Below are 60,948 nucleotides of genomic sequence, written 5' to 3'. Positions count from 1 at the left end.
TAAATGTTCTGTTAAACCCAATAAAAGCCAAATATTTCCAATCTTTCCTGCTCAGTGCATCTGTAGCATTTTCTCAACCTGCACTGAGGCTTCACTGATATTGATAGCATCAATCCTTTTCAAACAACGTTGGAAGAACTTGGCCATCAGAGATACATAAAAGAACCCATGTAATCAGGATTACCAATTGCTTCATTAAACTGGGAATTACTGGCACACGTAGATGGATGTCTCAGGGAAATGGGTCATTAGAAAAAGGGGGGGGGGGGGGGGGGTCAATGGCCGACGCTACTGGTCAAAATGACAATGAGCCAGATTAACAAGACAACACAAAAGTTCAGCAAAGCGCAGCACAGCTCGTGGCAATGGAGAGCAAGAACGCCAGTTTTTGGGATTTTTGCTTTTTTTGTTGGGGGGGGTGGGGGTGGGTTGTTTTTTCCTCTCAGCAATTTCTGGAGACAGGGAGCTTTGGAAAAAAGAATTCCAGTAGACTATACAGTGTTTCCCAGAGTCAGTAGTGTTACAAAAAAACTCATGACCACTTTAAAATCTATCACTGTATACAGAGACAGAATGACGCTTTTGGATGATTCTGATATCAAAAGCGGTAACAAGAGGGACTGAGACAAACTGAAGAAATTGTAGTAGTCGTCCCATGACACACTGACTGTACCATTCTCAACATACACATACCCTTCAAACTCAAATATTGGTATTAATTCATAATTGAGTCCTCAAACACACACACATACATGTGCAGACACAACACACACACAGGCTGGAGTTTCCTTGAAGGGATAATTACACTTTAAATACATCCTTACCTATAGGAAAGGTGTCAGAAACTAGCTACTTCACTGAATGTAACATTGAGGGGACGCGTACAGTATTGAACTTAAACACTCTCCTTCCTCTCTATTCTTCCCTTTGGGTTTCATCAGCATTCCCTTGCATTGTTCTGGCAGTTTATCTATTTAGCACTGTTACCTAATCCCTACCAAAAGTGCAAAAAGGAGAGAGTGAAAGCTCTCCGGAGTTTTAAATGTTATTTCTAAAAGTTAAAAATAATGTTCTTCTTTTAGTATGACCAAATAAATCAAATTCTATCATTTCTTCAGTACAAACCTTTCCACTTGGTTTTGGACCTGTAAATATAAAGTCATCTTTTTATTTATTTATTTTTTTCCTTTCCATCATACAATGTGTGCGCCACATACGATTTGGCACTTTGGACGCATGAAGCAGTTTGCATTGGTCTGCTGGTTATGTGGTCTGTGCACTGGCTGTCTTGTTCAAAGACATCTTTTCCTTTTGACCTTTTGGGCCACAGTGTCCTCTGCAGCTGGACCACATTTACATAATTAAACAAAATCTTTGAGACATGATGCAGGAAGATACGCGAGCACAAAGAAAAATCCACTTAGCTATTTGCTAAACAAATTCATACACCCATTGGCAAAAACAAAAGTGTTTAGCACACTTGAGGTCAATAAAATAACCTTAAGGTTCATCTTACTGGGTTTTTATGTGCTGATAAGATCCCCTCCCCCAGCCCCTCGTTCAAAAGGCTATGACCAACCCTAAGTGCTAAATTTTCAGCAGACAGTGTAGTGTGCTTACAAACCAGGCCAAGTCCTTTCTCTCAAAAGTGGAAAAGGAACTTCAAAGTTGAGCCATAACAATGGTGTCTATTACAGTTCAGTCATTATGCAAGGCCTTGCTCATGGGTCTTTTCCCCCAACAAAGTGTTTTAAAGACAAGTGACGATTTTTATACCCCAATACCAATGTTTTTTTTTTCCCCACTAACAGTTTATCTGGGAGCGTTAAGACTTTGTACATTAAGTATTCAATCACTTGAAAAACTAAAAAAAAAAAAAACACACAACCCAAGATCACTTACTAAGGACGGAGGCTGTTGGTGCGCTATCAAAATTTGTTTCTGATATCACAGAAATGGACTAAAGCAGTGCACTCAGTAAACATACATTTCTCAGGACTATTAAACCAGCTATTTGGCCTAGTAACTGAAACATTCACGGAAAATGAAGGGACGCCATATGAGCAAGGCCTTCACACTCCTGATTATGGTCAAATAGACTATGGACAGAAATCATTAAAGAGAAAAAAAAATATATTTAAAAAAATACTCACTGCAGGTTTCCAAAGGGCTTGTGAGCACGGCAAACCTTTGTTTAAGTGGTACATCTGTTATCCCACAGAACCACAACTATATTTGTTTGAAAAGAGCGAAAAGAATGCTTTTCTGTAAACCAAACTAGGTAGAAGACTGTAATTACAAAAGCCTAAAATTGCTTGTGCTGTATGATACTGAAAAAATAGTTTTCATTCAACAACATGGTTGCTGAATAAAATGAATACATTAAATGATTGTAAATTCTGACTTATTGCACCTTTAGGAAAATAATATTCAGTTTAAAAAAAAACACATATTGAGAATTCTGCTGTGATACTAATTCTTATCAAACGGTTCTGCTGGAATTCAGGATAATTAGAAAAACAGACAGCTGATCATCATGTTGTTCAGTACAATGTCAACTCTGAGCCCTGAGGAAACCTACAATACACCAGACAAACAACTAAAAAGAAATCCGAAACTACAACCCTTGAGAACAAAAAAAAAAAGCCCTTAAAATCAACAGAAATTGCAGTAAATCTTAACAACAAAGACATTCCCTTTGCTTTTGCATTCTCATTCAAAATAAATGTCTCAGGAAGCAGCAGATATGAACCAATTTGGAAAAAAAAAATGAGACCCAACAATGGCTGAGACAGGATCCTAAGGCCTATAACAGATATTGGCATCATACACTGTAGTTCTAATTCTTGATCGTGAACACACATTCCTTTCTGAGCGCATCTGTCTAACAGAGGTTACACTGTTTAATTGACAATGACAAAAACCCTCTAATTACTATGACATATAGGCCTGTGCTGTAACCTCTACACTGTGTTAGTAGAGGTGTCTCACACTAACCAGCCCCCTCTCCAACTCCAGTCTGCAGAGCTATTGATTAGATAGAGGTTTTAAGGCAACTTCAGATTCATTTGCATTCCCCTACACACCCATCATTCCAAAATTACTCATAGTTTTTTTACATCCAAAACTCATCCTCTCCATCTCCATACTATTTCTTTGCTCAGGGTCCACAGACGAGAGATGTTCTCTCTGATCACTGTCATTGTTGCTACCAGTATGTTGACTCTTTTTTTTTTTTTTTTCCTTTAATTCTCGTTTTGTTTTTGTCTGTTTTTTTTTTTTTTTCCAATGTCATTCTGTTTCTTTGTGAATAAAGAAGAATCCCCACACTGACGTCAGTGTTTGTTTCGAGTTCGCTGCAGCAGTGTGTGTGTGTGTGTGTGTGTGTGTGTGTGTAAGAGAGCACATGCACACAGGCTTGTGCATGTATGTGTACGTGTGTGTGTGTGTGTGTGTGTGAGAGAGAGGGCACACGTGGACGCGCACTCGCTCTCATATGTGTGTATGTGCAGAAGAGCGTTGTCGTTGTCTCCCCTCTCATGTGTCTTTGTTTTTCTGGTTGTAGTTGTTGTCTGTGACAGACACACTGCTGTTCTCCTCAGCCTGGCTTGGAGCAGGGCTTTGCAGCTGTTCCTGACCCTGCTTTTGCTGCAGCTGCTCCTTTGAGCGCGAGTCCCTGCGTTTGACAGGCAGAGCCAACGCCAGCAGCAGGCATGCTATATGTATACAACAGTACCATGACCTGTAGGGGAGACGAAATAGAAACACTCTCATGAGACTGAGGGAGATTTTCAAAGACCACAATATTAACCTTAATCAGAATTAATAATGTAACTGAACACAGCAAATAAAAGTTATCAATGAGTGGCTGATCTAAGAAGTAGTGACTGAAATCATGCAATCGTAGAACTAACTTTGATAAAGTGAGTCCTCGTTTCTGGGACTTGAAATGTTGGAATAGTCATTGAGGATTAGGACTTCATGGATGGTTTAAGAACAAGGTGTATTAGAATTTCTACATAAGAACAACATATACAATCCTGCCAACAAACTTCGTGTTTTATAAAGAACAGATTCAGGCCTCTCCTTGACTGAAACACACTGTCCTTTCTTACTAGGACATCCTCTCTCTCTCTCTCTCTCTCTCTCTCTCTCTCTCTCTCTCTCTCTCCCCCTCAACAGAAGGAACCAGTATAAGACTGTCTATCTAATGAGAGAGCTTTAAAAGTACCCCAGGTGAACAAATTTAATAAAGTTACTTTGACAAAAGACACCAGCAAATCCTTTTTATCTCACCGGAGGGCACTGCAAAGCTCTGACTGCTTTATGGCCGCTCGTGAATTTCCCCTGTCTCTGAGCAGTAAAACTGCCTCATTAACAGCCCATGTGTGAAGAGGTCCGAAAATTTAACGCTCTCATTTTCTCCTCTGCCAAGACCCCTTTCTCCACTAATTAATTTGCCTTAAAATGAAAGTTGCACTAACAAACTACACGAAAGCATCCTTTGTTTAAAATGTAGTAGTAAAAAAAAAAAGTTTTATATCCCAACATAAGAAAAATCCAAGGGTATTTCTTGGCATAGTAGGACATACTCACCAGTAAAACTTTAGTGAAGGCCCCACGGCTAGCAGCACGAAGGGGACGACTGTGTAACATATAGCGATCTGAGTACTCGCCCACGTTATAACGTCATAGATGAGTTTGTGTGTGCTGGAGCCCAAGAAGTGTTGTCTCACATTATGTCTTACCTAAGGAAAAGACGAAAGAGCAGAACAGAATGAGCATTTCTGCATATGAGAATCAATTCAATGTTGTTCAGCTGCTTCAATAAAAACCACTGAGGTGGTATTCTAAGAAACAGTGTTAGCAAGCTTTTTCCCCCTTGTCTAAAACAAACAAATACAAGTCATTTACAATGATGAACCAATACACCTTTAATCCAACGTGTTTGACATTTCAGACCGGATAGTTAGACATATTTATCAGGAAAAAACAGAAGTCAGAGGTTAAGAGTTGTCTGATACAACTGACTCCTAACTCCAGTTGTATCACATTGGGCAGGAGAAACCAAACAGTTAGGTAAGATCATCAGGAGGAGATGTAATCGGTAAGGCTGGATGAAAATCGGAGCTGAATGAAATTCACTTGAGTTTAGTTTAATTGCATACTGTGTTTTCCTGAAGGCATTCTCAGGAGTACTGCTGTTGACTGACCTACTTCTTTGCCCCATATATGAACTTTCCAGAACTTTCATCATTACTGGGCAGCTGAGCCATCACTCTGATCTATAGTGAAGGACTGTACTATTGACAGAACGTTCTCTACTCATAAAACTTAGATTTTGATCTCCAATGCAAACTGATTAATACATTTTTATATTTTCCTCCTTCAGTGAAATAGGTACAGGGTCTTCTAAACCTGACCAGGCATATTCACTGTTGTTCAGTAAAAACAATTCTGGTGGAATTTGGAATTCTTTGGACATTGTGATTTAACTCTGTTATGTATTGAGTCAGTAATGGCCTCTCCTTGTTCTACAGGCTGCTTCATTCATCACGGTGTCCCCCAATTTCTTTAGTCATGAATTCAAACCTGACAATGAAGGCTTTCTCTGGTCTAAATCAAAGCAGACCCTGGCTCCACTGCCCTCCTGTGTTACATTTCTACACCCTCTCTCAGCTGCCTCCATTAGAGCAAAGAGCCCAGATAAGACCTCCTAATGACAATTATAAGGATAAATTGATTAATGAATGATTCATTCATTTTAAAGCACGTTTCCAGAGGGAAAAGTGTTTCCTGACACTTTCTTCGACAGGACAGAATCTAACGAGTCCAAATGAACAGAACATCAAAGGCAAATTATTACTATTATTACTCTTTTTAGTATTTCATTACATACTAACAACAACAACAAAAAAACCACTCAGGAAACATGCAAGACAGGTGCAATGGCATTCTCATTAAATGTCACTGATTCATCTCCGTGACCTCACCGCTCTGACATAAGCTGCGTGTTTATGTTATCTACTTACTGCCCGTGCTGCCATGGTCATCCCAATGCCAGTGATGAATGTGAGGTAATAGCCTGGGTACACTCCATGCCACACTGCAGACAACAGGAAAGTGGCTGCCGTGGGGTTGTACGGACAGCGCTCGTAACATACCCTTCAAATAACACATCACAAACCCGTTAACTCCCTCCCACATTTAAACATTTATCTGGTAATGGTAAGTACTGTAGAGGACGCTGACAACTGCAGGCCATTAGATGCTACAAACGAGTGTTATAACTGGTTATGAGGCATTCACCTTTTCAACCAAAGGGCTGTCTGGATGTTCCAGTTGTCCAGGAACATTTTGAAGCTGGTTGCGAACTGAAATTTAAATTGAGTTTAAAAAAAGAAAAGAAAAAAAAAGATGGTGAAACTTAATGCTTGGTATAGAAGCAAAACATTTCAAGCTGTATCTTTATACTAGTTCACACCTCTATGTCCAGTATTCTCAGGTTTGAGATCAAGTCCCATCTGGGTGTGCCGTCTTTGTTGTAGCCATTAAAGCCAAAGCCGGCGGCATTATTGATGGCATCAGCTGTTCAAAGGACATAAAGCTAATCAAACATCTCTCAACAGTCAAACCACTACAACTCTACACTTCGTGCATTGTAAGAGGGAGACAAGAAGACATGAAACATTCTCCACTACAACACTAGAGGGCAGTATAACTAAGAAAAGAATAACAAGTAAAAGGTGCTGTAAATTTGCTTCAAATGTGCTAGTTTACTTTAACAACAAACAATCCATTTCAGTCCATTAATAATGTAAAATAAGTCTCCAAACCTAATTGAGAGCAATCAACACAAAAAAAGGGCAAAAAAGCCTTTGTTATTTATCAATGTAATCAGAAAACACTACACAGTAACCAGGAAACTGGGTCCTCTGACACATATCGAACTCACCGCACACAAGTGCACAATCTAACTTACCCAGAGTCCATACAAAGTAGTACTTCGGTCTAGTAGCCAACATGGACAAGTAGAGGTAGAGGACCTGGAAGTAGAAGGGTTTGGTGGCAATAAAGTGATCATCGATGACACGGTCCACGGGTAGTATCCTGAAGAAGGACAGGTAGACCAGCAGAGAGACGCCGCAGGTACAAAGCTTCTGAATGACGGCCCCCTGCGAGGAGAATCATGGACAGTCAAAACATCAACGGTTCACCATCAACACACCCCAAACACTATAAGGATCAGTTTAACAAGGATTACTATGCATAATGACTTGAATTATAATGGCATTGAATGATAATCAAGGGAAGCACCAACTGAAAATGTGCCTTTTATCATAGGACCACACAAATCACAGGGCTGACTCTTTGGCAGAGAACTGAATCTGTTTGTCGTTGTCCCCGTTATGCAAGAGGGCACACAGTGCATGTTCAGCTCAGTCTGACTTGTCTTTAATTATCCTGATATTTGAACCAGTGCTTTCTTGGCATTTCCTTTACACTTAAATATGCTGCGACTGCAGTATTTTTATTTTTTCAGAAAGCCCTGCCTTGAGGCAAACTCAATAACATTCCCTCTTCTAATTAATGCCCTTTCCCATCATCAGAGATAGGAATGCACACAGCCAAACAACTTCAAGTTCTGAACCCAGTCTGACTCCACTGCCCCAAAACCACTGACAGAACAAATTACCGCAAACCAATCAAGAACTTGAACCTTTAACTGGAATGCGATTCATTTTTGATAATGTAATTGGGGGACTAATTCATTAAGGGAACGTAATTTTTTTTTTTTTTTTTTTTTATTAACACAGGAAAGAGGAACTCGGTGTGACGCTGTACGGCCACGGCGCAGTGGCGCGAATTATTCGAAAGATAAAATTCACGGTGGCGATCCATCATCGAGCAATGTTAATTAGATGTGTAGTGCAGGGGCTATCCTGTCCGTCGGCGGGGTCTATTAAAGAGCTCATTTCCCTGTTAGGCTTTTGAGGAAAAAAGGGCTGACTCAGACTGTGTTTATCTTCATTCACCTGTCCAAAACCAAAGCCTCTTTTCAGCAGGCTGAAGATATATGAGCTGCCGTCACGTCCAGCAAGCCTCTTGTGTCTCGTCCTATATCCAATATTTATTCAACACCTTCCCCTGGCCAGAATCACAATCATTCAACTCCTCTCACCTCCAGCTAACCTCTCGCTTCTAATACACCAAGCTGAATAGCGCTAGAACTCAGATAAGCATACCAATTATGATGCAATCATTTTTTTTTCTTCATTCAAGATAAAAAAAAAAAAAAGGCAACATTTGGCATGGATCGGTTCCTGCCGTTCTCCCTATCAAAGTTAGTCAACACTATTCCTGTCTCTAGCCTGGTTATCAGACTGCTTTTGTGTCCGGATGTGTAGCAAACGCTTTTGACTGCAGAAGTGAATGAATGACCGAACACTCCCAGTCAAGGTTCTTTTGTTCCTTAAAAGCTTCACTTGTCAAACGCTGGGACCCTGGAGACTGATTCGAACAATAATGAAGTTCAGTTTCACTGAGTGAGGTTCTAAAAGCCAGTAGGTGGAGCCAGAGCAGAGCAGCACGACAAGATTGGACTACCTTTGGAGAGGGGTCGCTTTGCTTGTACTTCCCGTTCTCTTTGCCGTTAGACTCGGTGTGTTTGGGTTGGTAGCCCGTGCCCTCGATGAAAGCAATGTAGTCGTTGTAAGAGCAGGTGGGCCCTGCGAGGATTCCCATGAAGTTGCAGTTATAGCTCAGATATTCCAGAAGGCTCGGCATCCGTCTATACCCCAACAACACACACACACACAAAAACAGATCGACATTACACACAACAACGTCAATACAAAGGATGGAATGCTTCATAACAAAACCAACCTAACCTCACATCATGGTCATTATTATTTAATCAAGCTATTGCCATTTTCAGGGACTGAACTAGTGGCACAAAACCAAAACATCTTTGTTCCCTGCTCTTGTCTCCTTAGCTTTCCTGCTTTTGAATGTGATGTGTTTGAATTTGATGTGTTAGAATGTGATGTGTTAGAATGTGATGTGTTTGAATGTGATGTGTTAGAATGTGATGTGTTTGAATGTGATGTGTTAGATAGGCTACAGTGAATGTTTAAAGGTATCTGACTGCAAACATCCCACTGCCCTCAGTCTGAAGATACAGATTGGGCAGCCACTGTTTTTTTTTTTTCTGTTTACAGGGAAAGAAGCCGTTGATGTCATATTTAAGGTGTTCCTGTGAAGATCATGATATGTACAGATGATCAAGGCCGTGCAGGTAAGCTACAACAACACACATCCTGAAATACAATTAAAGCATTCTTTTTTTTCTCTTTTTCGAACAAATACGAAACCATCTGAAATTAAACCAGAATATTACTTCTTGTATTTGGGTAATGTAGCTCAAAATGGGGGTTTCAGTGAATAATTTTTCACCTAATCAGCAGTGTCTAACTGATATCTCACATTCTCTTCAGAATGCTCTACAGATTCCATTCATTAAAGGGAAAGTTCACTCCTTTTTATTTTGAAGCCAAATATTATGTTATTCTCTTTGTTATACTGGAGCCTTGCCTCCACCCCTCCTCTTTCCTCATTTCCTCTTGTAAAGCATATGACTTCCTGTATGTATGCTGCCCACATGGTGGAATGGGGAATGTGTGGTTGCCAAGCAACAGTGAGCAATCTGTCAGTGTGGAATGATGAACTGTGTGTTGTTTTTTGAGCAAAACCCTCATGGCAAGCTCAGTAATACATCCTGTAATTGTTGTCGCTATGAAGAATATTGGGTTATCTCTGAAGAGAATGATTATCCCATCAGTGAAACTCAGTTTCTCATATCAGTCTTCGATTCCATCACTATATACACTGACAAAGTCTCATCTGGGGAATTAGATGCAGAAAAACTACTGTTTAATTCATCTTACTATCCAACAGTTCTTCTATTCCTTTTGCCAGCAGATACAGAAAAACCTCTTGAAAAATAATTTACCTTGCTATCTAAACGCATCTCTATTACTAATTCATTACTTTGAGAAATAGTGAGGTAAGGTAAAGTGGAAACCAATACACAGGAATAGAGTTTTGAATTTATTACTAATAATCCTGGTAATATGGGAAAGTTAAGCTGAGTAATTGAATGATTTTAGTTGTAAGTGTCTTGAGATGTTTTCAGTAAGTAGTTTTTTTGGATTGATACATTTCAAGCCAAACATAAACTTCCAATCTTTCTATAACATGGGCATAAGCAACAGGTAAACACACCTAGCCCACAGAATACAAACATACCTTCTGAACATACCTTACAGCAAGATACCTCTGACCGGGCTTCAGGTGCTCCTCCTTCCGTGCCAAGCCTGTGTGTGACACACCCACAGATACTAAGGTCACATGACTACTGTCTGCACTGTCCATATGGTTTTCATGTGGTGGTACCTTTTCTGCATGAACAGAAGCATATGGATCTGCTTGCTAATGTATGTCATACACGTCACAGTCCTGTCATCCTGTCATGCGGTGTTCATATGACTATTCATATGATTATTACAAGCAGAAGGAAAATAAAGGGTGACACAGTCATTTCAGAATGATAGAACAATACTTGAGGTGAACCAAGACAACTGTTTCACTCTCTAACCTCAAACAGAAACAAAAACACACACACACACGCACACACGCACGCACGCACGCACGCACGCACACATCAAGAGTGTGATTCACACTCATCTGAGGAGCCATAAGAGCCAGAGTCTTGAAAAGCACTGTGATCACACCAACAATTCTGAGTGAATTGGACCAAATGACCCAGAATAAACACGCTCCATGCTTCACACATCAGCCATGACAAACTGGAACTTCACTTTATGATTATTAATGTCATGTCTGATTCCACTCTCAGAAAACTGGGCCAAAATCTGCAAATTCTGAATATTCCAGAAACCTAGTGCAGAGATTACTAAAATATTTAAGAAAACAGCCATTTTAAAAAAGCAGTGGGTTCTCCATGGTTTAGTGTGGAGCAGTACTGGGTAGCACTGGACCTTTATGGCTCTGGCAAAACACAGATCAGCACCAGTGCAACTGTCTATTGGTGGGCTGGATGGGTGATATCCCAGAGAATGAGTATAGGTCAGAATATGGAGCCAAGTCCAACGCCACTCACTACAGACACCGTAACCAGAATAAGATTAGCTGCTTACCAAACCATCATATCACTTCACAACTGTTGCTAAACCACACCCACGTAAACACATGCACACATACACACACACAAACGCACACGAAATTCGCATGCTCCTGTAGCTACAATGAAAGGAGTATAAGTCTATTCAGGTGTGCGCTGTCCTACACTTTTCCTCCACATACCAAGAAAACACAACATTAAACGTCTCATTTAGATATGAGAGTGCAGGACTGCCACGTCACTGAATTATATCATACTCATAATGACTGTGCCATGAATTTATAAGGCATCAACTTATCAAACTGAACTGTGAACTCAGTGACTGTGGCTGACACTTAGATATCTGTGGAGACAAGGGTGGGAAAAGGACACAGGTGATGTTTAGTGTACCCCAGGAGGCCAGTTAAACATGGCTCTTAGAGGGCACCTCGTCCCATTAAACCCCAATCTCTGCTTGAAGCTCAGTTTGGTAGTTGTTGGTTGGTATCTGGCCAGCAGTCTGCTAAAAGTGTGACTATAAATACGCAATAGCCAGTGAAAAGTGTTCCCTCTATGTGAGGTCAGAAGTTATGGTTAAAACAGTCAGTGTGTTTGTAAGTTCACTTGTAGTTCAGCTGAGGACACTGAGTCTTCACCCCGCTGCATAAACTCATTTATACCGCACACACCCACAAATACACTGTGTCACTTTGACTGAGCAGTGTGACATTCAAAGTACACAATAATAGACCTGAAATGTCGAAATGAGCCTTTTTTTTTTTTTTTTTGTGGTGAAGGGACACTCTCTGTTGGACTAATGCAATGTCACAACAAGTGCTGATGTCCACTCGCCTGACATCAAATGACACTGGCAGGTTGGTTTATTGGGGTTCTCTAGGGTTTTGGTCCCAGCTCTACTGACTCTAGGGCCCTACAAATTGAAGAGGGTTTAAGCTACACTCTACATTACTCAACCACACTCCCACTCCACGTCTCTCTCCCATTTAATCAACCAAATCAACTTTTGATTCAAGAAAAAGAATAATTAGGCTCTCGATTCAAGACGGTATCACAAAAGGCCTTGTTAGCTGAGGATCTTTATGTAACCGCAGCTCAGTCAAGCGAAGCAGTGGAAAAGAAACAGTTTTTAATAAATGTAAGGTAATTCAGTGCAGACACCTGGTGGAACTTATAGTGCTGTGCCAGCAAAGAACATGTCAGGTGACACTGTATTTGTTAACACTGGTCTGAAGTTTCCTGTTTGTAACATAGTTTTCTACAAATTTATCACGGTTTATCATTGTAGCAGAGGTGAAAACCACAAAGAAAAATCCACCTTGAAGTTCAGAAAGTTTACATATCAGATCTAAGAGATCTAAGAGCAAACTCTTACACACACCTCATCTCTGCCAGCCAGCAAAACTGTTTTGTGTGTATGTCTACCAGCAGGAAAATCATGTACATTCATAATTTCACAAAGCATGTTCGTGTAGCTATTTTCTCCATAATTGTTTGATTTGTTTTGTCCTTTTGCCAAGAAACAGCTCTTGGCTGATAGAAACAGCTCTTGCCGAAAAGTGACAAATCAGTGTGACGGCTTCCTCCGAGTGTGACAGACTGGTCTGAGATGAAAGAGTGTGTGTAAAAAAAAACAAAAAAACAGCGCTTACCGTCGTGAATCTCAAACGCCAAGCTGGTGATCTTCTGAGTGATAACCATCATGGGTCTGAAGGGGAAAACAAGACGGACAGAGACAAAGATATCAGACTGAGCCGATCACGGCCAATGAAAGCCAAATTAACGCCAGATCCAGAACTGGAATTCCACAAATACTGGATCTAAAAGTGAATCACGTAATACAACCACGTGTCCTGAAAGTCCTCTGGGGGCAATGGGATTAATCAGCTAACAATGATTATTTAGGTAGTTTAGTTCTTGTATTCAAATCTAACTGTCCAGTCATTTTCAGCTCATGTCACATCTTAAAGCGAGTCAGCACTAAAAAAGACTGGAATCCAAGCTAGCCAAGCATAGAGGGGTAGTGGCACATTAGCATCTTTAAACATCTAGTAATCAGGGAAAATCCAGGCTAATCTACCATGAATCATTCAACAGCACTTCTACACACATTCAACATCATTTCAACATTCATTCAACAGTATTTCTACACTCAGAACAAGTGGAGCTGTAAACCAAGAGATTCTTCTCCCCAAGAGGATTTAACTCTCCCGTTGTCCGTCTTCAAAGGCTGTGATCCGTGATTTATCCATGACTGATAGCCTGTCTCTCTCAGTGGATTTCTGTTTGGATTTCAGGACGGGGCCTTCATTTCCATCACTGATCATTTAAATTATTCATCCATCAAATGCAATCACAAGCAACTTGAGCTAGTTTCAGTGCATGTAAGGACAGAGGATTCCTTTACCTTTAACTTCCATCATAGCAATAGCACTGAAAAGACTGGTTTTTTATTCCTGTGCCACCTGACCCCCTATGAACACGTTCTCCTGTTATAGAGATGACCTTTCACAAGGTCAACATCATGTACACTTGACATTTTCCACTTCATTAAACAATAGGGCTAGACAATATAATTAATAAAAGTACATGATAATCCACAACTACTCCAGTTTACTTGAATTATTCTAGAATCTCTTTCACTCAATACACTGTTTTTTGTTTAGTAAACTGAGATGGACAATATAAAATCATTACAGGCATGTTGATGCAGCTGTTACTAATACACTCTGATGCTGTTGTCAGTATTCCCTGTATGGTATAATAAGGAATTCATTACATGCCGTAGTTCATTTAGGCTGACTTTTACATAGTTTAAGAAGAACACTAAAACCACCTAGCCTACTGTTCAACTAACCCAAAGCATTATTTTGGTATCTACTTTTACACAGTTTCTTCTTCAGTATCGTTTTTGAAGAAAGAAAAAAAATCATGTGAAGGAGTAGAAGTATAAGAGAAAATTCGGGGCAGGGGCAACATATTCAGTTGCCAAGCAACTAGCACCGCCTTTCTGCCCTGGAGAAGTATTGTTACTGTCTACCTCAGCAAACATGATTCCAAGGGTGATAATTACACCCACGATCCAAAGCATTAAATCCATGTATTTAATGTGGTGTCAAGTATTTATGACCAAGTGTATGTCTATCTTGAGACTGGTCCTATTTTTCCATGACAACGCCAACAAAGACTCAGATTAATTCAGTTACTCAGACATAATGAGCTTTCTTTCAAATAACAGTAGGTGCCCAATTTAACTTTTTACTGTTAAAAAAAGGAGAAAATGATCACTAAGTTGATCCTTATCACAGCAAGTGAAATACTCAGGAGTGTGAATTCTTAATCCCAAAGTTGGAAGCTGGAATTTGTATCAGTGAGGAACGTAGCACTTGGGCGGAGACTTACCCGGTAAAGTCTGCTGAGTACATGCCGTAGTCAAAGACATAGACGCGTGTGATCTGACACAGGCTCAGATAGCCCAAGGCAAACACAAAGCAGTACCTACAGAGAGAACAGAGCACAGAGGACAAGGCTCAGCGAGGACTGCACAAAACAAATACAGCTATTACACAGCCAACTTCAGCTAGGACTTAACACCAAAGAAAAGAAAAAACAGTTGGACACAGTTCAGTGATAAAAAGACAAAATTAATGGGATATCACATCATTCAGATAGGATATCATTTCATTCAGACTTGATGACAGAACAAACACTCCTTTTTTAAAAGCATGACTGTGATGCGTTGCCCAAATGAGAGACCCCAGCCTTGTGATATGTGGAGAGATTTACAATCATTTTGAGTCAACTTATTCTATTCGACCCTAAACTTTTCTTTACAGTGTTCTTTTATCTACACCTAACAGTGACAGATTCACTGGGACTGCATTTCATTGAGATTAAACATATGCTAAGTCATGGACGAAATGTACTTTCACCCTCTCACTTGTTTAATTCCAGAGGGATTGTAGGTAATCTGACAAATGAACTGGAGTTCAGTGATTGTTATTCAGCACACTGTTAATGATCTGAATTATAAATGTGTAAATACATTTCTGTTTTTTCATTAATGGTTTTAGCATCAAAGGGCAAGAAAATCCAATATTTCAACAAATTGAAACTGAAAAACAAAAGGGAAAGGGAAAAAAAACTGCAAGTTATAGTCTCAGTCTATTTTTTTTCCACCCAAGTAACAGCTGCAGCACATTTGGATGGTTAGGGCCTTAACATCCTACTCAGTAACAAACAGTGTCCCTGTTCAGCTAGCTGCAGAGACATGTCCGAGGGATTGTTCCAAACTGTCAGATTCCTTCACAGGGCAGATTCTTGACATAGGAGAGGCTGGCTTTCCAGCCCTGATAAAGCAGTTTAACATTACTACGCTCCTACGCACAGACATTTAGGGAGGCCCTTTACACTCTCTCCAAACATTAAGTCTCTTCATCAGAGTGGTGGACAGTCATAGGTCCAAACATAACGCTGTCAATGATCTCATTCTTCTGCTGAAGTATGTCGCATTGGGGAGTAGGCAGAGACCTCTGAGGTATGCTTGACAGTCGTGGGTTTGCTGGGGTTACGGGCCAAATACAGAGATTAAGTGTATTGAACACCAGGCGTGCGATGAAAGTGCAGATCAGTGAGTACAACTAGAGGGTTTTATCCGTCTGTAGAAATGCATCGAGCTCTTAAATACAACATCTGACACCACAGGATATGAAGAACTAAGGATAGAGTTGAAAGGGATTTGTATGGTGTGGTACAACAGTAAATAAACACTTTAGTCTTTTCTTCAGTGTTTGACTTTTGTCCCACTGAATAGTTTGTTATGAACTCTGAACTCCTTTATAAAGGAAAAAGCACACTGTAAAATACCTGTTAAAAGTGTGGCAAAGCAGACCTTGAGAGAGGCTATTTATAGACTAACTTCCTCTTTAAGCTCATTTGTTTCTCTCGCACATTGTGCATTCGAATTTTGATGAAGCATGACAACTGCAAGTGATGCAGTTTTCTGCCACTCTGGTTTACAGTAAATATCATAAGCCAATTCAGCTCAGAGAGACACTTGCTAACATCAGTGACAACGTGTTTCCATGTGACTGAGTATGGAATTCTGTGTAAGTGTTGTCAAGGAGAACAATATATGAGAGAGCTGATATTTAAATCTATCAAGAAAACCTGTATCATGTTGACTTTCACTGAATCTTTCACAGAAGTTGAGATGACAGACATTCAAGAGCTAGACACCGCCCCCCCCCCCCCAAAAAAAACCCTATCTGCATCAAAATGAACTCTAAGATCAAAGTGAGATGAATTATGAGGCCTAAAAATTAGATGCCGTTAAAAGCAGCAAATAAATAATCCCATTGCCTTTAACATGTGGAACAACTCTGAGGAGAAAAGACAATTTTCTTTGAGTTTAAGCCCATAGTGCAAAATGGAAAGCAGTTGTGTAGCTGCCTTCCTGACACACTGTGCAGGCCTTCAGAGGGGCCTCAAGCCCACAAAAATGTACCTCCAGCTGAGTGAACACAAGACAGTGCAAACATGTGTGTCTCTTTAAAACCTATGTACAAACACACTGACATAGCAGTCAGTCAAGCTTGAAGAGACATGTTCTACACACACAAAAGACCAAGCATGTTTCCAGCCACATGAACATACATAAATATACGTTGATGCACACAGACAGACAGACAGACTGAAAGACACACACACACACAAACACGCGCGCTCGAACACACACACACACGCACACACACACACACACACACACACACACACACACACACACACACACACACACACACACACACACACACACACAGAGTACACTTTGGTTAAACTTTAAAATCATTCTACACAAGCAATCACTGATAACACATAAACAGATATGGTTAGTAAGAGTATTGACGGGACTGGCTGCTTTACAGCCAAGATAGCAGAGAGAGAGAGAAAGAGAGAGAGAGAGAGAGAGAGAGAATCAATGAATCATGCTCATTCCAAACGCTTTATGAGCATCACAAAGGCTATTAGGCTTATTTATGGCACTGTCACCTCACAGTGCACAGAGTGTGTATACCACCCCAGCACTACACCAAACCGCTCAAAAATTCATCAAAGAACTGGAGTCAAAAGCTTAAAAAAAAAAATTACTACACTGCCTTTAAATTTCACGCTTGCATTGTGTGTCGTTTGATATATTTGTGCAGTAAATTAAAACATTCCACAACCTTGTCCCTGCCACGACAAAACAAGTGAACCCAATCAAAAAGAACAGAGTAAAGGAGAAGCCATGAAGACATGTAAATCCTCCTCCCGTTCATTATGCCATAAGACCATGAGACCTCAAAGGGGAATTTAATAGCTTTATTAGCACTGTTAGCTGAGAGGAGACAGATGTCCGTCACTGGCTGTAGCTCCATTCATATGAGTGGTAATCAGGTCAGTGTTCGTAAGTAGTAGGAGGAGACCTGGACAGCAACAGCATGTTTACTTAGAGCGAGGCCATCCATCCCAACACAGGTACAAATGATATGTCCAGCACTTCAACACTAAGTTCTCTGACTTCTGCCTTTGAAGAGGGATTTGCTAAGAGCAATATTCTAACACCTCTTTCTTGGATTCTTCATGATGTTGTAAACTGAGCAGTTAGCAAATGGTTGGGCTCATAGATGAGTAATGTGACCTGTACTCTGTAAATAATAACAATAAATTTTGGAGCCTTCAGTCTGACTCAGTGTTCTTTACTGGCACCATTTTACAACTTTTTCCATCATGTGACACATCCCCTGTGAGGTCATAGGTCAAAGGTCTAATGAAATGTGTACCACAGGGACAGGGGCATATGTGTGTGATGTGGTGGATGTTATATAGGGGAACCTGGCTATCAGAAATGGACATACGTTTGTCAAGCAGACACGGGTCAAATCTTTACATGCTAAAAGGCTGCCTCTGATGGCGTCCGATCCGAAATTCATATGATCCGTTCAGAATATCCAACACCTGTTTTTATGGGCACTTTCAATCTGTCCTCATCGCTGATTACTGTTTCAAAACGTTTTAATAGGACTACAGTAGAGCTACTGGGTAAGAGAGCTCCAGTTACATGTTTGAATGGTGACCATATTTCCTGTGGCAGCTGCAAATATTTCAAATGAGCACTCTAATCCTGGTTAACTTTTACCATGGTACCACTGAGAACATACTTACTAGACATATGACAGTTTTAATATGGCAGCATAATCAGTCCACGATCATAAGGACATTGGATGAATTGTTTCCATAATACAGAAAATGGCTGGCCGCACAGCACTCGTCCATCCCAGGAGGTCAGACCAACAATCTGGGTATGATTAGAGATCCCAGTCACGCTGGTAAGAGCCTGCTCACAGACCTCCAGTCTGACAGACACTAGCGCAATATCAGGGCATAAACCAACTGGTGCACAAAACAGTCTCTACTCCCACACATTATGAATATGAAACTGCACCGCTGACACTTACAAGTTCTGTTCGGCAGACGACTGTGATTATTAATAATTATATTAATAACAGAATTATCCCTGGACCTGCCTGATCCTGTCATTTCTTGCCTGTTTTTGTGGTTGATGTTGTTACACTGTTGTTGTGACTAGTGTTTCACCTTCCTCAAAGATTCCTTCACCTCCCTCACTTTTCAGTCTTCACTTTTCCCATCCAAGTTACCCAACCTTTATCTGTTTTGTCTTTGTTCTGTGTAGCCCTTCAACTCAACCCCCCCCCCTCGCCAACTTTTATACAGCTCTATTACTTTTCCATTGGCTTGGGCCTCGTGTTGGCACTGTGATGTCACCAGCGCTTGCTGCCTGGTTCAAAGCAGACGCGGGAAGAAGCACCGATTACTGCTGACAAAGGTGACAGGAAATCTGAGCCTTTCAAACAAACACTCAAATTGCATGATCCCTGCACAGTTACGCAAACGCAAACAAATACCAGTATCAACACGTATACACACACAACTCCTCTTTTCAATTTCCTTCCTTTCTTGGCTCTCTTCTCTCCTGAGCTGACCGCTGTGACTGTGCCCTACTGGAAGAGAGAGAGGAGCACGGTCACCGTGGAGACGCCTGGGGCTGAAATGTCCTCCTCCACTTCCCCCCATGTATCTTTAATGCCCTTCTTCCCTTCTGAGGGTGACACCAAAACAACAAGTCTATGATCGGGCCATCTCCAGAGGACTGCAGTCTCTGGCCGGTCCAAACAGAGTCAGAGAGAGGAAGATGAAAAGAGAGAGACTGACAGACAACCACAAAAATAAGCTAAGTTAGGAGACTTAGTGCCAGAAAACAAGCAGGCAGAGACCGGTCTAAAGGGAAGAGGACAATCAATTAAGGAGGAGGAAAAAGACAGAGCAGACAGAGAGACATCTGTAAGGCCAGTTAGAAAGACCACTTAGAGGGGTAAAAAAGAAAGGGAAAGATAGTTTAACTTAAGAGGCAGGTCCAAGTGGCTGATTTTTAGGGGGGGGGGGGGGGAGGGGGGGTCGTTTGTTTTTGTTTTTTGTCATGTGTGTATTCTCAAACATACCTGGGATTAAAGTATGTCTAGAAGAGTCTTATCTGCACTTGGTTGGAAAATTTGGGATTCTATGATCAGAACATCCAGTTGTGAGCACAGTGGTTACCGTGCATTCTGAAAACACAGGACTACGCCATACGTAAGTCATATTCTGGGTCATTGTGTGTGAGTTAGAGATTACATGTTTATCTCAGTTCCTATCCTGCAAGTGACACGAAGCCTAAAATTAGCAAGTCCTGCAGGGACAGGGAGTTCGGTTAGAGACCGTGAATCAAATGTGACAGATTTAATGAAGTAACAAAGCATGCCTTACTGCGTCACATCCACCAGAAACAGAAAATAGAATCAATCAGACACCTGTTTTCATTTTGGTCCCCACTTCCTGGTCTGGTGCACTCTTTCTGAAACGTCTAAATATGCATTCAGTGGGAGTAAAGGTGACAGTGGGAGGAATGCACTGGTGTTGTGACACATGGTTCCATTTGAATAAGCACACTTGCGTGCCACTCAGCTGCTTTGACTAGTCTTTTCTCAACACACACACACACACACACACAAGCTTTGCCTGCACAGATATGAGGACTAAGGCCACGTTCACGGCGCAGTACCTGGACGAGTTCTGACTTTATTCCTTATGTGTGTGTTCAGCAGAGTGTAAACAGCACATTACATGAGCCACCTCCTCTTTTCAGTTATGATTCCAAGCAATTTGATCCATATGTAATGGGAATAAGGACAAATAATACGATGTGCAACATGTCATTCTTATCATTTGGAGTTTAAAGGACCTGCAAGGGCCTTATTCTTATGTGTCAGAGTGTGACAACAGCAGCCAGTCTCAAGCATGACAGTAAGAACTGAACTGCCACACTGGCTCCCACGGTATCTGGACAGGTAATAAGATTTTCTGTCCTTCGCCTATACATGTGGCACTTCCTCAGGACTACAGCCAAATCACGCTGCTCTCGGATAAGGGTCAGTTTACAAAACCGACATAAAGACTAAAGAAAACGGATCTGGAGAGCTATTTGGAACTGCCTTTAATGTAGGAAAAAAAACTAAGCAAAACTCCATGTGGGTGTGAGGGTGGACCCAATGAAAAAGCACACATATTCAGAGAGATAGCTCAAAGTGGACTAGAGGCTGTATTGGCCAACTTATATCATCTGTAGACAGCCTCTTCACGACCCTGATCCCTGGTAATTAGCCTGGACGTTACGTAAAAGTCAGGTCTTTGACCTCTAAACGTGAATTTGTCAGAGTGGCCTATCTGACCTGCCCTTGGACAACTCCAACAGGTCAGGAAACGCAAACCGTCGCTGGACTTTTGACACCTGGCCCTGAGGGATGGTCTAAAGTCAGCGTGCTTTGAACGTGGACCCGCAGTGTTGTGACACGGACGTGTCATCGTCACTGACTGACTCCACTTATTCAGCGGAAAGCACAGACACTTTCGAAAGTCAAAGTGACAAAAAGTTCTTCTCTTGTTTTTCTGCTTCTCATAGACACACCTCATTTCACAGGCTTTATGTAATGTCTGGAGTTGTTCCTAAACTGCAGTGGTTTTGTTGTGAGACAGTAACGATGCTTAGCAACAGCCAATCACAATGTCAAATGCATTTCAAAAGCCTGCTGTGATTCTTGTGATATTGCTGCAAAGACCATAGCACAGATAATGAGTTACAGTATTACTGGCTACACATAATCTTCAAAGATGTGCTAAACCAAACACATATTTCATTCAGATACTAAGCCAAATAGGTGTGGTACTAAGAACTGTCTTAGTGGTACCAAAGCTGATGGGAAACTGAAGTCAGCAAAACAGATTACAGTTCTGGGGAAATCAGCATTTGCAATATTTGACTGACAGGGCCCTGTTTCAGTATTCTTAAATGGTTCCTCTACTTTGTGTCATTTTCTATTTTAGCTACTTAAGAGCTAAGTGTACTGAACCAAAACAAAACACAGACCACATAAACACATTAAAAAGGTTTGATCAAAGCTGCCATTTACCCTGTTACTTAAGAGTGTCAGGTCTCAATGAAAGGAAACATTGAGGCTTATTGGGACAGAGCCCAGTTAGTTCAATACTTCAAATAACGTTTTTGATTCAGCTCTGCTGTATTGATTGTGACAGAGCAGAGTGCAAAGGACTAACAGAACCATTTGACTCTGAAGTCAGTCCGTTTAAAAACACAGAGAATGACAGACATGAAATCCAGTGACTGAAAAAGCAACAGGGTCACTGATGACCTACTGACATTGCTGTCCAAAGAAGCGCGATCATTTTTGGCTGGACGCTATGGTGGCATATGACTTCTCTAGTCCAGTACGCACACGGCAAGAGGACAGAAGTTTGGACTGAAGCTAGAGAGAGGACCTTCTGTTTGATGTCTGTGTGACACTGATCGGTATTGAGCTGCAGGTATTTTCAGAGATATCAAAGCATCTCGAAAACACAGCTCAATACATCACTACAACTGACACCATAATGACTGGAGGACAAATAGGGTATAAAGGACACACACACACACACACACGCACACACCCTTTCCCTTAGTGCACTTCATCTGAGTTGTTACTGAAGATCATAAAGGGACAACAGGGAGCATGTGACGTGGCAAAGCAATGCTGTACCAAATACATAGAGAAGTCAACTGATTATCATCTCAATGATGTTTACTTAATTTTTTATACCTGCAATACAGACAAATAATAACAGAGATAACACTAAAGATCATAAACAACATTGAATAAAACCAGTCTTCTTGAACCATCCAATGTGGACAACATCAACCCCCCCACCAAATAAGAAAAAAAAGGGGTTCCAGTATCAGTCAGAGCTCCCCAGTCTGCCCAGTATCAGACAGTGATTACTCGTGCAGCTGGTACTTACTTGTGCATGTGTTCCACGCCTGCAAAGATCATGATGCCATAAGTCAGGCCACTCTGAACCAGAAAATGTAAGGCATACCTATAAAACAATAGAGAAAGGAGACATGATGAAGTCGTCATTACTAATGAGACTGAGAGTGCAGAGCGCTCAGATTGCTCTAATTCATATGGAATTTTACTGGCCTGTCAAATATGACTGCCAGTTTGAATTAACATATAGTTGAACACGTGTGAGATAGAATATTCTAGTATCCAAGTCAGCATTCAATGAAAATTTGATTGGATTTGTGCAATATTGCAACCTGGTGCTTACACTGTGTGTGTGTGTGTGTGTGTGTGTGTGTGTGCGCGTGTGTTTTAATGAAAACAGTTGTCCATACCACTCACATAAAGATACACAACACAGACAATAAGACTTGTAAACATAAAATGCTTGTTTTCATGTATTAAACTGGTGATCAAAATCAATTTCAGCATTGTGCAATACTGAATTCAGCTTTTTAAAAAAACAGTCTTTTATCCTAGGTACATGGATTGGCCGTGCCGGGTCTGTGTTGACTGAGAGACAGCTCACAGACAACCACTGTCAAAACAAACACAAGGACCTCTCTCCCAAGGTGTGATAGTGTAAAAAAGCACCAGGGAGAGATGGACAGGGTGAACAGTCAGACTTGGAATTCCAATTTTGTTACCAAAAAATGCAACTAACTAGTAATTACATTCAGACAATCCATTCCTGCTGTGTTTCTTTGTGGCGAATTGATGAAACATGCTCTATAGTGCTTCTCTCAGCGGTGAGTCCCAGAGAGAAATGAGCAGAAGTGGGCACATCTTTCACTTTCTCTTTCCTATCTCTTTCTATTTCCCTTTCTTCTTTAGCTACAAGAGTCTGGTGGTTTTGTGGTTAAATCACTCATGTGAAACTATCATGTGCCCATGGTTCTCCTCTCTTTAAACTCAGATCAGCAGACAGGAATATCTCACCTCACTGTTACACACACCAGCCAAGCTCGGGGAGAGACAGAGAGAGGGAGAGTGTGAGGGGGGAAATATTCAGAACCGTTTGCGTTATGGGATCAGATTGGTTACCAGTTAATATGAAATGAATTTTGCCTCAAGCATGTCCAAAGACAGTATCCTTTTTTGCGCTGACACCTTCTTGAGTAATCCAGCGTCCCATCAAAATGTATGTGTGTGTGTGTGTGTGATGTTGATTGCATAACCACTTCCTGTGAGGTCAGGAGCTGTGTGTGGCCTGCTCTTTGTAGTACGGACCCATTGATCTGCCTATGACTTACGTAGCCGGGAAGAACTTGTGACCTACTGTCTTAAAAAAACAAATCCATTTACAGTCCTTGTGACTTAAGTGTGACTACATTTAGGGAACTTGGGACTCATGACTCATTATTCTCGTTTTGGCAAACATTTCACATTTATTTCACTGTAAAACAAAACAGTTTGTCTTTAGTTATCATTGTTCTCCACCTTTACACTCTATCTTTCAGAGCGTGAGTCCTAATCTAGTTCTTAGCTTTCATTATCCTACAACAATGGAAATATATGGCTTATGTTTATTAGAGTTCACCTTTAAAAAAAAAAATTCTTCCGTCAACTGCAGTTTAAGTATCGTTCTATGACAGTATAGCATGAACAGATTTTTCTGCTGTCCAAGGCCTAGAGGGAATGTTCTATAATAGTCTACTAGGCCACTCACTGGAGTGCCAAATTCAAAAGCTCCATTCTCTCTAGGAACATCCTAAATGACAAGTTTACCCCAGGGGTCCAAGCTCAAACCTGAGACAATTTCTATCCACTCCTGGCACTGAGAGGTCGGGACAGTAAGCGTGGACATCAGCTGCAATAACTGAGAGCGGGGACACATCTAACAGGCAGGGTTGTGCGGCGGGCTTGTCTCCCCTGGGGGGTCCATGGGGGAGAGTGGAGCTCATTAAGAGTGAGCAGAGAGTTACCTGCAGTGTTGGGGGGATTGTGCTTTGTCAGAGAGCTGTTTCACCTTCACTACACGTCATTACTGGTTCTCAAGGACGTTCAGACAAATGAAACCTGTGAGACCCAAACAAAAGCCACAGCACACATACACACTCATGCTCTCACGCTCTCTCTCTCTCTCTCTCTCTCTCTCTCTCTCTCTCATTCTTCAGCAGGAGAAACAGCTTGCACTACTGTGTGGAATGGACCCCATACCTGAGGGAGAGAGAGCCCAAAATAAGCTTGTTTCCTAATGAATACGTGTAGCACTTTTCCCCAGGCCAGCAGGGAGCCCAAAGAGAGAATATGGGAATGAGAAAGCGAGACATTTGGCATTCATCAGTGCGACAGCGAACCGCATCGTCCTGAGAACCGATCAATTACCGAACCGGCGTACTCTATCTCTTACCGCGTGCGTTCACACCCTACATCCAAATAAACGACCCGCAATTCTCTCGTCACTCGTGATAAGCTGGGTCCAACACGGACTGATAACAACACTTCTCTTACGCTCCAGTTGGTTGAAGAGAAGCCTTTACCCCCATACATTTGCATGAAGCCATCGAATTGATCCGTTCATTACACTGTAAATCCTTATCAGTAACACCACCACGGCTTCTCTAGCCATTACGGAGAAGTTGTAGCAGCTGTTAACATCACTGGATATCATCCAGCAAGACGATACCAGAGTATTGATCCGTCTGTTGCCGAGAAACTTGATCTCTTCCATAAACACAGCGATTACGCGTTGGGAAAACATGTATCATTTCCAAATGACCCCATAAAGAATCAGTATGCAAATATTGTGCAGACTTGTTATGCAAACAGCATAACCTCTTGTTTCGCAAGAACTAACCCACTATACAGAAATTCACATTACTTTTCCTCTGGAGACAGATAAAGACAGAACGGAAAAATGGTTTGTGATGAGAGCACAGATAACAACATCTACACTAAATAACCATATCATACACCGGGTCTCCAGCAGATAAAGAAGAAAACTACATAACCGGACCTTTTATCACATCGCTTTATCACTTTATGAACCAACCAGCACTGCTCAAAGGGTCCAAACACACAGTTGAGATTTCTTCTCCACAGATGAAATTTCAAACATTTTGCCCTGAGCACATACTGAGACCGAGTGAATTACGCGAACAGTCCAAATCACTGCCACTAGAAATGGGACTCTTTTGGATTGTTTAACAGGAGCTATGTTTAAGAGATTAAACATAAATATTAGAAGAGATCAAATGAACAGGCTATGATTATTAGACGACTTTTATTGGCTTTCCCAAAACTTCCTGGCCTGGAAAGTACCATTTTTGGTCTGGAAAATACCTTTTTGTTTGTGTGTGTGACTGATGACATTTCTGGGATTCCCGTGATCGTAGGGATACAGTTAATACCCCCATTGAGAAGCAGTGAGACCAGCTGTGTAATGGTGTGAGGGTATTCTCAGCCCTTAACAAAGCAGGCAGGACTTTAATGGGGCTGCAGTGACCCTGGCCTGGCACAGTGTGATACAGCGGTGAAGGAGGAACAGACAGCTTCATGACACTTACCAGCCAAAGCAGAAGAGGGCCAGGTAAAAACCCAGCAGCGTGGCTACCACATGTCGGACAAACGTACTGGTCTTACTGGGATGTAGGTAGAGGCGAAACCAGAAAGCTGTACACAGAGCAAACAGCTGACATACCACAAAGTTCACCTACGGAAGAGAGAGTGAGAGACAGAGAGAGAGAGAGAGAGAGAGTGTGTAAGACAAGCAACAAGATTAGCCTGACATCTTTTATGGATATGAGGATGAGACTGACATCGTTTACAAATCTTATGAGAGAGACTGCAGCAGAGCAGTGAGGGGCAAGAGGGAACCGCTGTTTGTGTTTCAGTGTTTGCTCTCTCTCTCTCTCTCCCTCTGATACATAATTATAACTGTCCCCTTGGCAAAAGTAACACTTAAGTCTCTGTGGTTGTTTTTAAAAAGCAAGTTTTGAATTGTGACTGATAACATCGCATTCAAGAGATGTAGTGGGGTTGGTCTGAACATAACTCTGGAAGCAGAAAGTGACTTATCATCACTAAATTTTTCTCTCTTACACACGCATGCGAACAGGCTTTCTCTCTCTCTCTCCCACTCTCTCTCTCTTTCTCTCTCTCACACACACACACACACAATCCTGACCTGAAGCTGAAATGCAGTAGAATGTCTCTGAGGGCAGTGACGTAGAAGCCGACAGAAAAACTCAAATTATCAATGGCGAACAACGGCTACCTAACATTCCCTCTGTGGGTGTTCCCGTTAGCCCAACCTAAAGTACACATAATCAAAATTCAAACAACTGTTGCGAAAAGCAAAGCAGTGATAAGATTGAAGTTTGTTTGTTCACAGGGGTAAGGCTGATAGAAGATTTAGCGCATCTGATACTTCCCTGAGTCATTTCCCTCTCCTGCAATCCAAACATATGACTTTCATACCAATTCAACAGACTTTAACAGCAGCAGTTACATAGCAGGTTGACAGAGAGCAGAGGTCCTGAGAGACATACAGAAGGCAGATGTCCTAAGAAACATACAGTCTAAGATCAGTTTTAGCCTTTTATAGTGACATAATTAAATGAGCCAAGGGGAACTGATCCTGGTTCAGCACTTTTTCTCTACGACCAGAAAAAAACTGAACTCACAGACTGTGTTGTACTTTTAGGCCACCCAGTTCAGCAAAGGGCACATATGGGCAAGAGAAAGGAACAAAAATCCTTTTGTAAGTTGTTTTAAAATGCCACCATCTGCACAATAAGTCTTGTTTATTATATCAGAAGATCAAAATTCACCTCCGTTACAGCATGTGTTCACTGAAGATGAAAGAGTTTTATAAAAAACCAGTTCCTACCAAGGCCTGCTGCACCTCACTGGTACTGGTGAGTGTGTGTGAGTGTGTTTGAGCGTGTGTGTTATCTCTTTCGTATCAGTGTGTGGGAACTACTTCACTGTCCATCTCCCTCTCTAAAACCTCCTGTGAGGGATGTTCATTAAAATTCACCAGCATGGATTCACCATGAAGCCTCATCATCAAGAGTCCCACAGTGAGCAGAGTAATAAAATCAGCCTCACCAACTGGACTGCCTCTTTCACTTTGGACAGCACCTTGTTACTGCTGTGGGAACGATTTCTTTGCAAGAGAAATGGAGCAGAATGGGATAGAAGCTTCTGGAATAGCTTCATCATGTGGTTACTATTAGATACTAATGTTGATGGCCATTATGCCTAACAGCCAAAGACCAGAGTCAATATTCTCTGTGTTCTCTCTCTCTCCCTGTGTGAGTGCAGAACAGATACATGCATCTGCTCCATTACCTAATGTGCCGCTTGCATGAGGAGCAAAGCTGATTTAGAGCCATTCCACATATTGGCCAGGCCATGTGGGGGAGCTGAGAGCTCAGGGGAGGGTTAACGACTGGAGAAATATTTCCCCCCCCGGCACACTCTGTCCAACACTCTTATCTGCTGCCTTGCAAATGAGCACCCACACCCAACAACAAAGCCTAGCTTCAGATTCAGCCTACAGCCCGAAATAACTGTGCCATCCACAACTGCGCCCAGGCGCGCGCACACACACATACACAGGCATGCACGCGCACGCGCGCACACACACACACACACACACACACACACACACACACTCTCTCTCTGCCACTCAAACAGTATACTATTGTTATGATAATGGATATCTCTCTGCTTTAGAGCCATTTCTATCCTGCTGATGCACCCAGAGCGGAGGCCTTAGGAATGAGAGGCAATATATGAGTGTTAGAGCCATGCCTGGTGCCCTGGTCTGTTGTCCTGGCGATCCCCTGAGACAGGCCAATTCATTACCCTGAGAAAGTGCCCTTGCCCCATGTGACCCATCAATTCAAATGACTGCTCCTCACTACTGGCATCCTGGTGCTTCCCGGGCCCGGGTCCGTTTATCACACTAAAGTCTTCCTCCTCTTCCACCAGCCTGCCTCGAGTCTCTCTATCATTCTCTCACCATTTTTTCCTTCCTGTGGAACGCCCTCCTCCCCCCCGACACACACACACACACACACACACTCTGCAGGCACAGACACGTCAATCAGCTCTATCAGTGACTGTTGACGTTTTTCTCCTCAGACTACTTTACCATCAGTGCTTCTCCACTGCCTCTGTAGACTGGTCTGGCACACAGGCCCTGTGTTCAGCCTGCGGGGGCAGTAAACTGTATTCGTACCACAAACACAAACTCTCAGTCTCTCTCTTTTTTTTCTCTGTTTCATCCTCTCTCCCTCTCTCTCTCTCTCTCACACACACACACACACACACACTCTCTCTTTAACACCCACGCCTACAACCATACACACATTCATATACAGACAGTAATTGTAACTCTATGTAAAACTGAATGTCTGCTGAGATCTAAGCCTCATTTTCATGCCTTTCCCTGTTCCAGTTAAAATGTGTATATCGCATATTAGACCTAAACCTCACTGTATGTGTTCTAATACCATGTCATTTAACATAAGCATGTCAGTGAGGTTTGGGTCCTCTGGTTACGATCACTCCCGCACCGGACGCCGTGACCGTTGTCACACACAGGGCCCATCTCTTGGCAGGATCCCTCCCCAGTTCTTTACCATATCAGAATGGCTTTACTGTACACACTAACACAAGCTCTTTGTCTTTCTTTACACACACGCGGCCGGGGAGAGAGACAACGGTGCTAACGACAGAGGAGAGCAAACAATGGGCTCTTCACCGCTCCTTTGTCTTCACTGCGCACATTCATTATCACAGCACTATTGTTATGGAGATTGCATAAATCTCATACATACACACACACACACACACACACACACACACACGTGTGCACGCGCATGTGCCTGTGGCTCTCAGTGCATGCGCACATTCAGACTTGAGTATTCATCTGGGGTAAAGAGAGAGATGTGGGCCACTAACAGTACATTTACAGTACATTTACAGTACATTTACAGTACATTTATAGTAGATTTACAGTAGCGACGGGGAGCCTTTTGGCCCGTGTTCGCTTCACACTGGCATTTCCCTCATAACAGGGACTTATCTTTACGGCGTTTTAGAAGTTCCCTGCTCTGTCTCTGCTGGGTTTTTTAGGTTACCTCTAGAGAAGCTGAATCACAGCCCTGTGGCATTAAACCTAACATCCAACATGATTACGCTCATCAAGATTCAGCCCTTCTTTTTCAACAAGCAATGAACTTGACAGCTGGGTATCGCACATTTGTGCTTTTATTCACCTTTCTAAGTAACTATTAAAGAGATAAAGTAAGATTAGTTTAGCCATGAGGCAAAAGCAACAACAGAATTTATTCTTTCAGAGGAAACGTTCTTCTTTGAAAACTGACAACTTATAAAGCACACTGCACTCCTATAGCTAGACTCCGGCATAGTATGCATTTTATATGCAGGTCTGTCTTACTGACCAAACGACACAGATGAGGCCCCATGCACACACACAAACATACACACAAACACACACTACACAGAGAGAAAGGGAGCGATTTGGTGGAGGGTTATTAAATTGCTTGTACCCAAACAGAGCAGTGTTTGTCCAGCTGTGGAAATAAACAGGGGTGCTATAAGGATGACGCCCATAGCATCTGATCCCAGTGCAGCTCCTCTCTTCTCTTCAGTCTGTCTACAAACTCAATCTCCTTTCTGCTGCTTTTTCTAAACTCTGGTCTTGCTCCACTTCTCTGTTGACAGAAGGATCATTCTCGATAACAGAGAAACAGCTTAATTGAGCATGTGTGTGCATGCGTGTGTGTGTTTTGCTACTTGTACTGACACTTACATCTAAATCTATCCTGGTACCTTTAAAAAAAAATGCCATTTAGTAGACTTAAAGCTTTTAGACCTCATGCTGTCTTAGTTCTGTTTTAGGAGCAGTCAGACCAAAGCCAGATTTAACAGCATAGTGCTGGCACAAGCCATTCAGTTATAAAGCAGTTTAGTGAGACAATACCCATTATCTGACCCACTACAGTTCACAGACAGTAAAATTTGTCCTGAAATATATTTCTTTTCTCACAAACACATTCCATATTCTACTTCTGTTTGTTACATTGCATTTAGGATACCCCGAACGGAATTAGGATACCCCTCCTCTTTTCAACATTTCCCTGTCTTTTCTTTGGGGGGGGGGGGGGGTCTTTGTTTGTTTTGTTTGGCTGGTTGGTCTCTTTGTTTGTTTGTTTAACTGTTGACTGATCTGACCTCATTTTATGAGGTTGCTTGTTATTACAACACCCCAGCAACAGATCGAGGCACGTACAAATGGCGTCTTCAGTCAAGCGTGAGGCTCTCCCTTTTCTGCTGTTCCTTAGCCTGAAATCTGGCTCTAGAACCGTAAAAAAAAAAAAAAAAAAAAACAGCGTAGGAAATGAACAGATTCATCTAATAGCAAAACACAGAGGCTTCTTTTGTAAAAACAGCCTTCATGTGACATTGTGGCATTTTGAAGAAGAGGAACACATCCCTCAGGTCTGTGAGACGATGTGGTGTGCAGCTCACTGGCATTTCATAACTGCCAAACGATAGACTTTTAATGGGATCAGAGCAGTAAACTCAGAGGAGCCTGACACTGTGAGCGGGGGTGGGGGGGGAGGGGGTACTGGAGGAAATGGCAGAGGTCTTTAGTGCTGGCAGCTAAATGTACTGACTTAGAGTGGAGAGCAGTGCTGCAGACCCAGGCAGACTTCCTGCCGGGCCGCTGGACTTTGGCCATCTGTCAGACATGACATAATAACAAGATCTACTACCCCCAAACATACTCTACGCTCAAGTGGTCCACTCAGCATACATTCAGACTATATAAACCACTTAAGTAGACATACAAAACAATTTCTGGCAAAGTTGCAAGTAGACTATGATCAATGGCAAAGTAATAGTTGTAAGCTTGTTAAGGTCAAGATGAGTACTCACAACTCAGTTATGAAATGTTTGTAGGTTTAAGAGTGTTTGGAGACAGTTTGTGGCTTGGTTCATAGATCATATTTATAAGTATACACTTTATCACGACGCACGTTCAATTTTAAAACTCCAACACTGGATGATGTTAAAACGTGCTTAATAACAAATGTCTATTTTTAAATTGGTCATCTACTATAAAAGGTGTCAAGGCATAGTGGGAGGGGGAGACAGGGAGAGAGAGAGAGAGAGAGAGAGAGAGAGAGAGAGAGAGAGATGCTCTAGGGCTTACAATTTCTCTCCTTCTCACCCTAGCCATCTGGCTTCCTCTTTTCCAAAACAGAAACACCAGCTGATTTGCTCAATTAAAAGCAAGAGTGAATGAAAGGACACAGAGGAAGACCACAACAACATGTCAGAGAGGAGAGACAGAGAGAGGGTGGAGAAAGACAGAGAGAGGAAGAGAAAAAAAGAGAAACTCATTGATAAAACAGGAAAGTATGTTAAAGGACACAGTGACACAGACAGAAATTAAAAGCAAAGAACTGACAGAAAGAAAGACAATTTTACGGCCGGGCTTCTATATATAAACATTCATGACAATCTCCAAATGAACAATGGGATGAAATCTCTACAGTTTAGCTCTTTTGCAGATTATTCCCAGTTCCACGTCCCAGTATCAGAACAATGTGATGATTCAGCCTAACCTACCATTTTATACCGTCTACCACTGCCAGTTCTCCCGTTACCCAGAGCACAACCTGTCTCCATCCATAAAAATCCCTCTTTCTCACACACACTCACAGAGCCATAATTCATTCCAAGGCTATATATCAGAGTTATGTTTTATCTATGTGAAGTAGTAATTTCAAAAGACTTCAGAAGGCTAGTATATCAGCCAGACCGGCTCTTGTTTGCGCTCTTCAGGTCAAACGCAGTGTGTTGTGGTGATTATGACTCAGGGTGTAGTAGGATCATGAACAGTGACAGCTCTCAGCTTAGAGCCCCTGTCTCTTCGAAAGAGAAGGAAACCTAACACTGGCTTCTAGAATGTTCCTGTGAGCCACTATCTATCTTAGCATGAAGCTTCATGACTGTTGGCAGGTACACGTGAAATATCGTGCAGGCCGCGGCACAGCTGAGTGTTACACGTCTAAAAATACCACTGGGTGGATTTCCCCTCTGTCTTTCTAGAGAGCCATGAGTTGGGAGGAAACTAAGCCAAAGCAAACACGAGCGCTTCATCAGATTAAAAGACATTCCATTCACTGTTTGCACAGGTAGAGAGTGAGAATGGGACAGGAGAGATAGCCCTACTGACACTGGTGGAAGGGAAGGCCACAAGTGTACCACATTTTTTTTTTTTTTTTATGGACCATGAAGTTGAGCAGGTTAAGTAGTGTGGTTAATATAACACATAAAACTACTCCCTGGTTACGATATAATGTTCACGCAGCCAATCATGAGGTTGCAGACAGATTGCATTACTATTCCAATAACCCGGAGCCGACAGTTCTTATCATAACAGCTCATTTCATGACGGCAGAGCAGAGGCAGTCACGGCCCGACTGCTAGCAAGTTTATATCCTTCATTCATTTCTTTCCCAAGATTTCTTTCCCAATTGTCTGCCAAAAACATCCCGAAGAGTGATCCCAAAACCGCAGTATTTACCGAATCACGAGTTTTGTTTATCGTAGCACTTCCAAGTTAACATTCACGACACCGTGCCCACCCCCCCCCCCCCCCCCAAACTATTTACACAACTGAGTCTTGAGGTGAATTTAGATGAAAGTGACTTTTCAAATCTCTGAAGCGTGGCAGGTCCACTTTAAAACTCCGTGGTTATAAACGGCTGAGAGAGTGGGGAGTGCTCGGCGTAACCGGGCTACTCTGGCGTAATCTCTGGACTCTACTCTACCGCTTGACTGACAGATCCTATCTACAGGGTCTACAGCCTGAACGCCAACTTTGAAACAGCAGCAGAAACACACACACACACACACACACACACCCAGAAAAAAGATACCGTGTGGTGCACACCTATATGGCAGCAATGTAAAACAACAAAAGATACCCTTGGGTAATAGGGATGTGTTCAAAGTAAATGAATAATTTAGGATCCAAAAGCCACATTTATAATGCATGGAAACATGCTACATTTATAGCAGACACAAACGTTAAAATAAAATAATGGGCTGTGGAAAGCGAGCGTTGGTTTGACGTTCTCTCATATAATCGTCATTCAAGGTCTCCAGTGCCACTCTAACATGCGCTCGCCGGGGAACAGAGAGACTAACATGTACCAGTCAGCTGTAATCGTTAACACTGCTGATCAAAGAATCCCATTAAAGAGTGAGACAACCGCACTCACTTTCAGCCACTTGAGCCGAGAAAAGGACTCCCATCTCCCTGCCTTTAATAGACTTGTGAGTTTAGCATCAATGCTGTAATCAATCCCATTACTGTAAGTGACACTAAACCTAAAGCAATTATCTCCAGCACAGCCAGGATGGTTCAAGTGACGCAGATCCACAGTGCATGGAGCCTGTGACAACATGCAGAACAGAGCAGAGAGTCTGGGCACTGTGAGAACTGCAGAATCCACAGTGCATGGCTGTGAGAACTGCAGAATCCACAGTGCATGGCTATGAGAACTGCAGAATCCACAGTGCATGGCTGTGAGAACTGTAGGATGCACAGTGCATGGCTGTGAGAACTGTAGAATGCACAGTGCATGGCTGTGAGAACTGCAGGATGCACAGTGCATGGCTGTGAGAACTGCAGAATCCACAGTGGATGGCTGTGAGAACTGTAGGATGCACAGTGCATGGCTGTGAGAACTGTAGGATGCACAGTGCATGGCTGTGAGAAGTGTAGGATACACAGTGCATGGCTGTGAGAAGTGTAGGATGCACAGTGCATGGCTGTGAGAACTGTGGGATGCACAGTGCATGGCTGTGAGAACTGTGGGATACACAGTGCATGGCTGTGAGAACTGTGGGATGCACAGTGCACGGCTGTGAGAACTGTGGGATGCACAGTGCATGGCTGTGAGAAGTGTAGGATGCACGGTGCATGGCTGTGAGAAGTGTAGGATGCACAGTGCATGGCAGTACAGCATGCAGAACAGAGAAGGGAGTCATAGTGTTGTGAGATCTGCAGGATGTTCATATCATACAGCACACAGAACTCTGGAGCAACGCATTTTCATGTTAAATTAGAGCAACGCCTGATAACTGCAGGGAGGATACAAAGTTTTATACAAACACACACCCACACACACACACACACACACACAGGGAATCTAACACTATCTGGAATTTTGAAGGCAATACAATAACATAGCATTCTGGTGTTTCAGTTGAAAGTTAGAGTTGCCTTGTTTTACAATACTGTTGTTGAAGACATCAAAGGGTCATTCCATACCAACTCACCTAGGACCTTTCAGTCCACGTCATGGATTGTCTTGAAAACATGCACGTGAAAACTTCTATTAAATTCATGGGACCTTGCAAAATCCTATAGCTCTACTCAAAATACCTTTTTAGTTATGAATTTCTGAAGTTTGGCCCTCGGAGCTAAATTTCATAATTTTTGCCATTCTTTGTATGTTTACTACAAGCCTCACCAATTGCTTATTTTTCACTGGGTTGGGTTGAAATTTGTACTGAACATCCAAGAAACCCTAAGGATAATTTGCAACATGTATTCATGTAAATAGCTGTTGCTAAATGGTTTACAGTAATCAAATTAATAAAAATAAACCATTTTTTACCAGAACAAAGAATTTCCCCGAATGAAAAATTTATATCTCCACTCATTTTCACTTTCTTGCAACCAAATTCTGTAGTATTAATATAGTTCTGGAAGAGCTGAAAAACCCACTTCTTAAGATATTTTGACCGAGTATTTTCACAAGAAGGATTATTTTAATTTCCGTGAAACTTTTTTTATGGGAAAGTGTTAATGTTCATTGCAGATATATAAAAAATTAAAGATATTATATTATTCCTTCATCATTTCATGATTTTTTGAAAATAGCTAATTTTTCGTACTTTTCACTGACTGTAATATTACATTCAGTGGTTTTATTTCATAGGTAGATATTTGTACTACGCTGAAGCCAAGGTTTTCTATCTCTGTGTGACACCTATTGAGCCTGTTTTTCATTGGATTCAGGAAATTTGCAAATCAATAATAAAAAGTATTGGGAGTAGATCTATAGGATTTTGCAAGGTCCCATGAATTTAATAGAAGTTTTTACATGATTTTTTTTTTTTTTTTGAGAAAATCCATGACATGAACTGGGAAAAGTTTTGGGTGAGTTGGAATGGAATGACCCCATAGGCAAAGCAAGCACAGGATGCTACAGCAATGATAAGCACAAAGGTCCAGAAACTGGCAAATAAAATGGGTCTCTTCAAGGCCTCCCGCATTCACTCATCCTGGTTACTGTCTAACCTTTTCCTCTTATGGCCGTCATTTCTCACACATTATGAGAATTTTGAGAATTTAGGTGATACACATATCACCTGTGCGTTCTGTCTATCAGTGCTGACAATGTTGAAGTCATAAGCTGCCACTGGTAACAGATCTCCGTGTGGGTGGCTGACCTCTCCCTAAAGCACAAAGTAAATGTGTCCAAGCTTGACACAGCCCAGTACACTCCACATGTACCTACTGCTATGACTGTGTGGGTTTTCAGCCAATTTACTCTGAAAGACTGGCAATTACCTGGCTCCTAATTCCACTATGCTTTCTCTCTCCCCCTCCCTTCCCATGCCCGCACACACAGGCAGGTGATAACTTCTCCAGTTACCCAACTCCCCTCCACGTCACATTTCATTAGTCTCTCTCTCTCTCTCGCTCTCTCTTTTTTTTTTATGAGCTGTCATGGCTTTGGAAAATGACAGTATAATCAACCCATTTAATTACAACACCATCCAACCCACAACACATTCACAATTTTCATAAGGGCAAATCTTTCTATATTCATCTTAGGACTAGAAAAGATCTCATTACGGCCCCCTTATTTCTGTGTAAGAAATGAAAGAGAGAAAATGACAAGTTTTCATACAATGTATTCCAAGATTCATATCTTTCTTTTTTCTTCTTGCAAACTAATACAGTGAAACATTACAAAACTCATGATGTGGAAAATGTAGTCTCTTAGAATCCTGTGTAAAAAAAAAAAAAAAAATGTGTATGGACTCTCAACCTTAGAGACGCATGGCTGGACAGAGCTGCAGATCTTTTCTGCATAGAGAATCACTGGAACAGAACGATGGAGCATGTAGAGCGCACGAGGGGCTCATCTCACATTTCTCTTCTTTTAAAATAGTAGGGGGGAAAAAAGGAGCAAAAGCCACAAATATTATGGTTCAAAAACATTTATTATAACATTTAAGATGCAACACCCAGTCCCTTTTTGTAAACAGCTGTGACTAACACCCTCACGACAAAGAGAATACAAATCATTATTAATCCTTTCAAGCAAAATATGTTTAGTCACGTTATAAATAACAATATTTTGTGCTCAGAGAGGCATCAGAAAAGTTTTATGTGTAATGGCACAAAGTAGCCAAACAGTGGTCCTGAACTCTGGCTGATAATGAGTACTAAATTTGGACAAACAGATTGGCCGTAAAAACCTGATCCAAAGGTTGAACAGACGCGTGACTAGTCAAGCAAGGCCTAAATCTGCTTCTATTTTCTGTTCATCATTATGGAAACATCACAACTGGTCAAGCCAACAGAAATGCCCTAGGAAATCCTGACACAGGAAAAACAATGACTACAATAGCATTTACAAGTTTCCCTCAAGCCAAGCTCTTAGCAATTTATACCATGATTTATGATTTAAGTTATCAGCTGTTCCTCTTGTTAGGAAAACAAGCTATACTTTGTTGGGCCTACATATTACCACACCACAAACCAGAGTGGGCCAAACATCTCATCACCACGTAACCAAACATGCAACAGAAGCCAAGCTCAGCAACATGTACTAAAACATGCCTTTCAGTGTGAGTGGGAGAGGACCATGCCATAATGAGGAACTCTTCTTTAAATGCGTTGTGTAACTGAGGCTGAGAAGGCCAATTCAGAGTGGGTGATGACCAAGGGTGCCATCCAGAGACACACAAACAAAGTGTGAGACAGGGTTCCTCTCCAGACGCAGGCTCTCTGACCTTAGGCCTCACTAACACACGCATTCTTAGACCAGCAGTGTAGACGGCCGTGTTCGGCAGAGAACGTGGGCATAATGCCAAGCAGGGCATCCCTAGCCAAAGTCCACTTTATCTGCTTACACAACTCCAAACACTTGGGCTCCAGTTAACCACATCTTTTAGTGACACTACTGCATGACACGCCAAATGAAAGTTCAGGACCATATGACGGGATCTCATGGGAGCAGAATATGGAGTCAAGCTTCGTTGTATATCTCCAATCATCGGTCTTCTTAATCTAAACCCTAGGTTGCAATTAGAAATTAGAAATAGACAGGATTTAGTTGAACCCACTGACTCTGCACACACATGCAACCTCCAGAGCTGACAACAGTGGTGAAGTAAATGAAGCAGATATGCAAGTACCCACAGGTAAAAAAAAATGAAAAAAGAAAAAAAAGAAAAGAAACAAGCAGTATTGCGCAAGAGGAAAAGCTGCTCACCAACATTGGCTCATGTTGGTTAACTTGTTTGTTGCTGGGATGCTGGCAAACGAATGAGTGGAACAGGCTTGTTAAGTCAGACCTGCTCTGCCTGACCTTGCTTCATGCTTTTCCCACGGGAGAGTTCCTCAACCCCAAATACCACACCTCCATGAGCTCTCCTCCACCCTCTCTCAGCTACTCCTCCTCCTCCTCCTCTGCTCTACACAGGAGTGATCATATCTAATGAACGCCTGGCCAAAATCTCTGTCCAATCAAAACGAGACAGACAGCGCAGATAGGAAACCACTATCTCTGAACAGGTAACACTGTGATCAGGCCCTAAACTTAGTTTTCTGCAATAAATATAAACACAGCTCAATGAGTCTGCATGAAGTGCTCCTCTCTCTCTCTCTCTCTCTCTCTTTTTTCTTTCTTCCTTTGCCATGCGTCGCAACCTCAGTCACCACCCTGATCTATTTTTAGTGGGTTGTGTCCACGGTGACTCATTCATATTAGCCTCACTGAACGCTCTCAGACGAGAAGCAAGCGAGAGCCAAAACAGGGAAGAGGAAACGTTAATCGGAGCAGCTACTACTGATGTTGTCTGGATGTCAGAAGACAAAAAAAAGGGGAGGAGGGAGGGAGAAACAGAGGGAAAGAAGGCGGTGATGTGCCTTTTATTCGTAATGAACAAAACACCAGCTCATTACTCATCCAAACGAAGCCTGTGAAAGGGTGATGTCATCATTAGAGTAGGTGCTCTGAAAAGAATCGTGTTGTGTGTGTCCCACCCGCCCCACTCTGTAGCAGCGGTCACATCCCATGAGGCCTTGAGGGCAGAATAACAGGGAAGGTCAAAGCCAAATAATGTTTGTATATTATCACATTATGAAATATTCAGTCATAATAGCAATGGATCACAGCATCTGTTCAGTGAAATGATCATCCAGTCAATCGGTTCTATTTTTTTCTACTGACAGAGACATAGATCTGACTTAAAATGACACATCTTTGTCGGTCACGCGCAGGCCAGTCCAGATCCTCTGCAGCCTGGTCTCTGCAGCACAGTTCTCATCTGGGTTCAAACCAGCTGATCTACTGTTCCAGGGCAATGAAAAAAAAAAAAACAGTCTACCAGTCATCTCAATATCATTTCATCATTACAATATGCTATTACAATACACAGTAACAACACAGAGAAAAGACGTCTGAATGTAAAGAAGTGATGATCTTCATGTTTCATGAGACAGTTATGGATATTCTCAACCTAGCCCCAGCTCTTGGTAGGTAATGGATCTAAAGGAGAGAATGTGTATGAGAGCAGATCTTCTGCTGCCCTTGTTCCCAACCTCTCTGTCTGATTCTGAGCCACAGGGATGAGTCGAGAAAGAAAAAAATGAAGGAATGGTGAAAAGAGAAAAGCAGAGGCGAGTATGCCCGTCTGCTCCGGTTCAACATCAAACACAGATTTCTCCAACACAGCATGCCAGACACACACACACACACACACACACACACACACACACACAATGAGCCTCAGCTCAGAGAGAGACAGACAGTGAGAGAGTCATTCCTGAAAGTGTTCATCGGGAATAACGTATGGAAACTCAACAACTCATATCCCGGTTTGCTTAAAGTCCTGTCCTTCACACAACTCATTCTCCCTGTAAGATGTCATCATTTATATCATAGCATGATGATGACGGTGAAACACTGTGAAATCAACTTGAAATCAACTCAAACAGTGACCCACACACAGATGATTATTAAAATGCGCTGCTTTTAGGGTCACTGCGGGCAGAGACAGGCCTTTTTAGTTCTCTCTCCAACATTGCTCTACAGTTTAAAAATGATTTAAAGTTTTAAGAGGAAGTACACTGGCAGAGGCATACTGAGAAAAGCTGGTCTTTGGAGCTGCCCTAAAATGAGACTCCTAACTGAAATCTCCTAACTGACAAAAGACTTTAATGTAGAAGTGAAAGCAGTCAAACAAAGATGTTCCTTGTCCATAAAGCCTACTACCAGTAATTATGTTTGCTTGACTGCTTAAATACAATCATTCAGAGTATAGAGCAAGCACTGCCGATGCCTGCTGTAGACAAAAAAAAGAGATTTACAATGAAAGAACACAATAAAAAGAATTCAGGGAATAAAAACAGGGAAAGGGGGAGGGAAACAGGATCTGACGATTAATGAAAATGTGTGTGGGGCTGTGTGTGTGTGTGTGTGTGTGTGTCTGTGTGTTTTGTTTTGTTTTGTTTTTCATTTTCATTGTTATTAACAAAATGCAGAAACAGAGAATGAACGATGTACCAAATGAATGGAGGTCAGTTTAGACACTGTGTCATTAGTATACATCATCATTCTCATGTGAAACTGCTTATCAGTCACCAAATCTTGGACTCAGAAACCTGCAAACTTGTGTCTTGGCCATTCCATTCAATGTCACCTTGCCTGCTATTGGAAATATGGGGTTTGTTTAGGTCTACAGAAAAATGCTGTCACCCTTTCTGAATCTGACCGGGGTGAGTCTGACACTTGGCCGTAGTTTTAGCGCTGTCTTTTTTCTATTTTCTATTTTTCTCCCCAGCCCATCAATCAAGTGTGTGACAGTGTTCCTGAGTCTAGGCGTCTAAGTCCACCTGCCTGTGGCCTGGCTAAACAAGCATCTAATTTATTGTCTAGTCAAATGAGCTCTTTAGTGCAGGCTTGGATAAGCAGACCAACTCTACTTGTGATACCAATTCATAGAGCAATTCAAAGAGTTAATCAAACAATCCTTCACTTTGAGCAATATACCCTTCTAGTCCTATTCACAAACCACCAGAGGCTCTGCCTTAAAAGCTACAATGGTGATGAAGTGATATATCTGAGAGACATTTAGGCCTTTCTAAGAAAAAAAAAGTCTCTTCAAACACATCCCTTTGAACTGTATTCATCCTTCACGGAGGACAGACCACTGTGAGAGACAGAGACAGAGAGAGAGAGAGAGAGAGAGAGCAAATCCCTCACTGTCTGTGTGTGGGAGGCCGGAGCTAAGCCCACATTAACTGGGTGACAGCTTGCTTGATGCCTGGGTTTGATCCCGCATTGCTGTCTTCCATGGTAGAGCAAGCCACGGTGGACGGACGGCTGCGGCGGCAAGCAGCATTGGCTTATGGGAGCTGCTTGATTGCCCCCCTCTTGTTCCTGCCAGGTTCTTTTGAGACTCTTGTCTGAAAAGGCTATAATTCAGATGCCTCATAAGGCACTAGGAGGTTGCCCTTGACAGAGGAGAACAGACTGTTCAAATGAGTCTCCTGCTCCACCTCCTCTTTATCAAATGGGCTCTCAATTAGAGCCCAGTTATCAGTGATGTATACGACCGCCCATAAAGTCCTCCATCATTTGCATTGTTTTCAGAGATGAGGAGCTTTCTTTTCACGTCCATGAATCAGACAAATGGCGGATTTGAATGTGGTTCTCCACAGCTGTGCAGTGAATTGGCTTTAAACTCACTCAGTGAGTGTGTTTTGTGTGGTCTGCCCACTCTATGTTGCTCTTCTCATTTTGCTCCCTTTAGAAGCCAATCTCACTCACATCAACTCCTTTTTAATTCATGTCCCTTTGAGCCTCTAATGAAGTGTTTTCTTCCACCGTGTGTGTGTGTACCTTACTGTAAACCTGCTCAGAAAACAAAACTACTGTTTTTAACATCCTCTATGATTTGAGGACCATGCTTTGTCACACGAAGGCAGAAGTCTTAGTTAAAGTTTGTATTTGACTGTTTTATGATAAATTAAGGGAGCATAAAAACAACTAGGCCACTTACCAAGAAATTTTTATAAAGACTACATTGTGGAGATTAAACTCAGACATCCATTCTAGACAACGATCTCAATTATGGACACAACTTTCAGAACAGACTGGCATAAAAATCCTTGACCCATCACATAAAAGTTTCTAAGACCTAAAATGATCAAACCTGGTACTCTGGTACTATAAGCAGCAAGTTCTGCAGGTGAAAGGATTTCCCTGTTCTTAATTTTTTTTTTTTTAGATAAAACTGAGATAAAAATCATATAGTGATTTGAGGGGCTGCATGTATCTCACAAGACAGACTATAAGCAAAATGAAATTACTGACTCAAGAAGAGATACCTTGACATTTCGGGAGCCAAAAGACGTTTCCAGTATCACAAAACTTTCTTGTAAAAACCTTTGGTTGCTAGGATACACCCACGTTCTTGCATAGCAAAGGCCAGGGCACGAGAATGAACCAGTCAAGCTTTCAGTAACAGCACTCATGATATACACAGAGGGCCTAGAAAGTGAGAAATAATCCAATCATATGAATCCAGCAAAACTCATACCCACAGAGAGTCCTGATACATCCATGGTAAGTACTGTGCTGAGGCAGACATAACTGAATCCCATAAGTACACATTACTTGTAGTGGTTGAAGTGCTGTAAGGGATGTGCTAATATTCACGTGCAGTGTTACACAGGGACAATAAAATTAAATAAGACTCAAATTACTGATGTTTGCCTTTCAATATGTTTTAGCTACCTAGAGCTGTATTAGCTTTGTCAAAGTTATTTGCTGTGGCTGTAAAGCTAGTCTTTATGATTCCATATTTTAAGTCACATCGTTTGACTCTTTGGAATGACAGACTGATGAAATGCAGACAATACTGAAATGGCATGGGTTTAGAGTTATCAGCTTTTTTTCATCCTTTTATCCACACTTTAAATTTGTTCTGCAAGTGAATCAATAGATATATTCAAAAGTACAAGCTGTTGCAATTGATTTTATACAGTATACAAGTATCAAACTATTCTCATGACCTTGCAACTTATACTTCAGGCCAGGTTTCATCAATACCTAGAGCAGGTAAGTGGGCCATCAAGTCTGCGGCAATGGAAAAAAAAAAACCAAAAAACGATGTCAGCACATACCTGGCCAAGGAACTAACGCAATTACAAGGTAAGTAATCTTTGTTAAATTGTGGCTTATTGCCCTCCTCAGAAAAACTGAGAATGTCGACCATCGATCTCATCTCTGTATTCAGAAAACGACAGCTTCATAACAAACAGAAATACAATCTGAGACAAAGGAGAGACACAAGTTTCAGGCTATAGATGGAGAACATTTTCATGGAGAAATCTGTAAAAACCATAATAGCTTTTTAAACTGTGCATAAAAAAAACAGGAGAGAGTGTTATGGTGGACAAGACACACACACAAAAAAAACACTTTCTATGTTTGTTTTTTTTTTAAGACAGTTGTGGGAAGAGCTAGACAAACTTGACAAGATCACAAAACCACCAGAAAAAAATCAAGAGCAGCTTTTCTCTCACAGGTCCGTATGAATTGTTTCAAATAACTGTCAAGCACTGGAGCCTCAGAATGAGCTGTAAATACTGAGGAACATTCTCAGTGAAAGTGTAGATTAATTGCCTGTAACCAATCTTCAGGATGTCCCCACAGACCACGTGAAATTATTTAGGTCAGCGTCTTGCTGTACGCAAAGCTAAGAGCGTTGATGTAATAAACGAACATCATATTATACATATTTCCTCTCACGCAAGTACAGTGTGGGAGCTCATACCACTCAAATTTTTCAAACTGTTCTGTTCCGAGCATGTGACAAAAAACTAGCAGAAACAATTCATTTTTGGGGATGATGGTGGAAATTTTCAGTCTGAGGAACAAGCCAGAAAAACTGGTGTTTGCGGCCCCTGGTTGGTTCCAGCAGTAGAGTCAAGCGACATCAGAACCAACAAATAAAGACCTGTAAATTACAGCAAAGGTATCATAGCAACAACTAGCCTATCTCTTTCTTACGTCCCATTGCTAAAGTCAATAAATCTAATCTTCATTTCAAACTGTCAAGAGAAACTGTTTTGAAGAAACACTGCTGGGCTCTTTTACTGGTCCACAGAGCAGAAACAACCGTGCAGGAGGGGGCTGGAGGTTGCAGTTCTGTTAGCGAGCCCTAGCGACGCTGGAGAGCAGACAGCCGGGCATAATGCCTTGGCCCGGATCCATACAGTATCAAAATCCCTGTCATTGCCAGAGAGCCCGTATCAGGGTACGGCAGGAGTAAACAGAGAATGTTAATAAGACGCAAAAAAGCATCAATCGATGCCGCTCGGGCCAAGTGTCGCCCCAAGCAGACGAGTCTGGAGCGCTCCCTGACAGCAACACATGAAAACTGATGAACCTAGAGCAAGAGGAGAATTCCCTATTCGGATCAACAGGTGGACAGCTCACTCAAACGCCACATTTTAGTAATGTAGATTCTCTTCATCAGGACAGGGTAAGAGCACAGTTTAAACAACACGGTCATGCCCTTTTTCTAGACAGAGTCCATGGTCTCTTATCGAATCAATTAGTATAGAGGGAGTACATAGGATTACACATTCCTGTGGTCAACCACATCGTTAGTGATGACAGAAATGGCAGAGCAGTTTCACTGAATCATTCTGACCCAAGTTTGATTAAAAACAACTTCAGTGGGCTACATCTAGGGAGAATTCTAGTTACAAACAACATCTCAACTCATGAACTAACGTGTACACGAAAGCATACTAAAATTAATCAGAAACCCACACGGGACACCAATTAGGGACAGGAAAGGCCTTGGTTTTCCTAAGAGAAATCAGCGCTTAGTTTTGCACTCCTGCTGGGCTCACCTGAGATGTGACAAAGGCAGCCTGAGCACTCGTTTGTTAGAAAGCCACATTAGAGAGTCAAAGGTATAAAACAAACCAAAGAAAGAAGTAAGAAAAACAAATACTCAACAAATAGCTCAAATACAAAATGGGTGCATCTAATTAATAACTACCTGTGGCTAGGCCTGGTTTTGCTTCATGAATACAGTTTTATGAATCAGCGGTTTAACGCTGAAGGTTTGACAAATGGCCTGAATGGTGTTTTAGCAGTCTGTACTCATAGACTGAGCCTTATTTACCAGAACAGAAGTGGCAGACGTTCGTGAAGGTCAAACTGCATGCTTAACTGCCCGAGAGGAGTTCTCTCAGAAGTTAGCAAATTTCCACCAAGACAACCATTAAGCACTCAAAAGCCATTAGTCAGACAGAGAAAACACATCAGACTGCATCTTGACTCCATTTTCCCTTCAAACAATCGATTACAGCTCAAAACATGTATGAGAAAATGAATGGCGATAAGGGTTCTTTATATGACAATCATGAAGGGGGGGGGGGCAATTAGGTGCATGGAATTTGAGTCGGATAATGAGACTGATCAATAGCTGCCAGTGTCCTAACTGGTTTTGGTTTATATATCAGGAACCGAGCATATAACATTCATGGAAAATGTATGCGTAACAGGAATAAAGAAGGGCAAGGTTTACAAAAGGCTGATTCCATACAGAATCACTATGTTACAGAGCTACCTGTTTGCTGTATTTCATAATACATTTCCATGAGTGAAACTTGTCAGCTGTTAAATACCTTTCATTCCATCTGACAGTAAACTCTGCATTAATAAGTCTTACAATATAGTGAAGACATGTGAAGTAACCAATACTCACACATGAAAAAGGTAGGAAAAACAAGACTCACAGATTTCTATCCCATTAACAGTATCGCTGGTATAGTACTGGGTTGCTAGAGGCGTCACAGGCTGGAAAAATAAATGCCACCTGTTTGAATCTCCGTTACACTCACACTAATAAGAATAGGCTTATGCTAACAGAAAGAAACACAGTAACTACAGAGAATGAGGTATAGTGTCAGAAGCCATGATCGCACTTTCTCCAAAACAACACAAAACGGATGTTACTGAACAAAGAGAAAGAGCACTCATGACTAATTTAAAGTCCTTTTGACCTCTTTGCATAACACACTTCTACAAGTGAAACTTGTCAGCGGTTAAATGGCTTTGCTTTGCTCTATTAGGCAGTAAAATCCTCATTAAGAAATCTAACAATATACTGTATACCTGTGAAATGACTAGTAGTCACACATGATAAAAGGACAAAAAAAAAAACTCTGAGACAAGTAAAAACCCACCCATGGTAATATTACTCGCTTTATGATCTTAAACATCTGAATACAAGGGTATATATTGAAATATAAATAAATACCATTGAATTATGTTGAATTACACTGGTATGGAAAGAAGTATATGTATAGGTCTGCTAACTCTTAAAGAAGAAGACTGTTAACAGAGAGCCAGAAGAAGTTTCTTAGTGCATTCTTTTCCACGCTTGTGCAAAGTCCCATGAACGCGAGAACATACAGAACAGGAGAAAATCCAGAATGACAGTGCCTGGTATAATGTGTTTTCAACAAAAAGGCTTTCCAGGGAGCACAAACCATCATTCAGCATGAACTTGAACCGAGCGCTCCCAACAGCTTAGCAGCTAAGCGCCAACTGGTTTGATTTTCATTTCAGCGTCAGCTCTCTGTATGGTAAATGTAAAATATGCGTTTGTCATGTGCAGTGAACCTCGCCATTTGTAAACACTGAATCCTAGTGATAATCAGGTGTTGAGGGAGCAGTGAGTAAAATAAACATTGCGTGTACACGCCATACTATTTGACAGGCTGACTGTTTTTATGTGCTTGTTGGCTGGCTGGCTGGGGGGGCACGGTGGCGCAGTGGGTAGCTCTGTCGCCTCACAGCAAGAAGGTCTCGGGTTCAGTTCTGTGTGGAGTTTGCATGTTCTCCCCGTGTCTGCGTGGGTTTTCTCCGGGAGCTCCGGGTTCCTCCCACAGTCCAAAGACATGTTGGTTAGGCGAATTAGAGACACTAAATTGCCCCTGGGTATGAATGTGTGTTTGTCTGTGTGTCTGCCCTGCGATGGACTGGCGACCTGTCCAGGGTGTTTCCCTGCCTTTCGCCCTATGAGCGCTGGGATAGGCTCCAGCACCCCAACCCTAATTAGGATAAGCGGCCTAGATAATGAGTGAGAGAATGAGTGTTGGCTGGTTGGTTTATTTTACATACTCTGATCTAATGATAAAGCAAGATGTATTTTCAACACACTGACGCGGCAGCAAGGATCAGAAAGATTTGCTTGTCATACTTTTTTTTGACAATCTTTTCATTAACTGTTACCAAACAATCAATATTCCATTAACGTTAGATCAGTGCAGTATACCTCCAGTAAGCACAAAGGGGGAGAGCCACAGGGCAGTAAGTTGGTGCAGTGAAAGATAAACAGAGCAGGCAAGAAGGATCACTCTTGTTTTTCAAGGTGACGAGATGTGAAGCATTTGATCCAAAAGTGTTAATAATTCATCTGGCAGGCTGAGCGGTCAGGCCAGCTGCTACCCACATAATCACTGGGTATATACACTGAATGACGTTGGATTTCTCATTCAAGTCATACAAGTCCAGTATTGCCCCAGGCATCCCACAAATCAAGACGAATCTAAAAGGGAGTGGTTAGTCACGTAGTCAACAGAAGTACTGGAATTTTATATTCAGACAAATGCTGATCATCAGAATAAGAACTTCCCCGTAGTCAGAAGAGTCACTTGTCCAGTTGTTCTGCTTAGGTTTGGGATGGCAATAGCTGGTCCTTGACTAGAGCAGAGACCGGTCCGAAGCCAAAATTCATAAATGGACTCGAGGGTACCACGAAAGCATTTTGCGTAAATACCAGTTCTGTAGATCTGATCGTTTTAACACTTGAAAGATTTAGTGTTACTTAACAGACAGCGACTTTTCGCGCAATGAAATGTACTCACTCTGCCAGCACATACTGTTCCGAACTACATCACATAAAGCGTTGTCGTCAAATAGGTTAAACATATCTTCATCTTCAACTACGACCAACCAAAACTCAACATCTACAAATCATGAAAATAAAGTGTATAGGTCAAAAAGTAGATAAAGAATGAATAAAACTGAGATGTGTTATGGTACAGTAGTGTTTGGACGGTCGGAACTAAACTCAAATCATTTGTTCACGCCCAGAATTTCAGATGATCCATGTAAACGTTAAATGGGACTGAACAGAAAAAAGTTAACCTTTATTTGCGTTTGTGAAAGCAGCCAAAGATGATACATCCTACAAAGCATCGATGTCTAGTACAGTTCGACGTGACCCACTTTATATTGGTTACTAATATTAGCGCGGGGTTTGACAGAAATGTCGCCTCGTTGGCTTAAGCATGTATAATACGTTTGTTCAGTACTGATTTTGACAGAATTGAAAGGTGACACCCAGAGTACCCAACTTTAATTAGGACATGATGCTAGTCAGTGCCAACCAATTAATTCCGTCTGTTTTCCCTGGAACAATGAATGAAAATGAAACGGTTACAGGAAAAGAAAAAAGTGCCCCGACAAAAATTCAATGAAGCCACAGTCTCTGCGGATACCAAACATTAATCTGATATCGGTAAAGTAACCGTAAATGAAAACGAAATATGAACGTGTGCAGAACCGTTTAGCGGATAACGATAGCAGTATTCAAAAATATTCCATTATTTCCACCACAACAATGGCTGCAGCAAATGATTACGATTTCAGTGTCTGAGACACTGAATAAGCATACATCATACAATGACACCTCAAACTGCGAGCTGCTATCCAGAGTACATTACAAAATATACACGCCACAGGAGCTTGGTAAGCTAAGTTATGGGTTGCTCCCCATCAACTGAACGCCTAACGTTGGTTAGCTAACGTTGCATCTCCCGCTGGCAAAATTCTACGAACTAGGGAAAATGAGAATGACGTTCGCAATCCCTTTTAAAAGTGACGTTTTACCTGATCCAGCGGAAGATCAATAATCTCACTGATCGGCTGCAGTAATGTGGAACCTGTGCAAGATGTTGTCTCAGTAGCCATGATTCACTCCTGGCTTAGAGAGTCCTCGCTCCCCACTCCCTCTCTTGGTAGAATCCCCGAATCCCTCGCCTCTCTCCAGCCTGATACTGCGCCTGTCGGCTGTGGACGGTGTTCAGTGAGCTAGCTGACAGACGTGCAGCAGCGTTGTTACATAGCCAGAACATCAACAAAGACGGTAGGGGGCGGAGTTAAGTGACCAACCCCTGTATTACCCCTACAGTTAGCCAGTGGTTTGAATGTATTTGCTTCGACTACGCCCAGTATCGCCGTTCCTTGAATGATTTGTAGACTTCATATCGAATTAGATTGAGGGTTTTGACGTGATAGAGGTGGGCAAAGTGTGAACTGTGTATGACAAAACCGGTGTTATGCTTTCAAATCTACTCGGCCCTTCCCAGATTGATGTCCATCAGTTTTATTTGACTGCTTTAAAGGAAAAATAGAAGGCAAGATAGCATCAACCGCCTAAATGAAGCATTTTATATTGCGAATACACTGAGTACTGTTCAAGCATAGAAATCATATCGTTCCCATTATATATTCTTTATAATCTAGGGAAATGTTCTCTCTCTCTATAAAACATGGCAGATAGCAGAACTATCTTCTAGATCCTATCTTCTCGGGTTAATACCCAGCTGTTCCAGGGTAGAGAAACAATGGCAGTCTTCTTCCTATATACATCACAACAGCTATGAAACTTTAATTTAAGTTTTGTGCATATCAAAGGGAGATTCGTGATGTTAAAATCAGAGTAACCCTGTTAGTTAAATTTTGACCCCGTTTAATGTTTACTGAGAAAATCTTTTTTGTTTCGCCAAAACACTTGACTCCCATAAATGACCGATGAGTTTTTCAAGCAGGGATTCGTTGAATCGGGTCTTTTTTTTGTAAGACCTGGACAATCTGTGGTTGTTTTAAGGGCTGCATTTTGGGGAGCATTAGACCTTAGTGACCGCCAGTTTTGAGTTTTAAAATGAGGGACTGTTCAGTAAGAGAACTCCACCTTGTGGTCATAAATATGAACAGAGGAATCAGAAGAGCCACTCCAACGGAGAATCTACCTTCACTGTGATTTCCAAAGATCCAGACATCTATGTCCATAATGCAACTACAGCTGCATTATTTAAAGCCATCATTCATATCAATAAATGGCCAGCCAGTTAAACAATATCATTCATGTCTAACAAAATATAATTAATCCAAAATGTTCGCCACAATGCTTTTTTTTTTTTAATTTACTTTGTTGATTAACAAAGAGAAAATAGACTAAAGTACATTTCTGCAACATTTATTATTTGTTTGTCTGTCACAAGAAATGTACTCCTCCTCTAGTAAAGGAACGTCTTTAATGTTACAGTCCTTCCCAGTAAAATCTTACTTCACCAATAAATACTGATCGGATTAGCGGTAATGACTTGATTTTTCAAGTCAAGAGTTGAGATGTAACATCTCAGCAGGACTTGGTATGACATATGAAAATGTATGAAACTGTTTTGATGATGTAGAAATTAACATTTTAAGGACATACATAACCAGTTCGACTCTGAGTTGACAAAACCATCACATAATTGCTGTAACTGCAAGCAGGCAGAAGAGGGCAGTGTGCATACATCACATCTTGTGTGTCTCTGCTCTCCTGGTTTAATGAAGGCTCTTTCAAACGTTTCTTCCCAAGGAAATACACTCTGTATTTAGTCATTATCCTTCTGTAGTCTTAGGATATCAAAGCTCAATTTATACAATCGCTCAAGACATATGTACAAGAGTAAAAAGTAACTAAGAATAAATTATTCTTCACAGTTTCACAGTTCTTTTAAATTATCCATTTAATTTACTATTTGAGTATTTGCACATCTACCAAGACACATCTTTAAAAAAAATGTACTCTTTGCTCAAGGCAGAATTGTTTCTTTTGAAGTGTCGCCATGGCACTGCAGATGAAGTTGGTTGGTGTTACTGAATGACGCTCTTGCACAGTTTTGAGCTTTAAACCAATCATGAAAATGGGGGTCAAGCTGGCAACCTTAGGGGAAACATGCAGCAGAGAGATTCAGTTCATTCACTTCACTTCAGACAGGCTCAATACACCCCTGCCTTCAACGACCTGAACACATCTAAACGGTAGTATTTTAACACCTCTGTTTAAAAAGGCCTTTCTACTCATGATAAAGTACACCAGGATCAAACTTTCTCATTTTTAAAATAAAGAATGTGTGAATATCATAATATGAATGGTACTGTGAGGTTTGATGCTGACAGGTGTGAATATTAGTTCCTGAGCCATAGTGATGTACACTGACTGATGTAACATATTTGTGGCATACACACATCCACAGTCTCACACACACACACACACGCAAACTGATCGTCAGAAGTGATCCGTGACAGAAGTTAGATTTATCACTGTATAGCTTTCAACTGAAGTAGTGTGCCATAGAGTGATGCAGTCTTTGGCATCTCCCATTTACAGTCCTTGACTCTCAACTCACTGATAATCAGAATTGCCTGTGTTAGCAGGTGAGACTATCAGAGCAGAGATCAAGTACAACTCGCCACATTCCATCTATGTTATCACTGCATTCCAGCACCATTTGCATAAGTCCAATCATCTTCATCAGTTCCATACAAACAACTCTGAATAGATTCTCTCTCCAATGCCATCCTCAAAAAAACCCCCAAAAAAACACCCCATTTAATGCTTCGATTACATTAATAGAGGCCAATACACTATGCAAATAGCCTTCGGTTGCCAAGGGTTACCACTGAACACCTGCTAAGCACACAGGCTCACAGATGAATAAGAGATTGAAAGAGATGGAGGGGGAGGTTTAGGTTGTCTAAAACTCGGGCCAGTGACTCAGCAGATCTGCATTTGAGACTTTAGTACTGTGTGGATCAGAACGAGGCCTGAATTATTTGCCCTGCAGGATCTCTGTGACGCATTCTGTGGGTCTGAGGGCAGTCCACCCAGAATACAGAGAAGCTTTAGTCCATTTATCCCTCACTGAAGTAACACTAACACAGCCTGGAGAGCAGAAAGAGCATGACATTCACGCTCATTTTTGAGGGAAAGCAATGAGTAGAATCTTAGATAGATAAAATGAGAATAATAAATAAATATACACATAAATGCAATTTAAAAGCAGAATGGAAAATTCCGTCTCTAAACATTTCCTTTAAAGTGGAGATATTTGTTTAAGGTCAGTGTGAAGTGGGCCAGTGGAAAAGGTAATGTGGAAACAGTGGGGGGGGGGGGGGGGGGGGGGGGGGGTTACTGTTGACATGGGTAGAACACTGTGTTTATTGACTAATGCTGTGTAATGGTAACATTTTAATGGATGAAGCCTACACTGATGGCTTGACTGTCCCCTCAGCACATGCTTCCCCAATATCTCGAGTGTGGTTTAGTGGGCCTGAAATCTGTTGTGTTTGATTATCTCGAGTGTGGTTTAGTGGGCCTGAAATCTGTTGTGTTTGATTCTATTCATTTGTACTTCTGTCTTTTCAACCAAAATAGATACTCTGTCTGTATACAATTTCCAAGTGCTTTTTGCTCAGTTTTGAAAGTCTTATAAGATCCCTATCTAACATTTACAGTAAAAACAAAATCCAGAAAGAGAGAGAGGGTGGGAGATTACAGTTCCCATTCATGTTGACACTGTTGTGTAGTTCCATCTTCAGAACAGAGCCAATTAAACCTCCAACATGCAGAAATGGCCGTTTTACTGTGTTGTCTCCATGGCAACTTTGCCTCTCTCGCTGCCTGTAGGTAGCTCTACGTTTCACTCGTTCTTCGGCTGCCAGTCAACCTGTAAGAATGGGAAGGAATGCATTAGCATGCCAGAGTCAAAATGACAGAGTTAAAAATCTGCCTCAGTGGGAGGTGGCTTGCACTATAAAGGTGTTTGGGACCTACAGTCGTTCAAAAAAACAGAGAACAAATCATGTCTGTTAATATGAGTTATACATTTCAGGTTATACAAATCAATCAGCTTATACAAATATTCAGGTTATACAAATCAGCTTTTCATCATTACACAACATTGTGTGTGTGAGGGGTGGTTCTTTTCCATTCTTTTTTTTCTCTCTATCTCTTTCTGTTTATTTTTTTCCAGACAGACCAACCCTCTTAGGGGAAAGTCTTTTTTTTTTTAAGATGAGACAGGAAGCCTTTTTGTGTCAGGACTGCAGCCAGAGTTAACTCACTGTACACAAGCTTTAAATAGAGCATTACCACAGAAATGGGCACACACTGTTTTCCCTGAGCTTGCCCTCTCACATATGCAAATTAGGTAATGACTCTCTCTCCTACACTCCCCATTCAGACAACAAACCATATTAAAAACGTGCTGAAACCTCTCATACTGTCTGACCTAAAACTGCCAGGATATCACTCACTAAGAGGAGACCTGTCTATAAATGACATGTTGACCCTAAGCATTTCTGGTATGAGTAGAGGAACATGTTGTCTGTCTGTTGTTTGTCTGTTGATTTGTCAGATAAAACCTAAAACTAGTTCTCTTCAAACGATTGGCTCTGTCACTGGGTTGGAAAGGAGGGCTGGAAAGATAGATGATCAGAAATGTAACACTGCCACGCAAAAGTTAATATTGTGTCACACAAAAGTCCTAATCTCAGGAAACAGAGGAAAGAGAGGGATGTGTCTAAAATTGCTTGGCTATTCTGAAACCCACTCCCATCAATTTCTCATACCATAAGCACACGTGAGAGGAAAGTAATAAAATCCATATACACCATCATTAATCACTGAGGAGGAAAATGGTTCTTTGTTCTGTGGTACATGCCACATATAGACCTCCCTGATGCTATGAAGGTCTATGCTGTACTGACCTTCAGTGCCATGACTCCCACACAGTCACCTTCTTTCTTTCTCTTTCTCTCTCTCTCTCTCTCTCTCTCTATCTCACTGTGAGTTTCACTCATTGTAATATACAGGCTGTATGTGAAACGTCCAATTATAGAACAAGCACTGGGAACATTGTGGCTACACAAAAGATGTAGTGATGCCCAAAAGGGAAAAGAGTGAGAGCAGGAGCAGGAGGACCTCCCAAAATTTAAGGTGGTATTCTTCAGATAGTCTATACTAATTGGATTGGTACCACAGTTATACAGCATTGTGCGTATGTGAGTGCGTGTGTGTGTGTGTGAGGTCGTTAGAAGCCGTTTACTTAATTGAAATGTTAAAGTTCTGAGTGCAGGGGACATTGAGTGTTGCAGACAGATAACCAGCTGATGGTTGGCCGATATTGGTCCAGAGCTTTAATCCAAGGTGACTTTTCATGTTTAGATCAATAAATCAACATCATGCTAATGCATCCCTTGTCTAATCCAATCAATTATGGCATGAAACTAATTCTGGACTTTCTCAATCAGATAATGGCAGAGAATTCATTGCTGTAAACATACATCATGTATAGCAATGATAGTGTAATATCTTATATATCTGTTCACAGCACTGAAAATATAATGCATACCACTGACAAATACTTCATTCCTATTGGTCATGACAGATCACATGAGAGCACATTAATTATGCATAAGCACACCAACCTGCATGCATCTACAAAATCTAAAAATATTTGGTTTGTGTCAGGCTATATCATACAGTACTGTCACAGTTATTTTGAAATAATTGACTTGTTCACAGTGACTAATCTGCTGCATTTTTAATATTTTAATATTATATTTTAATATTTAATATCTAAAATCATTTTGTGAGCACATCACATCTTACCTTTCTGAAGAAAAGAGGGAGCAGTCCTCCCAGGAAAGAAAAACTGTTGTGGCCAAAGTGTCCTTCACTCATTCATTGGTTTTCTAAGCCGCTTAGCCTAATTAGGGTCACAGGGGGTGCGGGAGCCTATCCCAGCGCACATTGGGCAAAAAGCGGGGAAACGCCCTGGACAGGTCGCCAGTCCATCACAGGCCAAAGTGTCCTTTTCCCAGGAAAGTCGATCATATTGTTAATCAAGACATGACTTCACGCTTTCCTGATTCACCTTCAAATTTAATGAATTTATGAATTTCTATGCAGAGGATATGGTTCACTCTACACGCACCACATTCCGTCTGCTGCTTTGAATTTTGAGACAGCCTGGACAGTTACACTCTTTATTAGAGGTCACATCCAGTCTACCCTGATTGAAATGAATGAGGAGAGTCTGAGAACTACATTTTTATCTTAAATAGATCTGACACCCTCAGAGTGCCTTTTCTCTTTTCATGAACCTTCATGAAGGACTTCACAGCTGCTTGTTCGAGAATAGATGTAACACTTTCCTCTCAGGGAGTTCACAGCACTGTCACTGTGGAACTGTCATTTAGGAGTGTCTGAAAGATTCCCATTTAGTCTTGCCCGTCTCTAGCCACCGCAGTTACATTGAGTTGTAGTGAAGTGAATCAGGTGCCACTGCATTTCTTGTTTCACCATTGCTCCTTTGGGACCAATATGTTTTTTCCCTGCTGAACTGTGTATGCACGGTGCCTGTGTGTAATACAGCGCACAATAAAGTGAGTGTTGTGACATTTTGTGCAATATGAATAATATTACAGCGATATACTGATCTCTGTCGGCAAAAGTAACAATCACAAATTTCTCATTGGTTGTTTTATGTTTTGTCTCGCTCCTTCACTAACAACAACATTATCTTTATGTTTGAGTATATTTGATGCCACTGACTGCTGTCCTTGAGACATGAATGCTTAAAAATTCAGTCAAATAATTCATTTATATAGGTTCTATTTCAAATTCAAATGTTATTTGTGAATTCTTCTGGCATGTTTATGTTCATGCATGCCATGCATGTCCGCATTGTTTGGTAAACAAGGCAGTGAATAGATATGTATCTAGTGGTATGTACATGTACAGATTTGGGCTGGTAGACTTGGCATAGCCCTAATTAACAGGACTGTGAGGCCAGTGGGAGACTCTTAGTGGCTCCATGGTGGGTTATCCAGAATCCCCATAGAGGAGCCACAGAGACACAGAAGGGTGTTTACTCACATCATCCTCTTACATCTCACATCTGCTTTTAAATGTCAGAAACAGTTTTCTTCTCTGGCCTTCCCAAAGAAATCACATAGTGCATTCGTCAAGCATGCACTGAATGAGAGAGATGTTTACATTAAGCTCTGCAAAACGTGATTTTATTTTAGTTATTCTCATTAAAATGACTCATAGAGCATCAGTATGGTAAACTGTTCGGAGGTTAATAAAGGTTTCAGTCAGTAGTATCATAAGAACGATTGGTATTTGTTTATCGGAATGTTCCCTATTTGTTTATTAGAATATTCCCTAATAATGACCTTCCTGAAGACCACAGCTGTTATTGTCTATCAGCAACTCTTGCCATCTAGGCCTATAGTGTAAACCTAAGAACCTGAGGAGCAAAAGTACAACAACTGAATACTGGCGAAATGTGAACATTATTTTATCAGATATCAGAATAATAAAGAATAATATTACTAAAAGACCACTACTGTTCTGCAGAAGGTAAATTAACTGCTGGTGTACCACAGATTGTGAGTAAAACTGAATACATATATCATGTTACTGTTTGAAAAGTGAGGTTCTGTGTCAGTTATAATGTGCCTGTAATCCTGTAGAATGCATTAAGCAAGCTGTATGGAGACAAACTCAGCTACAAAACCAGCAGAGATCATACCATACAATTATTAACACCGATCACAGCTGAAAGAAAGCACAGTACATTGGGAAAAAACCCACTAGATCACAAAAGTCATAGTGTCTCAAAAAACCATAATAGAACATTCGACACTCATAATCAGAAACTAGCATAACTCATGCTGTACCATTCTAAAAGCATATGGCAACAGATTATTGAAAGAAACTAGAATTACATCCTTTAAGAATTGGTCATTTGTAACGTTTTTTGTTTTGCTTGGCTTTTTTTTTCCTTTCTGTGAAAGCATGTGGAACTTGAAAACATTATCTGTCCAGTAAAACTTTTTCAAAAGCTACTAGCCACTTTTCTGTATGGTCTGCTTCCCCACATTTGTACTGAGACATAGACACACTGTGCTGTGTACGGTGAAAAAATGTGCTTCCGGCTTAGAAATGGTTCAAATGTTGGTTTCCTCTTGGTCCGAATAAGTATCATAGCCACAATGTTTCTGACTGTCATGAGAGAATAAATACACTTCAAAGGAAGGAAATGTGCTGAAGAGGGGAAAGAGTTTTATTCAAGATTAGATGTTTAGCCTGTGTCTTTCTCTAACACTAATGTTTCTACAGATGCCAGTTACTGAAATACATTTTTTTAAATACAACTACATGAAGCTTTATAACGAATGTGACATGGGCCATTGTCATAGCATAATATTTCTCTTAGGATTTTGTGAAGATTTTTAATGAAGTGACGGCATAGTGATGTTAGTAAGTGACGTCGTGTTTGAGTAGGTCCTTGAGTGCATTCTTTCTGCAGGCACACAAGGACCAAAAAATGACAAAAGAAACTGACAAATTCTACACCATGCCACTGATGATGGTCCTTTCACTAAAACATTTGCTGCTTTTGTTCATTTATACCATTTTACACTTTTTACATCTTCATCAAACAAATCAGGAATAATTTTGTTAGGTTTGGGTCAACATTAGATCGTTACTTTAGTTCGCATTCAGACTGCAAACCTCTGATGTTCCTCCATTGACCCCAAAAGTGAGACTCTCAACATTCTTCCTTCTTTTGAAACAAGTGTCAATATGTACAGTCCCTCCAGGCGTTATTTATACATACATCATCAAAACAACAGTTAACAGTTTGGTCTCATCTTGTGTTCTCTACTTTTTGGATAATGTTACATGTGTTGGCTTCATTCTCATGGTTACACTCACTGAAGACCTTCATACTGAAGTCAAATGAGATCCACTGTTCAGCAGAAACATATACACAACTACTTCAAGCCTTGTTAAAATACGTTTTTGAAAGGGTACATGCAATATTTGCATTTCACAAAGTAACTGGTTTAAAATCTTTTTGCACTGTGTTACGAATGCCTGGTCAATCGCAAACTTGACTGACTGAGGTCAATTTAACAGACTGACAGCATCCACAGAAAGGACTTCCATTGGCTCACGGTATCTTCTGGTGAAGGCATACTTAAGAGTCAGTAAATTTAGAAATTGAGATTTCTCACATCAGGTGGATGACCTGATTAAGTCTAACACAAACGGGCGCATTAGTTTTTAAACACTTAAAATTATTCAGTGCTCCATAAATATGCATATGTATAGCATGATGTTTAAAAAATGTTAGTCAAATCCCAGCGACCATTTTGAAGTACTCACTATACATATGTTATCTATAAATGATTAGGAAACCCAGGCAGCCTATTTGGCTACTTTTCTTGTCTGCATATATGCATATTCTGGTCATATATAACAGAGAAAGTCAGCAACAAGATCTCTCTCATTCTCCTCTTACACTCAAGCTCCCCATTTTGCAGCTTACTCAAAGATGTTGTCAAGTGCAAAGAATAGGTTACTAAGATGAGATGGGGGAAACTGAATGCAATGGGAATGGGGTATTTTTAAGCTTTTCCCTGGCCACTGGGCTGTTGCTGTGGTTCTATTTATATCGCCGGCTGTCCTACTGAGGCTGAATGAACCGAATAATGTCAGCAGATTTTTTTTTCATCACAAAGAACAGGAACAACCCAAATAGTTCAAGAACCTACTGTATTACCCCATTCAGTATGATTCTATCCAAAAGAAGTTTGAGAAATACCACCGATGAAACTTAAGTATAATTATGGAACCACTATTTACAACCATTGTAAATGTTCCAAGAGACATACTTAAAAACTCAACTCGGCTTTCACCTGATAAACATTAATGGGACTCATACATATTTTTCTCATAACACAGCGCTATATATTTTATGGTAAAGCTGCTCTGCTTGGTAATGTGGCAAATGTGACTGGTGACAAATGTGACGTGCTCTTTTGTGCTGCGATGGAGATTACAGCTTAATCGTCATTTAAATTGGTCCTTTGTTCTTGAGGCAGCAGAGTTTGATGTTTGTCTTGTGGTGAAACATGACTGACGCTGGCGTTTCTGTGCTTTTATTCTTTATATTTTACAATGTATACTACGGTAGGTGTCCTTTGAAGTCACAGGTGTCCTAAGTGTTTACATGTAAAACCATGCACAGTCACACACTGCCACATTCATGCTCTATTTTGAAAACTAGACAGTGACGGACTCTTTTTCACGTAAAGCGACATATCTGCATGTCTGCATGCTACCATGCGTCTCCTTCTGGCTGTGAATATGTGAATGCACAAACCATGCCATATCTATTATCTGTTTTTATCTGACTGAGTTAGTCTACTTCCTCATGTTAAATCATTAGGGCGGAGACGTGATGGCATGAGGGACTTACTGTGGACCCTCCTACCCAGAGCCGTTGAGAGAGAGAGTTGCGACACTGATTGATCTCGCCGCTACGCGATCACGTGGTTCATGTACACATTCAATAGTTCCAAAACATACCACGCGCTGTCAAGTTCTCTATAGGACAGACAGCAGCGTAAGCGACATCAAACGGTAAATATTAAAATATTAAACCATTTGTGTGTATTATTAACTGCCTTTACACTTACTGTCTATATGTTAATGTCAGTTTGGTATGTGGAGAGGCAGAGTGACAACTTAATCAGTTTATCATTTATTTACATCATTTTTGTTGTTGGAGGGAAAGAGCTCGTTCATGTTAACATACCTTAAGTTAGCATACCTTACATAACGCATGATCGTGGAGTAGTCGGATTTAACTATTTGGCGTGAATCGACCTCCCTTTACTTTCCTGAGGATTTCTAATATTAAACGGGTTTTGCCAGATACTAAGTATCAGTTATATTATTGGTTTCATAATATTTTTCTGCATTGAGCAGACACAAAAAGACACTACCCTACATCACTTACCTGCATTGTCAAAGATCAAACATTTGATGTTGGAATGTGTTACTGAGTGGGCATTCAGTCTGTTGGTGTCCAGGTTTTTGATGAGACGAAAATGGCAACCCTAGCTCCACCATGCATCACTGATATTATCTTAAGACTTTCACATACAACATAAGAATGTATCATAACAAATAAATATCAATGAATGCCAATAACTGCTCAAATTACATAAGCGAGTTTGGTCAATAGTACAAAACATACAATTGTTTTCTTGAATTGTTGGTTGCTTTGTAACACATGTTATGGCCCGGCTGATGAGACCACAACATAAAAAGGGAGACTGACAAATATTTAGGTTTTAAATAAATAACAGAATTTATTAATTTATCTCCCTGTTAGCACCACAGCCTCTGCACTGCCACTGCAGGACTAGTGGGGGTGCTGAGGGTTGTAACACCTCCCTCCCTAAAAGGGCTCCTTCATGGAGACCTACAACAAAACACAAAAAGACCTCCTGTGACCACTCCAGTCATACCCCACATCCCTCTTTTCCTCTGCATCCTTAGGAGCACAATCTAAATTATCACCCTCTGAATACCCAGCTTTGTGAGCGTCTCGAAGCCCAAAGAGGGAACTTGGACCATGGCATTATTACTGCCTGAGACAGGAATGCCCCACCTCTCGAATACAGTGATAATAAAGAGAAATCATGACACATACATGTTGCTTGTGGTATTGGTATTTATAAGGAACAAAAGTATATCAAAAGTAACAATATAACACAACTGATACACCATTTTTTGTGAGGATTTGTCCTGCTGGTCTTGTAACGAACTCAGGCCTCTCAAGTCAGGGAGACATGAGTGGATAGGAAGAGGCTGTCATCCACTCTCTGTGGTTTGCACTATTGTCTGAGGTCTTACAGCAATGACTACATC

The 60,948-nt window shown here is 41.3% G+C and overlaps 1 protein-coding gene across 1 annotated transcript; it reads right to left on the bottom strand.

Annotated features, from left to right (window-relative positions):
* Nucleotides 1–3,455: 3,455 nt before the first annotated feature.
* Nucleotides 3,456–49,080, bottom strand: mboat2a (membrane bound O-acyltransferase domain containing 2a). Its single transcript, XM_030786266.1, has 13 exons — nucleotides 48,984–49,080; nucleotides 26,199–26,344; nucleotides 22,646–22,723; nucleotides 14,603–14,698; nucleotides 12,853–12,908; nucleotides 10,322–10,376; nucleotides 8,608–8,791; nucleotides 6,983–7,175; nucleotides 6,485–6,588; nucleotides 6,310–6,374; nucleotides 6,033–6,165; nucleotides 4,597–4,748; nucleotides 3,456–3,742 (listed from the first exon to the last, which is right to left on the bottom strand). The coding sequence occupies exons 1-13, from the start codon at nucleotides 49,062–49,064 to the stop codon at nucleotides 3,538–3,540; spliced, it is 1,548 nt and encodes a 515-aa protein (XP_030642126.1). The 5' UTR covers nucleotides 49,065–49,080; the 3' UTR covers nucleotides 3,456–3,537.
* Between the last annotated feature and the right edge of the window lie 11,868 nt (nucleotides 49,081–60,948).

The sequence above is a fragment of the Chanos chanos genome, chromosome 10, assembly GCF_902362185.1.
Source record: "Chanos chanos chromosome 10, fChaCha1.1, whole genome shotgun sequence".
Taxonomy (NCBI): Eukaryota; Metazoa; Chordata; class Actinopteri; order Gonorynchiformes; family Chanidae; genus Chanos; species Chanos chanos.
Note: the sequence above shows the minus strand (reverse complement) of the source record. Positions and strands in the feature narration are given on the sequence as shown.

Coding starts and splice junctions, on each gene's coding strand:
- mboat2a (XM_030786266.1), bottom strand. CDS start 49,064: ATGGCTACTGAGACAACATCTTGCACAGGTTCCACATTACTGCAGCCG. Junction 14,699..22,645: donor GGCGTGGAACACATGCACAA/GTAAGTACCAGC, acceptor TTCTCTCTGTAG/GTACTGCTTTGTGTTTGCCT. Junction 6,166..6,309: donor ACAGCCCTTTGGTTGAAAAG/GTGAATGCCTCA, acceptor TGTTATTTGAAG/GGTATGTTACGAGCGCTGTC.